At 41.6% G+C, this 53,544-nt stretch overlaps 1 protein-coding gene across 1 annotated transcript; it reads right to left on the reverse strand.

The window, feature by feature from the left end:
- Positions 1-7,395: 7,395 nt before the first annotated feature.
- Positions 7,396-28,222, reverse strand: lingo1b (leucine rich repeat and Ig domain containing 1b). The gene is made up of 2 exons (XM_030092510.1): positions 27,927-28,222; positions 7,396-9,279 (listed from the first exon to the last, which is right to left on the reverse strand). Exons 1-2 carry the CDS (start codon positions 27,936-27,938, stop codon positions 7,420-7,422), a joined length of 1,872 nt encoding a protein of 623 aa, XP_029948370.1. The 5' UTR covers positions 27,939-28,222; the 3' UTR covers positions 7,396-7,419.
- Positions 28,223-53,544: the final 25,322 nt, after the last annotated feature.

A 53,544-nucleotide genomic window follows, 5' to 3' on the forward strand; every position in this document is an offset into this window, starting at 1 on the left:
ACAAAGAGCACAGGAGCGGGGGATCCTGCCTGCCCAGACGGGGCCCGGCATACTGGGTATGCGATGGACGCCCGGGACAAGTGGAGGGGTGTCACATGCCCGGCACCCCTGTCCCTGGGGGGCATAGAAATTGTTTGCATTTTCGGATTTATGATGATCGGCCTGCGGCTGATCGGCTTGTGCTGCAGCCTGATCTTCCGCAGGATTAAGAAGACCACCACCACAAAAGACGTCCAAGGGAGGACGGTCTTTTCAAATCAACGGGCAAAAGCTGACGCTGACTGTTTGAGCGAACTGCTTCGAAAGCTGGACAGTTTGGGTTATGGACGATTGAGACGTGAGTTGGACGTCACCATCACCGAGAGCGTTAACTCAGCTTTTGTCTGAAAGAAGTTGGAGAACCAGGCAGAGGAAGGTCAAACTGCTCCTTCCATGACAAAACAAGATCCCAACTGATTGCATCCGGCACCCCCTTGGAATTCAAAACAAACCTCCTGAAAAATTCAAGCCCGGGGATTGCTGACTATCTATGACCCTCAACTCTCTCTCCAAATTCCACTCCGCCTCACCTCTGGGCTGCTTCCGTCGAGGTCGTCCCCACAGCGACTATCGTCTGCGAGTGGGGTCACTACGATCTGAGCACGGAGGGGGACGGGCCAAACTACACACACATACATGGACTGACGAACTGATAGCCTCACACCTGCACCCACGACGTGTCCGTACCCCCCAAACAAACCGCCTCCCCCACCCTTCTGCTGACGAACAGCGGGGTTGACCTGGCGCGCTGAGGAAGCTGCGATGGCTGATTCTGCTGAACTGATGCAACTGTCTTATGTCTTTGCTGTTTGTGTGTGCGGGTTTGTTTTTTTTGGTCCCTCATACTAACTTTGTTTCCCCGAGGAAGCACAGTCAGTAATGATGTACCTTTTTTGATTCCCCTCTGCCCCTCCACTCCCACCCCCATCCCCCCTGTTTTTTTTCGCTGATGTCAGGCGCCTGTAAAGGGCTGCCGGGGCAGTCATGAAATTTCCCCCTTGTGGGACTAATAAAGGCATAATTCATTCATTCATTCACTCATTACTTTTGAGGTTGATTAGTTATCACTTCATCGTTAGGCTTCTTTCTGCTGAGCAGGTTTCATCAACCCCTGCCTGAACTCTATTTCTGGAGTCTCCAGTCTGTCGGAGTGAATAAGACCCATCAGCTGCTGTACATTTGAGGCTTTGACAGGGATGACCATCATAACATCTTTCTGAATTCCTCATGCATGGGTACACGGCGGTATTCATATTTCATGCCATTGAAAATAAAAATAGTCTGATTATGACGGTGTGATTTTCAGACTCCATTGCTTTGATTCTGCCATTTTAGTGTTGTTATCTCCTAAATTATGTATTTCTGTTATGCAGCTATTAGCACTGAACTCGGCAGCTAACAGTGATCATGACCACTGGAATGAACTGTGAGTAGCAATTAGCAAATACCATCATTAAGCGCCATTTAATTCTTTTTTTTTTTTTTTTTTCCAATATTAGCCTCAGATGTCCTTTTGATATTAAAAGTTTGAAAATTCTACACCATAACGCAGGTTGTCTACATGCCTTTCTTGAATCTTATAAGCTTTTGCCTGCGGTATGGAAGCCAACAGAACCCCTCTGCCTGATTATTTTTTCCCCACAGGGACGGATTCAATTGATCTCCTCTGCACAGAGATTAAAGAAGACACATGAAATGAAACCTGTTGCCTCTCGCACACACTGAGCGGAAAACCCATCCTAATAAATCTGAATTCATACTCACACACACAAAAACAGCAACATTAAAACACATATATAAATAGATTTTTGTTGTCGAGATGAAAGATATTGTTATAATAGCAAACCCATGAGCAACAAAGATATTTATGACTTTTGATAGTTGAATATTGGAGAAAAAAGGCAGGATTAAATAAGTCTTACTTCGTCCTACCCCTTTTCAGACATGCTGAATTACATAACTGTGTATGTTTGTATCTCAAGATAGGAGTGTGTATGGTTATAGAATATAAATTTCTTCTATAAACATATTCAAAAAATATAGATTTATTTCAACAGAATAAGAGAAACAGACTGTGTTGCTGTGTTAGGAACAACGTTCTGTTTTTACATAAACCTCTACATTATAAGGCTTTCTTTGACCATTTCCTCCCTTTTTTGGAGCTTTTTTATCTGATCTGATTCCATTAGAAGCTTCCCCTCCCTCTGCTTATATCACATAACAATGAAAAATGCATCTTTAGCCGAGGTAGTTGTGACAATAGATTCAGGCTACAGCTGTTTAACATGGAGTCACATTGACATGACATTTAGACTTTTAGCGCAGCACTGATCAGACCTGACATTAAGGACACAGAGAAGTAAATTGAATCGCACTGATTGTCTCATTACCGCAGCATCTGTGTCTTTGTGTAAAATAAAGACTGTAAGAGAGTCGTCAGTTGCCGAAGTTCACATATTGAAGGAAGGAGAGTGAAAAAGTATCTTTGAAGGAGCTTTAAAAAAGGCCAAATTTTGATGGCTGGGCGGCAGAGCTAGAATCACAGATCTCTTGGGACGTTTCAAGGATGTAGTGGTTTAAAAAAAAAAAAAATGGGAAGAGGTGACGATTGTGCCACTGATGTCTCTTTAAAGCTTATGCTTTAATGTCTTTACAGCCCAGAACTTCACAAACTTTCTTTTCTTATCATGATGAAGACAAAACATTATGAATATTATTCATATGCCAGCTGCAGAGATTTATCACATCTTCTAATTTCTGCGTAAGATTGTAGCTGTCATCAAATGTCAATTATTTCTGATGGTTCAGCGGATGAAATGAAAATATTGGCACTATCTGACATTTAACCAAATTTCACTCCTCGGCATGAGGCAAATATTGTGAGCGTTCGCTAAGAGATGATTGCGTGAGTCTCACTCGGTGCACGAGAGGTGTTCTGAAGACATTCTTTTGACATTATGCAGTCTAATCTACTGGCGAAGAAGCTTTAATCTCCATGGAGGAAAGATGTGTTTGCTCCCTCATGCAGAGATTCAGTGAAGGGAATTCATTCAGATCAGAGTGGAGGTCTTTCCCATTTATCCCTTCCAGCAAATCGCACCCTGATTGAAGTGTTGTCAATCACTGTGTGAAGCAGGGGTGTCAAACATAAGACCCGTGGGCCAAAACCAGCCTGCAAGAGGCTCCAGTTTGGCCCACCAAGTCGACAAGCAAATTGTAAATATTTCAAATAAAACATGGATTTTTTTAGAATACTTCTTTAAAAACTTTTTTTGGACATGTATTTTGCAATGTATCAGAAGATATCAGTAGAATTTGCTTGAGATTGTACTGGCTTTCTGTAGTAATTGTTTGGTCTTGTAAAAATATAGTTTTTCCTCATGTTTGCTCCATGAAACAAGGAAAAAGTTTAAATTTAAAGGTTATTATGGCACTTGAATGTTGCAAACCTAACCCAGCATTACACAGCTCACAAAACGAGGGCCTCAAACTTGTCAAAAATGCATCCCATGAGGCAAACAAAGAACCACCAGAAAGTCTAATCCTGGGTTGACCCTGCAAAATGAATTCAGCAGCGGAAACTTCAGGTTTCAGTTTATTCCCTGGGAATTGCCTTGTTTTGATAAACGAATCAGCAGATATAGCGCATTACTGTGATCTGAGGTGCAGCTGCGACGAAACTATACTGTTAGAAAAGCAGCATTAAAGTGAGAGACATGGTGTTTGAACATCATACTGTAATGTGCAGAAGGAAGCATTAAAATAAACACATCAAATGAAAAAAAAAAAAGCTCTATGTTGAAATTTTAAAAGAGGCAGCGGAGGTCTGGAGGTTGGAGGAGTGAGGCTGGATAGGGAGTTTTGAAGCTCTGAAGTATAAATGTGTTAGATACAGAGAAAATAATATCCCCAAGGGAGGGCAATCAAAATTCCATTATTTGTAATAGTGTTGTTAATTCTCCTTTTTTATGTGTGAAATTATATAAATGAGTTTGTATTTGTTAAAAAGGTTCATATGTCATTACTCATCTGATGCAATCCAAGCGAGATCGAAGTACGTTGTATGTTTAACTTCAACTGAAAGGAATTTGACGTATATCGAACTCAGGGGTGTCAGACAATAAGGCCCGTGGTCCAAAACCAGCCCACAATCGGGCCATTTCACTGAATTTTTCACGAGAAGGTTTTTTCTTCTTTTCAAATTTTTTTTTTCAAGAAATTTCTGAAGAAACACTAAGACTCGAGCTGAGATATCAGACATGAAAGCACCATTAGCCTCAACGCCATGCTGTCAGGGTGAGTTTGTAAAAACATTCATGATGCAACAGCTGGAGAGGTCTTTTTTTTTTTTTTTGACATTTCACTGTAAACGGACTGTAAATTATTCTGTATTTGTCCACTGATCTAAAATGTGTTTGAGACCTCTGCTCTAAACGAAGAAACCAAAAATCCAGTAACAAACACATCAGCTGGTAACGAGACTGACTGTTGTGAGCCGCATGAACTGCTGACAGTTGCTGGAATCGTCGTCAGGGAATCGGACATCCGACTGGAAATCTCCCTCCTCCATTCAGCGGTGGCAGGGGGGAGGGGTGGAAACCTCAAGCAATCCCCACACGGAGACAGCACAAGGTTATCCACATAAGTTAGCTGTGTCGGAAAAGCTCCGTAAATGATATCCGGAGCTCAGTGTAGCCGAAGGCCATAACACGCTCAGTGAGCCAACTGTTGTACAAACTGTGAAAATCCTTGATGCTCGCTATGACAGAGAAGTGTCAGAACAGACAGTTTCTGCATAGGGGGTCATGTCGATGCAGATCAGTCAGTGGCGATGCTTATTCCTGTGCGTCGTTTAAGTCTCCAAGGAGAGGGAGTGTGTGTCTGAAGTGTACCATCGAGCAGAGGAAGAAGATGGCCTCTCCCGGCAAATTGCGATTTCTTTAACACCATGAAGTCTGTGGTTTATCTAAGGAGGCGATAGCAGCAGGATGCATAATGAGGAGAAGGAAAGCCAGTGCAGTCAGTGCGACGCTCTGGGCGATTCTGTGCTGGGGAACCTTGCCAGGAGCAGTTGTGTGCATGTCTCTTTCACAGGTACCACCTACCTAAACATTGTTGCAGGTTATGTACACTCTTTCCTCGCTGTGCTATTTCTTGATGGCAGTAGCCACTTCTCACAGGATGATGTGCCCTGCAACACTGCAAAAAAAAAAAAAAAAAAAAAAAAAAAAAATTGCTTCAATCTCACGCTGACCTTGTGGTGTACGCTGGAGGAAAAAAAAAAGGTACATAAAGTCTGACAAACATGAAGCTGGAGTCTATAAATGTCTCACCTCATAGCCTAAATGATGTGTTGCTAATGCCTGCTGCTTTATTCTGAAGGGAGACTTTCTGAGTTCTTGTGATTTTTTTTGTTTTTACTGATCAGAGCTATTAGGGGAGAACAGGGAGGACCTACACAATATTCGGCAGGTCTTCTTGATGCGGTTGTGGGTGTATTAAAACAGTATCTCCGGGTATTGAATGAGTACAATGATGCTACAAACATCACCACCAAGTTGGAATATGCTGTATGATTTTATGACCTTATTGGCAAGTACCTACCATAAAAGAGTACACCGAGATAAGTGTTTCAGAGTTATTCTAAAAGTCTATTTCTCTTTGTGCCTCTTAAGTGAAGCAATTAGCTCTGTAAAGATTACTAGCAGCGCAGATCACTCATTCACATTCATGTCTACAATAGACTGGCATAAAATAAACACCTCGTAGTATAAAATGATCTTTATTTTAATAGAATTTCCATCTGCCCAACCCTTCGAAACAAGTATTTTAGGAGTTAATGAACACATTATCTTCAGAGCAGACCTTGACTGTGAAATTAATTAGACAACATGAAACCCTTATGAGGCAGAAAACTCATTTCTTGCACATAAATATCGGGTATTGCTCAGCTGAATGCTGAAATATGAGTTTCTTAAGGCAGAAAATTAACGATGTCACTACTTTTAAGATTTACAGTGACAATACAACCCTAGGACATGTGGCTCACGCTCACTGAGCTACCAGATAGGTCAACAAATAAACTTGATGACATTCAGTGATGTTTGAGTGTGCCGTCATGTTTGTTTTGGATACATCAAAAAGATGCAATATGAAATCTGCTCTTCAGATTTTAATATGTTCAAAACCCACAGCCATCAAAAGCATTACTACTGTGCCATAGCGTAATGTACAAGGAAGAAGAAAGTACAGAAAAAAAAAAAATATGTATAGCGCAACATGTCAATACATTTCATGACAGACTTCCTTTATTGGCTGAAAGGATCCCGTTCAGTGGCTTAATTTCTGTCTTCAGTGTGTTAACATGCACACTTTGGGAAATATTCCTGTTATTTTTCCTCAATAAACAGTTAACAAATTATCTTATCAGTCAGGGTGAATTGAGTTGTTGGAATGTGAAGATCTTAGATACAACAGGACCAGAGTTCACAGACAAAACCTCAAAACGTACTGTAATGACACTGGAAAGTAGTTAAAAGGCCACTGCTCACTGAGAGACGACGGGTGGTAGTGGAAACACTTTTCTGTCTTAAACCCACCAACCGATATCTAATAGCATTTACATTTCAGATAACTTTTTTTTTCATTTTCTTTTATTATGACAGCTCCTTGAACATCGTTTCTGTGTACTTTTGACTTTATTGAAGGCAAAGTTTGTGTCATATCTTTTAATCTTTGCAGTTGTTTCGTGTTTTGGTCCGACTGTGATTACAATATCTGTCTCCTCTACCTTTCCAAAGGTTAAAAAAATATACATTTCATACCTGCCAAGAAAGCTGCGTCAGACATTTCTGATGATTTGGGCTTTAATATTACATTATTGTGCTTTGTACATCTATCAAAGCAAAAGGGGAACAAGACAACAACAACAACAACAAGATCTTTCTCTGTCCATGTAAATATTATACCTGCAAGTTAATATTCAAATGATTCCACATACTGACCCAGCTATCATGTAAATTGTAATGCATGTGCTTTATTTCAAAAATAGCTTGATCACGTCACATTTCTGTATTACGTACCGTTGTCAAGTGTCTGGGTGCATGTTAACATACTGATCGAGTATTGCCCATACAAATTTACATAAATTTGAATATTTAAATTCAACATTAGTTTTGAAGAGATTTAGTCCCTGAAGTAAAAAAAAAAAAAAAAAAAAAAAAAAAAGGAAAAAAAAGAACTGGACAAAAAAGTCGAGGGTATAGTGTCAAGATGCCTTTGCTGTGCAATTTGTATTCCTCATGAACTGAGTACATATTTGAAGCATGGGTAATATGCATCCCCGACTGCAGTTTATAAGCTTACATGACCACCTTGTGTTCACATGATTTTCATGTTGAATTGTACAGGTGCCTCAGCCGGGCTGGTCTCCTCCGTTTCCTCTGTGCGTGGCACATATTCAACCTCTATACTTGACTTTGTATTGTCTTTCCCTCTACTCCAGAGGAATAATATTACAAGACAGAAGAGGACTACTCCGAGGAAAGAAATAAATCCCATGGTGGTAGCAATGATAAGTGTCTTCACATCAAATGGAAATGGAACTGTAGCCCGGGTCACATTCGCCCCTTCATCGCTTGGCTGGTTTGAAATGAAGGCAAATGTCTTGTTTGGCTGGTGGGGCCAATTCGGGGAGTAGCTATGCACAAAGAGGTGAGCAGCTTTGGTGTCATTTCCCGCTGCATTACTTGCAATGCACAAATAGGTACCATTGTCTTGGATTTGGGCATATCGCACCTCCAAAGTACCCTCGTTAGACACAGAAAGTCTCGAGGCCACAGTTTTGGTAGTAATGTATTCCTTCTTGGGGGACAGCCACATTATAACAGGAATTGGATCACCTTCAGCTTGGCAGGCAAAATGCACCGTGGTTCCTTCGTCTACATGGCTTTCTTGCACCTTATAATCCTTGATCTTTGATTTCTGGCAGATGAAATACTCAGGAGGGAGTTTGTCTGGGAAATCCTTGAACTCTTTTCCTTGCACGACCTCAGGCGAAGCACACATGGGCTGGTGTCGGTTGAAGTTGAGTCTCCACCTTCGACGGAAGACCCAGAGCAAGCGACAGTCGCAGGCCAGAGGGTTGTTGTACAGAGCAAGGGTCTCCAGATTCCCCACTGAGTGGAAAACCGACTCCTCCAGCGTGCTCAAGCTGTTGCTGGACACATTAAGCAGGCGGAGATGGTTGAGACCTCGGAAAGAGTAAGGCTCAATGGCAGCTAACCTCCCACCTGCCAGATGAAAAGCCTGCAGCTTTTGCAGATTGAACAGTTGGTTCCCGTCCACAGTATGAATTGGGTTGAAGGACAGATTCAAAAACCGAAGGTACCTCAAGTGACTGATAGCTTGATAGGGGATGACAGTGAGATTACAGTTTGTGATGGACAGTGATGTAAGGTTGAGTCCAAACAAGCATTTCGGGGTCATGGTATCCAGAGCAGGCATATGAGAAATTTCCAGCACTCTGAGCTGATTCAGCCTTTTAAAGGAGTAATCCCTTATGACAGTGACGTTGAGATACCGTAATCGAAGTGACAACAGGTTATGTAGATGGCTAAGGGCATCAGTAGGCACTGAGGCCAGATTGCATCCCTCAATGTTGAGGCTCTCAAGGTTGCTAAGACCATGAAATGATCGCGGTGAGATGAAAACTAGGTCATTGTCGCCAACCTCCAAAGCCCTCAGGTTGTACAGCTCCTGAAACATATAGTCGAGCAGAATGACAAGTTTGTTCTCACTAATATCCAGCTGAGTGAGGTTGGTGAGGCCAGTGAAAACTCCCAACTGAATGAGCTTCAGCCGGTTGTCGCGCAAACCCAGAATCCGAAGGTTCATAAGGTTGCTAAAAGCCCCTGGCTCAATGGATGAAATTGTATTTTCGTTGAGTTGCAGCTCCTCCAGCTGAGGGTAATTGATGAACTCCTCAGGTCCCAGAGCCTTCAGACGGTTCTTACTCAGGTCTAACAGCCTTGTTTCTGTGGGGATCCCCTCGGGAAGAGCTGCCAGTCTCCGTCGATGACACACGACTGAGCGCTCCTGACCGTTGCAGTCACATCGGGAGGGGCAACCGGTGGTGGAGCCGGAGAGGACGGTGCCGAGCATGAGGATCAGGATGGGCTGCCAGCATGCCACCAAGTAGCTGTGCCCACCTGCCTCTGCCGACACCATCCTACTGCTTACCTGTGGAAACACAGACAAAATAATCACTGTCACTTCTCATTTATAAAGATGTGTAGTGCAGTATTTCCAAACAAGGGTGGGGGCTATTCATGGGGGGTTGTGAAGCCCTCTGGAATTTAAGGGACTTATTTTTCTCTTAAAAAATAGGTCAGACGACATTTTATTCAGCTGTGTCTCAGAAGTCTAAGCATTTACGATAGAAGTATTTCATTTAGTCTAAGATTTTAGAAATAAAAAAGCATCAGAGTGAGTTCACAAAGTAATCAGCACGAGGACAAACTAGTGACGCATCAGGTTAAAGAGAAAGATGGATCATTTGAAAAAGTACCAATAAAGTGACATAGGATATATCTTCACTGGAAGGATGGACATAATTATAGTTTAATTAATCTTTTATGGTAGAAAACTGGCAGACAAAAGTTTGAAACTGTAAGCTGAAGTAGCACAAGTCCACCAAACACCCTGAGATGGAGCGTAAATCCAAAGAGTTTATCCTCAGAAAAAAGAAGTCTGAATAAAACAAAGACTGTGTTTTACAAAGCATATGTTATGAGGAACTGTGTGTGTGTGTGTGTGTGTGTGTGTGTGTGTGTGTGTGTGTGTGTGTGTGTGTGTGTGTGTGTGTGTGTGTGTGTGTGTGTGTGTGTGTGTGTGTGTGTGTGTGTGTGTGTGTGTGTGTGTGTGTGTGTGTGTGTGTGTGTGTGGTGTCAATAGGGTCACCAAGGTTTACAGTGGCATAAATTTGAGTCCCTCATGAAAACGTCTGAGAGCCATTGGTGTAGAGCCCCCACCCTCCTGTAGAATCTCCACCCTCATTGTCATTTGTTGTGGAGGAAGTGTAGGACTGGGCCTAGTATGTCCTTGATTTAACTTTGTGGATATATCTGTTTTCAATGAAAAAAGTTCCACTGCATACGTTTTCCACCACTGAAGCTGCTTAATATTCCATTGAGCAGTTTACCAACTGCAATAAAGAGCCACCCGCTGAAAAGTACAATAACACCAATGGGGACACGTCCAACCTAATAATAATCTCGACTGTGGACAGTGAAGGACTCGGCTGTACCCTCTTCACATGGGGAATGAGTGAACTTAGTCTATAAAAAGCCAAATGAATAAATAAATACCTTAACTTAACTATCAAGTGAATTATTTCCACTGAGTTCTTTAAATTTAAATTAAATTAAAAATAGACATCAGTGGCAGCCTTCATTTTTAATACTGTTTATTTTTTTTCAAGTGTCCTCCCACCCAAGATAAACTCCTTCTATTCCCCCAATTAATTTCTCTCGATCTGTGGTCTGTGTCTGACCATGTTATAAGCATGCGCTGGAAGAATAACCTTCAGTGTGAGCTCAATAATTTTCTAACACAATAACAACCTTTGCAAAAATCTATATTCTTTTTTTTTTTTTGCAAAGTCAGGAAACTCACACTCTTGCTTGTGAGATATTCATCTGCACAGTGCTACAAAGGCATCAGCGGCCATCCCCCCTGGTCCTTGCATACAATTTCATTCTGGTTACTTTCCTCACAAGTAATGGAATCAGCCAATCAATAACAGGGCTTGGTCACACAGTGTAACCACCTCACTGTGCTTCTGCCTTCTGAGTGCACTGAAAACAATCACTGACACATCGTCTCGGCTCATACGAACCGTGTTTAATTAGCAGAAAAAATGCCACGCAACATCTTTAAATGTCTCCATTGTAAACATTGGTAAGCTGAACACATCCCGTGCCACTGCTATACTGGTGACCTTGCAGAGACACAAAACAGAGATTGCTTCCAAGTGGTGATAGATGGAGAAAGAGAGATTGTCGGAGGACTTGAAACCCTCATTTGATTTTGACTCAGGGGCGCTTTAACGTGGTAAAACCTTCAAGCTCTACTTCTCACATCAATCATGCAATTTCAGTCACCGTTCTATCTGTGGGATACACTCTTAGGAGAGCTTCACGCAAAGCGATTCTATAATTTGCTTTTTATCAAGAAAAGTAGCCTCACTGCTGTTTTGTTTACATAATGATTACAGGGATTTTTGTGACATTTTATCTGAGTGACAAAGCAGCATGTAGGATTAAAAAGGAAATGCATCTGTATTGCTATGAAGGTTTAAAATTGCAGTTATCGTAGAATTATTAAGCAGTGAATAGTGATGTGTAAATGGTAATTCTGTAAGGTGAAGCCATTGCAGTCTCTTTGCCAATACAGCGTCTGTCCCAGTATTCATGATGCTATCTTGTCATAATACGTGGGAGCTGAATAGGCACTGCAGATGCTTTGCTCAACTCATTCACCATGGAAATGTTTTTAGAGGAGTGCTTCACATAATTAGTGCAATGCTTTTCAGAACCCTTTTAACATGTTCTCTGTGCAAGTCGCAGCTTAAAAACAATATTAAACCTGTTAATGAACATTACACTTTTTTCTTCTCACTCCCAGTAGGAACGGAAGCCGTGAGGCTAAGGAGTCCTGGACCGGGGTCTGGGTAGTTTTGATGGCACAGTAATTGCCGTTTGCATTTTCACTTCCTCCACAACTGTTAATTACTGTTGACTGCGTATGTCAGACACTTGGTGCGTCAGTGCAGTGCGTATTGTAAAAGCCATATTGACAGACTGAAAGCTGGAAGTGTCTGTCGGCACTTCCTTTGTGACCTCCCACTCCCGTCTCTCACTAATTACATGTATTTACAAACGGATAGCAGGATAGGCTGCATAGGCTCATCAGCCGGGGTAGCGTAAGATCCTCTCACACGGACAAACTGCATCTGAGCTCAAACACAATGGAAATCTACCAGATAATAATAGAGGCACAGACAAGAATGACGCAACAACTTCCTCTCGATCCAAGCATTAGCTCCTGCAATATATGGGACATTTAAATTGTCATCAGTTCTCTTGCGCTGTCTAATATATCCACCCACCGTTACAAAGCTGAAGCTGAACATTTACAGCTTGAAACATCTGCATTTTTCAGCCATTTACAAAGAAATATCTAGTCAAGTGATATTGATACTGGCAAGAAAACTCTCAAATGTCAATATTCACCTCCCTTCCATTCCACTTTGTCCAACCAGGGGTTGCACTTGGCTGGAGTCAATTCCAGCTTACAATGGGCGAAGGCAGGGTGCATCCTGGACAAGTCATTATTCCTCCACAAAGACTTGCAGCCACACTCTCTCTCTCTCTCTCTCTCTCTCTCTCTCTCTCTCTCTCTCTCTCTCTCTCTCTCTCTCTCTGCAGTCAGTTTAAAAACAGCAGTTCACCTAAAGCTCATGTTTTTGGAAATGCAGCATTATCAGTATCTCCCTTTGAAAACCTAAATTTACCTGTAAAAAATAATGTATATTGCTTAGAAAGATTATTATGACCCTAAAACAAGCCTATCAACAAAAGTGAAAAAAATAAATATTAAGTAAGTAATTTTGATGCTGTAATGCAAATGTCTAAGCGATAAATGCTAGGATTTGCGTTGTGATTCTATTTGTGCAATCCCTGCACAGCTGCATGAGGAGTATGACTGGGCTGTAGTGAATGCTGCGGCAGCATCCCTTCACTGATGGTGCATATTTACTACAGTAATAAATAAATCATGTATAAAAATCTCTGTCTTGACCACTGCAAACACAATAATACCACAACTACAGGTAATATTTTTATTCTTGTTGGGTCTTATTTTGACTTTCAGCGTTGTTTAAAATAAATCATGAGGCTGAAACCTGCCAAATGAAACGCAATACTTTCCCACAGCGATGGCTCCAGTACAACAAATGGTGCAGAGCTGACTGAAAAAGCTGAAATGGAAACATCTGCAAAATAATATTGTGTTGATTACCCGAGAGCTGTGCCCAACTGTGCAAGCTGCATTTCTCTGCAACCTCAAAAACAGCTGAGGGGAGGGAGGCAACTCCGGAAGATCAATAGCTATCAAATCCATCTGAACAAGCATCAAAATGAAATAGAACAGTTGTTTTTTGTTGTTTTATCCCCCCACCCAAAAAAGAAGAAAATATCTGCAAATAAAAATTTAAAGTAAAGATTCACGCAACTCTGTGTTTAACTGTTAGATCTGCACCAGTTCAGTTTTGATCGCTTGAAGCAGATTCCCAAGCTCAGAGTGTAGTGAAATATTATCCAGATATCCAGTGCAGAAAAATGGGTGATGTGATTATCTGTTTGACACAGAATATGATTTTATCTTATGGAGTCAGAAACATGAATGAGGATGAGATTCGCTTATGTCACTGCTAATCGGAAACAAGCAAAAGCTGGGATGAGGTTTTTTTTTTCCCCCCTCCTTTTTTTAACCAGAGTATCATGCATGATTTATGATTCAGCGTGTAGTAAGGACAAGGGTACTATCTGTGTAATCTGGCCTTACAGTCCGCAGCTACTCACCGTATCACCACTGTGTTTTGACCTTGGGCTGAATTTCTGAAAACAAAGAGGTCTCGCCACAGTCCTTATGTACACAGCCTTTTACCCTCACACTCTCAAAAACACTGTCATCTTTAAAGAAATTCCAGTCCTTGATTTACCACGCTACATTTTCCTTCCATTTCTCTTTTCATTGCATTGTGCACAGGGGCAATATGAGTGGACAAGCCTTTCTTTTTGGCCCTTTTATGACTGCTTGCATTTTCTCAGCGGACCTCTCACCCTGTCATAGTCTCCTCTCAAAAGCATGTCTCGGCCCACCATTAGTGTATTGTTACCTTGAATTGCTGCATCTCTTCTCCAGTGGTGCTGCGCGGCTTGATACCGGGCGAACCGAGCGAGGTGTGCCGGGATAATGGGTCACTGAATGTCTGCGAGCGGCTCGTAGACAAACAAGCCATATGCATCAGTGCATACGTACCTGCTTTTAGTCCTCGCTGGCTATTCAATTTGTTGTTTGGCTCACTAATAGGAGTGCTGTTTGGATTAGTCAGGTGTTTTCAAAAATATGCCCGTTTTTTTTTTTTTTTTTTTTTTTTTACTGTACTTAATGCATTTGAAAGAAGTCTGAGGTTACTGAAAAGTCACATGAACACTGGATAGAATATACAATCATGTGCAGTTCATGTGATGTCTGTTCTGCATGCAGGAATTCATTTTTTTTGGAATCAGCTAAATGTGAAATCCGTGTAGTTCAAGACAGATTTCTCTAAAGGGACAGTAAGGCATATTGTATTGCTTTCTATCGTACTGCTTATCCTATTGCGTCTTATCATTCACCTCATTGTTTCTCGACACAGTGCTTTTTTACATTGCTTTTGTTGTTTTGTTTTGTTTCATTGTATCTGTGTACATATTATTGTTTCCTATGGTGTCATTTCTCGATTTGTGTTGTAGACAGTGACACGTAATCCTGCCTGGATCGTCTCGGGGATCTTTTATAAGTGCAAGTTCTCCATGCAGTGTAGAACTGGCATCAGTATCAGTATGCCTCCCTTATTGTAATAATTTATCATCCTCTCCTTTCTCTTTCTTTTTTTCGAATTACAAAAGTTTTTTTCTAATCGGATAATGTCATCAATTGTCATATCAGTTCTTTTCATATTGACTCTTGGATGTTGTATCATGTTGAGTCTCATCACATTGGAGCTGTTTTTTATTATATCCTATCTTCTTGCTTTTTTGTCTTATACGTAAGTTCTCTCTAAACTACAGCCTGAATTTGACTTTCATGTCCTGACTGGACAGTCTCAATTTGGTTCCTGCTGTCTCGAGCCATCAATAAAACTGAGCTTCTGGCAGTATTTCCACTGACATGTTAAATCATTTTACTTTTTGTTTTTATTGATGCGCCTTCAGTATGGACTCAGATTGTCTTTTTTTTTTTTTTTTTTCTGCTGACAGACACTACTTATCGATCCGTCTTTGCAGCCGTGTTGTGATTAAGTCGCTTTGGAATTGATGTCCTCTAATATCTGAAGGTCAGACTTTTTTTCAGAAATATACAGTGTTTTTTGTCAACTGTCTAGAGTATTGTAGTGTTTGTAGTGTTTTCTATGTAGGGCAAACATGTTGTATATAGTAACAGTTCTTCTTCTTGAGTCGTTTCATTTGAACATCTCTACTCACAGTAACCAGCCTCAGTTTCATCATTATTGTTGCGATCAGTGCGCTCATTAGCACCTCTCTTCTGTGAAAACTTGCTGTTTGGTGGTAAACATATCCCGAAGAGCTTTGATTGTTCTATAACTCTTTCAGACAGAATAACAACGGATTCTGCAGTTGAGAGGAAAACAGGGTAAATATGTGAAGGATTTAACAGATAAAGATTGCTTCAACTGCCTTGTTTATGCTCAAGTGACAAATTTAAAACAAACATTTAAAAGTACAAAATGTAAAGGTGGGGGGGGGGGGGGGGGGGGGGGGTGTGAAAGAAATCTCCTTACGAGACCTAACTCCACCTGAAGGTGTAATAATGTCCAACAAATTTCCCTAATCTATCAAATCTTTTCACACAATGCTGAACATTCATAGCGTCATGATTAGCATGAAGACGTTGAGGTGTAGGCCAAATCTGTAGCATGTAGGAATCTTGACAGGCAACAGTAATGATATTATGAATTTACAATGAGCAATAATGTGAGAAGTGTCTGCGCTCGCCCGGCAAAGGCACTTCAAAAGAGTACTGCCGCAAGGGAAACCAGCTAATCAACATCCTCCAGAAGAATGGGCAATCAGACCTGAGAAATCCTGAGAAAATAAATCCTCCCTGGAATCTGAAGTTAGAGGTAACCACCCTGTGCAAAGCTACAGAAGGAACTGCATGGCTTGATGATCCACCTTGTCTGGATGAAATGCTTAGAGAGGTAGAAAATGCTTCAGTGCATGGGAACTACCCCAGCTGAGATGCAGACACACGCCTGCATGGGGTCAGTAAACTTCCACTCTTTTTTTTTTATTTATTTTTTGACAGAGCAGCATTCTCTCCCCTCTCAGACTCCCACCAAGAAAGGTATACACTGCATCGACGATAGAGAGGGACAAAAATATAACTATCACTGTGCAGGGCAAACAACAGATGCGTATTTTGGGAGCAATGTTTAATGCAAAAATAGGAATGTTTAATTACCTGTGTCAATTTGCTTGCCTCTACAACACACAGTTAATCCTCCCACTGTAGCACTGTGATAAGTTCAAAAACCAAAGGGCCTGGCGGCAATGGTTTCAAGTTCCACAGGGACCCGAATTAATCGAGACCAACTTACAACACTGCATAATCCATCATAATTAGTGATCATAAGGAAGCAATTGTGGACCGCAAAAACACACAGCAGTATTTTTGAGCATTTCTGCCACTGTACTGCTCTCTAGTTGGATTTCTGCCGGTGGATTTTCTTGCTGCATCGATAGGAAGCTGTTCACACGAGCTGAGAGGAGGAGTGCACTGTCGGAGCGCTTTGCCCCTGTGGAACATCCATCCATCTTCTATACCCAATTTCTTCCAAGTTGCAGGAAGTTCGAGCCTCTCCTAGCTAACTTTGACTGAAGGGCAGTGTGTACCCCGGACGGGTGGCTCAGAGTTAACTCAAAGAGACACACCATCACCCCCCCCCCCCCCCCCCCCCCACACACACACACACACACACGCAATCCAGCCATCAATTAACTGACGAACGTCTTTGTTTCTTGGAGGAAAAATGGAAATACCAGGGAAACAGGAATAACAGGCAAACTGTATGCAGAATGAGTCCAGACATGAGCGCTAACCCATTTTCCAAGTGTGCAAAGATGCACTGTTTTGGTTGTAAATTAAGAGCAATATCCTCAAGAGGAACAACAAAACAAGTCGGATCGTAACCCAAGCGATTCTCCAACAAACCAAGTCTAAGCTGAAGCCGGAGCATTCATCCTGCATGAGCTGAAGTCTGACAGGTGACACTGCAGATGAATTGCCCCAAAGATGGCGAGAGACATGCAGGCGTCATAGCAGCCTGTTCTCTACCTAAATATCACCAGCAACTGTGCTTAATGGAACAGAAAATAATGCTGTCGAGTAGGCTTTCCATTCGGGCCTGTCCATCTCAGGGGCCCCTTTTACTGCACTCTAACCAGCACAGAATTCACCCAGTCACACAGATTCATGGCTGCTGCTATCGGACCGGGCTGGTCCACAAAGGTTATGTGACACCTATTCCATCAAATTTCATGTTTGGTAGATACTCTTTTTTCTTGTGAAAAGACTTTTTTGTAGTAAATATTATTACTATTTTTTCCCTCCTCTTTTCAGGTTCACTGAAGGTGCATTTGTTGGGTCAAAGTATGTTGATCTTCTCTGTCAGTGCCAAACAAATTTCCAAGTTTTAGAATTAAATTACATTCATTGGCAAGAAATACTTGTACAGCAAAGGAATAATCCATCCAACACAACACTGTGCTTACATTCCTTAATCTAAATGCCTGGTTTGTATATCAACGCCCAACAAGGCTTGTAACTGATGGATGATAATACTTCGAAACTTCATTCTTCAACACTTTGTCAGTGGAGACCTTTATGTGCTATTTATGATCAGTGGAGTCTGAACAGTATTAGATTGACTTGTATGAAAAAAAAAATTCAATTCAATGATAGAATTCCTTCTATTTATTGTGGTTTTGTGCAAACATTGCCCAATATGTGACTAACTAAGCAGAACTGGACATGTGTTTGACAATGGGAATACTGTCATAAATGTCAATAAATGTTTTTCAGAATCCCTGTGGGGGTAAACAAAGACTTGTCGCAGTGATTCGCCGGTCCCTCCCCTCCCCCCGGGGTCTGTGTCCTGAAAACAGCACTTGCAACTTTCAGAGGAGCGGACCTGACAACATCTCGCGAGAACAAACCTGCTTTACGGCGCTCATACGGGAGTACAAGGACAAAAGCGCGTAAAACAAACATGAAACCCTCGCTAGCGTTAGCAACGCCACCCTTAGGCACTCACGGATGGCAGAACCAAAAGACAGAAAAAAACCTTTGTCTCACGAGCGGAAAAAAAGGAAACGGGAGTGGGACGCTTTCTGCACGAGGGGTGGGGGTGGGGCGGGGGTGGGGGGTGATGAGGACAATGTTTACGACAGTGAGCTTTCACAGGAGACCAGTAGGGGGAGCGCGAGAGCAAAAGTTGCAAAGTACTCCTTTAAATGCGTTTTGGGTGTCCGTTTACACGACAACAGAGGTCGGAGCCAATGAGAACTTTTTTGAAACCACTCAGGCTCTGTCTCCACGGAAACGGAGGACAGATGTGCACCACGGCTGTACTAAGTAGCTCTTCTGCACACGGACAAGAAGATGGACAATGACAACAATGTCAGCCTCCAGAGAGTGACGACACCTGGTCCATTGTCCATACGAATGTCTGTGTGCTCTCCATTGTTAATGTTTAAAGCGTATTTATCTTCGCGCACAAGACCAAAACAACAGCATGTGAGTGGCCCCAACGTGAAGACGACGCCATTTCCTGCAGTTCTGACGTTTCTGTGTAAACGTTAAACTGTGTAAATGGAACCTTTTTGTAGTCAGTAACCGTCCAGAGGACTCAACACTTTCATTATGATGTCCAATCAGCATCAGCAATATTCTCTCTCATGACTCTGTGTGCTGCACAGTGAGAGGCTGGTTGGCACTCTGCCCTCAGTGGCTCCAACTGCATGTTAGTGTGAATCTGCGTGTGTGTGTGTGACTGTTTCCTGGGTGTATATCCCACATTCATCTGTCATCAGGTGTGATCGGATGTATACAGATATAGCTAACGCACAATTATGAGGTGTAATGAAAAATATTGACTTGTCGTCAGTAAAGCATCCAAAAGAAGATCGACTTATTTGATGCTGCAGCCTGATTTTGTCTTTTTCTGAGTGATATGACATTAAGATTCCTCCATAAAAACTGTTGTCAGTTTGCCATGGAGGTATAAAACCTTCAGAGTAACGAGCTTCACATTATATCTGCCCCCTATACTGTAGTTCTTTATGATCCTTTATACATCATTATGAGGATTCATCACGTGTTTTATAAAGCATTATGGGAACATTTTTATGGCTTTTGAATGTGCAAATATTGCATTATACAAAAAAACTTTACACAAAGTGCTGTGTATTCTCTTTTTTCTTGTTGCAGAAGTACTAAGAAGGAAGAAATGTCTCTTCTATTTGAGACACAATGGTTAAAAAAAAACAAAAAAAAAAGAACATCCCGTCATGCCTTTAGCTGTGAATACTGCTAACTCTTTCTGCTCACCTCAATGCACATGTACTTTTTTAGAGAATAATTGTCCATGCATTACAGTACTGCTAAATGGGTATCTCCCCTCGTATTTAAATTGTAGCTGGCGTGTGCACCTACACGGGGCCTGTGCTGTGTTCAGACGCCTCCCCTGGGGTCCCGGGCGAACAGCGAGCGGGGAAGAATTGCAGCGATCGTTCTCAGTACAGCTGGTCTGAAAATAATCAGCCTCCAGATCAGAAGGCTCCTCTCATCTCCTGTGTACAAACCTAATCATCTTTGATCCTCTGTAGTGCTCATAAAATAATCCAGCGAACACTTTGTGTATGTGTGCATGTGTCTTGGCCTCATAAGTGTCAGTTCACCTTCGTGTTAATAATTTAAGAGGCGACTCAGTGAAACTGGCACCTCCATTTTCAGAATTATCAGTCAAGTCGGGTTTAGTTAAAACCCTGCTGGAGGCTTCATGCAAGTTTGTCTCAGAAACCCTCAAAGTGACATGAACAGACTGAGGACGTGTAGAGACGTCACAGACTGAGGAGGTTAATAATGATTAGGACTCAAATCCATTTAGTCAGGAAGTTGCAGTTCAGAGTCGGGAATTAGAGGTTATGTGCAAGTGAAAAAAAAATGGAAATCCAAACCACTTCTGAACGTACACCTACACGTCACGCCCTGAAGAAGGCTCCTGCCGAACCATGTGGGTGTCAGCCATGGCTGAACAAAATAAATGGAGGTTGTTTTTTTTTTTCCCCTTTAACTTTTACTACCTCGGATTTGAAGTTTGAGTAAGTGTGATTGATATTGGCTCGATGATGCCAGGCTTTTCCTGTTAAATACAAGCACTAAGTGTTGACTCAGATGTTACAATCCCGCAGAATTAAAGCATTTCTCCAAATCATGAAGAGCAATTGTTTTGATCTTGCTGTTTCCTAAATGATAAGTCTGCACAAGCGGGGATTTCTTCAAAAAAGGGAGATGCTTTTCCAGCTCATACCATATTGTCGCCTCTATCATGTATGTTTTTGACTGTTAATGGTTTTTTATGGTATAAAATGAAACCGGAAAACAGTGCAATCACATAATTAAGTGAGCAATTCAAGTGAACTTGTTTTGATTGGCCGGAGACAGCCACTACTGTATGGAATTAATGAGCAATCTAAACGATTTCTTTCATGAAGGAAAGCCATTAATGTGACTGCATTTTAATTGGGCATGTTACAAGTTACTGCACATAGTATGAGAATTAACATGAGCAGAAGCTTTATCACTAGTCCTGTGAACTCCTGTTGACTGGAGGCGGCGTGCCGTCATTAATCCTGGGACTGACTCAGTCTTCCTGACAGCGGCATGAATGATGCCAGCCTGTAAGTAACATTAAAGTCGGAGCTGTATTCACTGTGCAGCGTCGTATAAGCAGCATTAGGTACACAATACTCTAAATTTATGCAAATACATGTCTGGTGCTGACTGCGTGTTGGTAGTTTATCATTGAGGTTTTATTGCGTCCTCACTCGTGTGACTGACTGAACATCAGGGAACCTTAATAGCAGCGCCCTCGGTGTTTCTCAGTGGGTGGCACCAGTTGGTCATTCAGCTCGCTTCGAGGGTTTTGGCGTATTCCAATGTGTTCCAGATTAAATGCACTGGATATATATGATCGACTGATTGTAAGTATTATCCCAGCTGTTTTGAGTGACTCAGTACACCATCTTGTGGTGTAAACCTGCACTGCAAGATCTAACTCATTATGACTCAAATCTTTTTTCTTTTTTTGTTTTTTATCAGAACAGCCAAATGATTGCAGTGTGCTTACACCGAACAGAGACGGCATGTTTTTTCCTACTAAACTCTAGCCCAGGGGTGTCAAACATAAGGCCCGGGGGTCACAACTGGGGCAACGTTCGGCAAGAGGAACCAATTTGGCTCTCCAAGCCAACAAGTTAATGCTCAAAATTTCAAAGAAATACATTTCTTTAGAGTAACAGACACAACACTGAGAGCTGAGGCACGATATCCGTAATGTTACCCTAAAAGATAATAATTACTTTGTTGCAGGAAGAACTAGCCTCAAAGCCATGCTGTCATGGTGGGTTTTTAAAAACATGCATAATGCCGCAGTGATAGAATGTTTTTGATATTTCACTGTTTTTCATACCAGAGGGTATCATTAGCCTTGTGTTGAAATAGTAGAAATTGTCAGTAGTCATTTTTTGGTTTTGCAAAAACAAGGACATTTTTAACCCTTATTCTCTGGGAGAAAAAAGAAAACCTAAAATGTATTTTAATTTATAAATTTAGGTTTTCATGGCACTCGAGATGCAATTGTGCTGAATGTGGCCTCTGAACTAATCTGTGTTCAACACCCCTGTGTTAAGCCATCAGGCATGCAATACACATTTGCACCACCAGAGGGTGTTTTGAGTCACTTAAGACAAAGCCTGAGGAATAAGTAGCATTATTCTGTTTTCAATGTATCCACTGTTCACTGCTCCATATCAAGACCAGTGCTTTACCTTTGATAGCACAAGTAAAGCATTGCTATCTGTTTGTTTGGGTGACAAGTGTAGGTTCTGATTCAAACAAAATAATAGAAAGTATATTGTTTATTGAAAGTACAAATCCCAAAGCATAAAGACTTTTAAATAAATTGAAATGTTTATTTATCAAAGCTATATAGTAAGCATAGTGTAGCACATGTGAAGTGTTTGACCAATATCATGCAGTCCTAATTGTTTTTGAATTAAAGGTGGAATAACTGAATTAAACTAATAGATTTAGCAAGACGACTAGAAGCAAAGGCCACAGTTAGAGCTATCAGGTGTAGAGTTCTTGTGAGTAATATGACCCAATGCAACGTGGCCTCAAGGCCACCGCCTGATTAATTATCAATCGCTGTGCATCTGGATTCTGCACTTGAACTCATTAAGACTCTCCGCCCATTGCTGTGACAAACAGCGCAGCCATGAACAATTTATTTCACAACTAGTCTGGCCTTTTTATCCACAGAGTCTGTTTGGGTTTGGATATATTTGAACACGCTTTACCAGACACTCCAGTCTCCCAAACATGCAAGCTCCTACTCTGTTATTTCAACTCTGCTCAGGTAGAGTACAATCAGTGTGTGGGAACTTCTGAGCAGGAAGCCTTTGAGCTGGGAACCGCTGCCCACAGCTTTATGTGGGGGGTCAGAGAGAGCTAGAAGCTGGAGGGACTCTTGCAGACAGGCTTGTGAACCAGAACAATTAGCTGGAAGAGGCTGAGAGCTGCTTGGCACTGCAGACAAAGCTGTTCAATCTGCCTTTACAGTGACTCATTTGATTATGCACTGATATGGAAAATTTGCTGAATGGAAATCCAATTTGATTATCCTGTGTTTTTCTTTATTTTTTTATTTTCTTGAATAAGTATCGTGCAGTCCCTCTTTCAAAGTTTGCAAAGTGCTAATCTACCTTTGGCCTCATAAATCATTATTGGAGTATTCTAATTAAAAAACAGACTACTCAGAGTTTTGCACCGTTTGGACTTTAACTGGCTCACAGTCAACATAATTAAGCAGATCCCTAACCGACGGTGTTGAACACCTTCCAGTGCAGGATTTAATCGTGCAGTTTATTTAACCTGTTATATAGTATTACCATTCAGATCTGTTTCTTGGTTCACTGACAGGCGAGCGGTAATACTACAAAAGAGGTTCCCTCTTCATTAACACCCAATCTTCCTGAAAGTCAAGTAGGATAAGCTGGGAACTACAAACCCTTATCCCCTACACACCATCAGGGAATATACAGCGCTCCGGCTGCAGTTGAAAAGAAAAGGCCAAATGCCATGCTAAAGGCATTTTTATATCAGAGGAGCCTCTTCTAGCCCTGCATAGAGGTCACAATGAGACATTTTCTGACCAAATCACTTAGAAAATGAATAGCGGCTACAGTTCAAGCATGAAGCTAGAGTACCCCGGCATTTGTGTGCTGATACAATGAAACTTCCCTGCTTCATCAGAGAAATGTGTTCAAATGGCTTTCCTAAGTTCTTCACCTCAATCTCTTGGAAGGAATGCACGAGCCATTATGAGGATGGAGAAATGAGGCAGAAAGATTCCAGAGACTTCGCCGCCGTCTTCCTCAGTCATCACAGTTCAAAGTACACAGAAATAGAGAAGAAATCATTCACCAGACTTTTCACATTAGAAGAAATAACAAATCAGCCAAACAAACGGGACTGACAGGTGCATGGGAGGAGATGCTCTTTGCATGGCTTCTGCTGCGATCGCTTTCATTTTATAATATTGTAGGCCATGTTATTTTGGAGCTTGAAACCACCCAGGAGTATGAAGATGAGGCAGCCTCATCCAGCCTTCATCCTACGAGCCCCTCACTGTCTCACATTTTGCATAAAGCTGTTATTATTAAATTTAAATGAGGAAGGCTGCTGCAGAGCACCGGGACGGTGACCTTCTGAATACATTTGTAGATCGCAAATTTGAGTATCCTGTGACAGATCTGCCTCCGTCCGTCACCTCTCCATCCTGCAGACGCTTGTATAAACACACAGTCTGCTGCTTCTGACCACAATCGCTTCCTTTTAAAGGCAGCTGATATTACACCTCATGCAGCCCTGCTTTTATTTAAGATGGATCTTGTTTCAAAGAAGAAAAAAAAGGACTCAGTTGTAACACTATAAACATTTTTTTCTCCTTTTCCCTGGCATGTGTATGTTTCCTGTTTTCTGGGCCATCACAAATGAACTGTTACATTCAGTAGTGCCCTGATTCTAGCTGTAAATAAATGAGCTATAATTAGAATACAGTCCAATGTCAAACATGAAAAATCAAACCATAACTGACAATGAAAATGGCAGTGGCATTCAGTGTGAACCTCTTAAAAACAGACTGATCTCTATAACTAACCCGGCAATTCTGAAAAAAAAATGAAGCTACATGTGGCTTTCATGTCATGCAAAATTCACAGAAATACAAGTAATTGTGACTTAAAGGGCCGTGCTGTTTGTCACACTCTGTTGAAATGGTGCTCTGCAACAAGAAAGGAGCTTTGATAATCCCTGTTTGAGTTCACTGACAAAAGGATGTTTTTCTGTATCATGTAGAGTTTAACATAACAGAATATGAAAAACACACCCAGTCCTGTAATGTTTGATTTGTTGGAAACCTCATAGATTTAAAGTATTGCTGTTGCAGCCGATTTGTGAGGACACTTGGGAATTGGGTTTAAAAAGTCCTTGAACTGAAAATTATATTCATAGATGATTAAAAAAAAAAAGTGTCCGAGGATGGTTACATTAATTTATGAGTGATTTATTGAAGTCATAAAAAAAATCACTTAGATACAAAACTATACACTAAAGGGAAGGCAAAATGGTTTTTGTAGATTTCTTTTTCTAACAATGCTTCTCAGCAAGAGATCCAGCCCCAGTGGAGAGCCTGTTTATTTCCCTTTGAAACTGTTTTCATAAGAAACATCTATTTTTCAGCTGAGCAATAACACCTTTTCTCTAATGCAACACACATTCCGAGCGCCGCTGCTCATCCCACAAATGCATGCAAAGTCATTTAGAGGAATTTAAATGGGAAATAAACCAGTTTGAGAGGATTCAAACCAAAAATCATTCTCAAAACAAAGAAATGACTTTTATTCCTTTTTTTATATCACGTATTAATTTCAAATTAATTATCTGGTTTTAATATGAAAGAGGAGTTTACCTCCTGCTGGATGGACTGGACCTTGCATGGTAACTGCCTCCATTGGTGTGTGTGTGTGTGTGTGTGTGTGTGTGTGTGTGTGTGTGTGTATGGGTGAATGTGATTAACAGTGCAAAGCACTTTGGGGGCTGCCCAAGAAGTGATCAAGCACTACATAAGTCAAATTTATTTACCATTTAACTAATACCACATTCTTCAGCTGCTTAAACCATGATCATGCATTCAGACCTTGTCATGCACCCAACCGTCCACCCCGACCTCCCCGTATGCCGAGCGTGGTGATAAATATGGAGCTGAACACATCAAATGTTTCAAGAAGTCGTTAATTTAAACAAGAAAGTGCTTCCTCTGCATGAATTGCCCCGGTACTGGACTTGTTGGGACTCCTTCAGTAAAGAGCTTGCACGTTCTCCCTGTCTGTTCCTGCCTCTCTGGTTCCATTACCACAGTCCAAAAACATGCGTATGAAGTCAGTTCAGGGCTCTCTGTGCGATTGTTCTGTGATGGACTGGAGATGTGTCCAGGGTGTTTCCTGCCTTCACAGTAATCTAGGATGGGCTCCAGCATCCCCTGACCCTTGGTTGACAGATATAGAAGATTTGTTGTAAAGAAGATGGATGGAGTTTTTGTGGTGGTGCAGACCATCCAAGTTTAATGGGCTTTTCGACAGAATAAAGAGGCATCTGTGTTGGATTCTTTCCACCCTGCCTTAAAAAGTGAATGTCAGCTGCTTTTGAATTGTGGCTTTGGATGCTGGACTGACATTTAATTTTCAAAGCAGCATAAACTATCCTGACTCCAATGAGCAGTTCTGCTGAAATTTTAATTCAAACCTATTATTTTCCAACAGTTCTGTATCACTGAAGTAGCCCGGCTTTCTTTCTTCTGCTGCTATTATTTAAACGTGTTTGACTTGTAAAAAGCTGCAGGCCATATGAATGAATTTTTTTCTAGATATCATTGTTTTTCCACATTCTCTAAAACAAATCGACAAAAGCATTGGCTAAAGCCCAACGCCAGAGCATATGGCCGGCGAAAGTGGTGGAACAAGTAGAATTTGGCCACTAAAGAGCCAGATGCTTAGAAGTTAAAGACCAAAATTGAGCAAAAAATTGTAAATATAGCATTTGTATTTATCAAGGGTGAATATATCACATCAATATGCTAATATCCCTTTTTTTAATTTTCTGCCATAAATTGGCATTTCGTTGCAGATTTGCCACTTTGAGTCTTTAAAAAAAAGTAAAAAATAATGAAAATGACTTGGTTGAGATTGAAAATACATTAGATTATGCATAAGCATGCATACATTTGCATCTTATATAATCCAATCAATGATCATTTAATTGAAATCCTCAGTGAAATAAATGAGACAAGCTGCAGAGCTGCAATTGTTACAGTCCTGATATTTCCATAAGCGGTGTGCAAGTTGAGCAATTTCAAGCTTGCACTGTTATTGCGTATACACACACACACATGCACACACACACACACACACACACTGGAATACAGATGCAAACTCAACAAAGTGAAGCTGACACTATATAATGTAGATGGCTGAAATAATTGCATAGCAGACTGCAGAGAAAGGCTTGCCTGGTAACAATGACGGTTTCAATCACTCAGGTGCTCGCCCGCTGTAATCAACAATTCCAGTCATAAACATCCCTTTTCTCATTTCACAAGCGCTGGATTTGAGTTGACTGCTTAGAAGCTGCAGACCTGCACCCACAGTGACACGCATATATAACAACTCTCCCCAAAAAGGAAGAGTTCAATCAGCCATCATAGACTGATTAAAGAGGCCCAATTAAAGTCTTTGTTAAGCTCTTAAAACCCAGACACCATGAGCAGGCTCTTCACTCACGGGCTGTCGGGGGGGTCTGTGGCTTGCAGGAGGTTGTTACCGCACTATTGAAAACAGAGAGGTAGAGTCCCCTCACTGCTGTCTGCCTGCTGGAGCGTTGCAGCCGTGATCATGAGGATGCGAGTATAAATTAAACTACAGGATGCCGTTCATTTGGGCTGCATAGATAATCAAAGGAAGTCTGCCCCCATCCCCCACACCCACCCTTCTCCATCAACTCCGCTGCCATTCATCAATCTAACCTGTGGCAAATCAAACACCTGCACGGGATCCTTCAGCAGCACCCGAAACGACCGCCGGCACGAGGCGGCTGATCATCCACAAAGTGTCAGTCCGGATGACTTTATTGACAATTGAGGGAACATGAATGTCAATGAGCAGATTAGGAAGCAACAACAAAACATCCTTGCGAAACACTTGGAGAGAGATGCAAAACAGACTCTCGTACTCAGCTTCACACCTTTTGCTGGGATATTGAAGGCAGGGCATTGGTTTTCTTCTGTTAGATTCAGACAAAAAAGGCTTAGTACTAATAGAAAAACAGGTCAGAAAAACAGTGTACATTTAGATATTACATCCACACTTAATTCCCTCATGTGTTCCCTCAGTACAAACCCCAGATTGCATAGCAGAACAGCAAAATGAAACCAATCTGGATGACAAAGCACAAATAAGACCTGGACCTCTCCTCTGAGAGCAGTCCTCCCTCTTTACATGCTGTCCATTTTCCTATCATATGTAATTTTATTCCTGACATTAATTTGCTCTCTTGCGATCCCCTGGCCCCACCACTGCACCATCATAAATCTGATCCAATGACTCAGTGCTCAAAGCCCACCATAGAGACAGAGTACTTACCAGGACTGTCATGCAGAGAATTCTAATTCAGGCAGCTCCATGTTGCCAAGGAAATTCAAAATGCCTCCGAAAGCATGGAGACAGGGATGCAGGATTCAGGGCAGGCGAGATTCAAATGGGAGAGATGGGATATGAGCAGAGATGAGAATCCCTTGTCTGAGGGGGCATTTGAGAGATGCCTCCGTCCTCTCCAGATGCGCTAAATCCGGCAGCACTGATAGGCTGACATGTAAACACACGGGCGGCTCTGCTGGCTCACACACGCTCACATACATGCTGCACCTAGCAGAGACCGAGAGGAGGAGAGGGAGGGGCGGCTGATGGGAGCTGGAAGGAGGAGCTGCAGTGCAATGGGAGAAAGAGATGCTCAGAGCACAGGCAGCGAGGGGAGTTGAAAAGAAACGGAGAGAAATGTTCTCTGATTGCACTGGCAGCGTCTCCTTTTGATTTTTTTGTTTACTGTACTTTTCCTATTTGTGGACTGATTAAAAATTATGTGGTTTAACTGGAATATGAGCAGCTGCATGGAGGGGGGGGGGGCAGAAGAAAAAAGGCTGAGCGACAATGATAAATGGAAAAAAGGAGGTTAGAGAGGGAGAGGGGTGAATAATAAGAAAAATCGAAAGGAAGAGAAAAACCAAAATGAGATAAAACTCAGGTTGAGTTAAGAAGGGGAGGAGTGAAACCTTCAGGGATGTGAAGGAAATGAAATTCATTTTCTGCAGCATGCAAACCATTGCTGGTAATGACAGGCAACTTAAGACTGCTGTGGATTGGGGATGGATAAGTACTTTTTTTTTATTTTTTAGATTTCCTGCCAGAGATGAGGATTATCACCACCCACAGTGCAAAGGGAGGTAATCGTCAGACAAACTCACCTTTGCTGTGAGGAATAGGGATTGAGGCTGAGAAGCAGTGGCTTAACGATGGTAATGGGTATATGGGGTTGGCACGCACACACTGGCAGAGCCAAGAAGCCTCCACAGTCGGGGAGTGTTTATGGGAGATTAGGGTGGGGATTTAGTTGGGTGGTGGTGGACATGAAGGGCTTCTGGCCACCGAACAAACCCTCTGACAAAAAAATATTCAAAAATCCATATGCAAAATGACTCAATTGTCAAAAGGTCTGCATTTTAAAGGTGACCATTAAGAGATGCACGCCTAAAACATGCGCGCAAAGTCTGGGAATGTTTCTACATCTGTTACCAACAGAAGTCCGCTTGTTTTATTTTAAAAGGTGCATGCATTTGTGGGATGAGCAACAGAGCTGAATTTAAATTTTGCCAAATCTTTCTTCTTCTCTCGAGCTCTTTGTTCCTTTGACGAGGCGTTTTAGGACCCGTGTACATGACAGCGGTGCACAGAGACACTGTAAATGCAACTGTTTGAGAACAGCTCCCAGGGTGGAACTTTTCAAAAATGCTCGGACTTTGTGTCTGTGCAGATGGAGAAACACTCAACTTTTTTCTGAAACGCTGCTTCTGTGTATGCTCAGTACGGCGATATTAAAGAGCTCCTCTGCACATTTACCAGCAGATGGACAACAGCAACTACGTTTGCCTCCAGACTGTCATGACCAGTCCATATTCTCCTGGGACTGGGTAGTTTGAGTTGACAGTCACCGTAATGACATTCCAACTTGGTCGTCTGTCCATACAAATGTCTGTGTATTCGCCATTGTAGGTGTCCTGAAATGTCTTGTGAACAGCGTCTCACTAGCACATCAGGATGAGATTCTGTAGCCAGTGGAAATCCCATATCTCGACAGACGTCCTCCAGAGTTTGAGGGTGGAGAGGATGAATTAGACTTCACTCAGGCCAAATCCACAAAACAACACCAAACAAAAAGTCAACAGCAAAGTAAAGCCGTTTGGCTTCAGCAGAGGAGATTTGGCACATCTTTTTTTTTTTTTTTTTTTTTCACGGGTACATAATCAGCTCGCAAAAATGTGGCACCATTCAAAGGGGAGATAAACACGGCATTCCTATATGAGATTGAATTCGTACAGCAACGACATAATCCACCAAACACAAGTTTGTGTCATTTCATGTAACTTTGCTCCAAAAAAAACCCAATAAGAAAATTCACCAAACTTCAGTACTAAATCTGTGAGACAAACCGCGGTACACAGAGCTGAAGACGGCCAATACCGGCACGCCGCTGCTCTGCCATAAACTGTAGAGCGGAGGACAAGAATTATTTAGACAGCTGGAAAAGACGATGCACTCCGCACCAATACAACATAAAAGAAATTTATGGGTCATTTTTCCAGCTCGAAGCTAATCTAACAGAAATGACTGATGTCCCATGTAAGAAATAAAAAGCAGATGAAAGGTATTGCTGAAGAAATGTGGATGACGTCAACAATAAAAACAGACCGGACATGAAGGAGAACGAATTCACCCGCTTTTGTAATACGTCTTTTGAAGAGCACTGTGCCCACTATGGCCACTTAAGAAAAAAAAAAAAAAAAAAAAAAAGGATGGGACTGTTGATTCATGGCAGCTACATTTACATTCAGGAGCACCATGAAGGTTTTGTCTCCAAGCAGCACTGTGTGACTCAGTCTATGATGGATTTCTGTCCAAGACAAAAAAAAAAAAAAAAAAACAGTATCAGTGTTCTTGCATATTACACAATCCACAGCTAACTGCATCGATATGTGGTTTTTATTAACACCCAAGCGTTCAATTTTCATAATTAATGCCTTCATAACTGCATATCTGCAACAGCCTTGAATTAAGATGATTTTTTTTATTTATTTTTCATACTGACGAGCCTGCGGAGTGGAAATGACTTACTTCAGGATGAGCCTGTGCACCGTGGGTGCAGCCCATTTATTCATCTAAATGTTTGCCATTGCAAACAATAAAAAAAAAATTAATAAAAAAAAAAAAAAATCCATTACTTTGTGGTAGCTACTGTCTATCTGCAGTCCTTGAGTTGGTCTCCCCTCACCCACCCTTCAGTTACTGATATCACGGCTGTTATCGGGGTGCGATAAGTGATGAAAGCAGGAGGAGGGATGACTTTGGTGTTGAGGAGGAATCTGACGAAAGACAAATAAAAAACGAGCCTTCTTATAAAATATACGTTGTAAAGCATATAAGTAGATCAGTGATAAATGTTAAAGGTGCGTCAGATGAGAAAACAACACATGCAAAAAACAACCAAAAAAACAAGAAAAAACACAACTTCAACTAACCCTCTCGATCTCGTCACAGGAGAGGTGACTTTTTTCTGCTTTGCTTAGATTTTACAGACGTTCATTTGTTCCGGTTGCCTGGTGAAGTAACTTTAATCACTATGCAGGGGAGATCAATTTTATCCCCTCCTGCGGTAAATATCATTCGGCAGAAGAAGGAGGGGGCTGCGTATTCCTCTTATCCCCCTCCAGCAAATCGCACCCTTGCAGTTAGGCACAATTTGCGGTGATGAAAGTGGCACATTTATCGAGTCAACTCAAATTGTTCTTTTACGGCCACAAACAAAAGTAAACTGTCGGTTCTGAGCATCAAAGCAGTGCTGTCGAGTTTTATCTGCAGCAGCAGCAGCAGCTAATGAAACAACGTCCACGTCTTTGTTAAAAACCCTATTTTGAGCCGGCTTAATGGGAAAACCATGTAAAATGATGATTTGTATCAGACTTGATGTCATCGCTGATATCACGTTACATGCTTGGTGAACAATATGTTTTCTCTAATGTTACAAGAAAGTGGCTTTGCTGCAGAGCGAGCTTCAGCTTGGTTGTTTTGGATTGTCCTTGTTATAAAAGAAAAACAAAGGGTTTATCATTTAAATCCAAAGCACAACAGTGCAGCTTTCAAACAAGCACTTTCTTATTAATGCTGTTTTTTTTTTTTTTTTTGAACAGTTTTCTTAATCATTTGAGCAAAAAAAAAAAAACAAAGCCCAGGGTCAGGTGTTTGGGATCACAGCAGTTCTGTCCTCTGATACAAAATTCAGACACTTTTGTGAATTAAGTATGTGGGGTTAAAAACCATCAGCTCATCACTTTTAAACAAGCCCCCGAAGACGCAGCTGAACCGTGCAGCAGTTTAAAGTTCAGTGGCCGGAATTTGAACTGTGGGTCAGCAGTCAGGTTCTGCATGACAAGTACGGACACGGGAGCTGTGATAAAGACAAAACGTCAACGATGTCTTTTTGACTTAACTCTGGATTGAGAGCTATGAAGTGATGTCTGCTCTACGACAGACTGAGTATTGCCCGGAACGTTCTCTGTCTGTGTGGAGTTCGCATGTTCTGCGCGTGCAGAGGCTTTTCATTCCAAGGAGATTTGATCGAAAATGTTCATTGAGGACCTCAAATTGCCCATGGGTGTAAATGTGTGCGTTACTGTGTCCCCTGTTATGAATAGTGACAGTTCACAGCAACACTTCTGGAATAGATGCATACAAAATATGTCGCTTTGAATTTTACCCCACTTTTTTGGTGAATGTGCTGTAATAATGTAAATCTATAGTCACAGCAGCATCACAAAACCAAATGCTGATTAGTCTGGCTCCCTCAGACATTGACATGGTTGGTAGAACCTGACTAATTGATGTACAAATCAGTTGATTTACTGTTTTATTTTCAGATCCAAAGTTAACTTTCAGCTTTCAGTCCCGACTATTGTTTCCATTTGCCTGCCTGATTAAAATGCTTTCGTGTAATTCCAGGAGGGGAGGTGTAGGACCCAGCCTGTAGAAATAATGACCAATAATGTCATATGAGACAATAACACGATCACTTTAACACTGTAATAGGACATAACAACTACTATTTACAGAGTGTGGCATTGTGTGTATCTATGCCATGCATTGTCCCTATTTATGGCAGGTGAATGCAGGAAAAGCTGCAAGATGAACTTTTATTTTGAAATGTAATCCTGTGTGTGTACTATCGCATTACTGACTGGAGTTTCAAGTATTTTAGACTATTGGCTGTTTTTGCCTTGTTTGTTTTCAACCTGACCTGTCCTTATTCTGCCCTTGTTGCATCAAATTGAATATTGATGTATGCACGATGCCCTATAATGTATATTTCAAAACATTTAGAATAAATTGCACTGAAAGTTGCAGTGGTTTTGTATGTTATGTGGACCTGAACATTTGGCAGTGCGTCCCAGGCGAACGATTGGCTGAGTGGTTTATTACACAACACTAAAAACTGTGAAGCCACAGTCTGGAAGTCTCCCTCTCGCTCTCAGGTCCTCCACCTGAGCCACTAAAAGTTACACTTCTCTTTAATATTTTAGCATCACTGTTGGTGTTTTGAGAGGTCTGGTTGGGGTTTGAAGTATCAACTCTGAGGTTGAAAAGCATTTTAGATTTAAGGCGGGTGCCACAGAGTGAGGCGTGCAGGCGTCACCGGGTCTGTCCACCCATTCGTCTTCTATACTGCTGCGTCCTGCTCGGGGACGGCTGAGAGAGAGGTAAGGTGGGGTAAAAACGCACTTCATCACAGGGTGAACAGAGAACGACGCCTCACTCGATTTAGAGCTGTTTACACGGCGATTTCTTAAACGCTAAACTTTCTTTGCATTTTGGGCGTCTGTTTCCAGGCAGTGATGCTCAGAACCTTTTTTGGAAATGTCCCCCGAGGGCGAACTTCGACGTGCAAATGAGCGAAAACGCTAAGGACCCGACTCCTTGGAGACGCTCAAAACGCTGCTACTGTGTGTGTGTGTGCACCACGACCGTGGCAAATAGTCCTTCTGCACGTGTTAATGTGGTCTATTGTGCATGTCTGTGTGGTTTCATGAAAAAAAAAGCAAACAACAAACTGCAGCGTTTTCAGGATGTTTCTGTGTAAACGTGAAACTTCTGAAATGAAAAAGCAGAAATCATGCATTTTCACTCCAAACGTTCTGGATTAGAGACAGAGAAAACACAAAAAATCGGCACAGACCTGGGAAAGGGCTCAGCGCCACACAGCCGTGTTCATTTTTACCTTCGAGCTGTCACAACAGCTAAAAATACACCACCTTACCCTGTGGCTGCTGACATAGTTTGTCATTTTTTAGCAGATAGGTCAATGTGACACAGTTTAGCCTAAATACATCCTGAAATCCACAAAAGTAAAGAAAAACAAATCCACTTTATTCCACAGCTTGTCGGGGAAAAAAAAAAGAAAAAAAAAAAAGACAAGATATTGAGAAAAATGATTTGTGACTGCTTGGTTGGTGTCAAAGCGTTCGCGGGGGAGATTTGTCCATTAAGCCTGATCAGTGAGGATTTTAACGCCAAGCCGTGTGTGTTTCCAGACTTATGTCTGATATTAAATGTCTCTCAGGGCAGCTGCTGAAATTTTTGTCAGGTTATTCCGGAAATAAGTGCCTTCCTCTGAGTCTGCAGGAAAAGCGGCGAGTGGCTGGGAGTGGTCAGCTGTGAAAAACCTGCCGCCGCTCGCCCTCAGCGCTGCACGCTGAGGCCGACGCTCCTTAACAGTCATTCTGACTTGTTTGTGTCATGTTGGATCACGGTGACGAGGAGGGAGTGTGTCCAGGAGTTAAACGCAGAGCCGGAGAGAACAAGAAGTTAAACGCTGAGGCACAGACATGAAGAGGTGTTTTTTCAGAGCTGCAAGCTCTCGATCTGTTCGTCGCCTTTGTTTTTTTATTTCCTTAATTTTCTTGTGCGTCTCTTCTGTGGCCACTGGGTATTAAATAATCAGGGATGTCAATCATTATGTTCTTCTTTTCCTGTATTTTTAGGACATAAATTTGCTTTTAGCCAACACTTAGCCTGGTTTGTTTCTCAGTCACATTAACAGCTTTCTCTCTTTTTCTATTATTTTTCAGTTTTCACTCTAAATTGTTGTGTAGTGTTTTCTTTGTGTAATATTTAGCTTGCACTGCTATTCAAATGCAGTAATGTTATAGGCTTTTTGATGGTTTTATGGCAACATACAGTGACAACTGGGAGTCACAAATGGTATTTATTTTTATATTCCGTTATACATGTTGGTTAAACTGCGACATAAGTTCAACAAATCTCAAATTTGATTTATACTCCAAGAAATATATTATATTACAATGGTATATCAACTGAAGAATAATTGTCAGTTCTTCCAATTCAGTCCTGAAAATGTGCATTTTATCGTAATTGGCTTTAGTTTTGTTTTTTTCATCCTGATTTGTTCCGGAATTAAAAGCAGAATGTTGTTCTGGGAAAAGGCATCCCCCAGATCATGAAGGTTTTCCTACTTGATGCTCTCCGACTGCTCCCAGCCGAGGTTTGACCTACAGCACATGATTTCTGTCATAATTATAGATGGGTTTAGATTAAATCTCCAGGAAATGAATGTAAATCAATGCAACATCCGACCTGAGCATCAAAACACAACGTGTTCGTGTTAATAAAAAGCACATTAACATGCAAAATGCATCTAGAAAGGCATATGAATTAACAATATACGCACTAACACACAAAACAAACTACCTTTATGTAGAATATTGACTGATTTCAGTCTGAAAACATCAAAGAAGTTGCCTCTAGTTTTAATGAGACCTTGTTGGAGTTGATCACATTTACCTCCACGTCTCCTTCATTATGATCACTGCAAACCTTCAGCCATTTGCTGAAAAACCTGAAGTCGTCTTTCATTTTCCTTATTTCTCAAGGCCACAGACAACAAGTGAAAGTCCAGAACGCAATTAATCTCCGTCCTCGATACATGCTCCACACATGGAATAAGCAAACAGTTTGCCTATTGTGTTGCCGTAGTGTAACTTTGTCACTTTCTTCCATGTGTTTTGTATGTTGGTGTTATGATGAGTTCTGACTCACAGCTGGAAAAGAAACAGCCAATACCATGAAAACACAAGGCTAATCATGACTGATTAAGTCAAAAGGATTGAAATAATGTGTGCATCATTAGTTGATTACTATCAAATTTGATTAAAAGTATCATAATTTGATTATTATCAAATAATGATACTAACATTATCTGCAATCGCTGACGGCACAACAATGCTTTGGGCGCATTAATCAGAGTCAGCAAATTATTTTTTTTTTTCAATAAATAATTGCTTGTTTTTGTCTTTTTTGGAAACCACTGGTAAACTAATAACACTTCTTGATGTAAAGATGTGGCCTGTCTGTGTTATTGTAGCATTTCCAGGTAATGGGAATGTTATCGGCACACAGTTGATATTGTCACAGGCGCAGTGATCCAAAGCATCAGAAAGGAGAAATAACTGATAATCCACAGACGCATGCTAAAGCAGCTCTGTGCATGAGCATGGTGATAAAGGAAGCATTTTAAATATCAATATATATAGATTGAAAATCTCTCAAAAACTGGAAAAAGACGAGTGTCGGTTATTCATTCAGAGAAAATGCAAAAGTACTGATTTAAAATACCAATTTCAATGAGGAAAGTCTTTTTGTCACGAGTAGAGATGTGTAGATTTCACTAGACTGTATTCCAAAGTAAACTGGATTGGTTTTAAATTTTGGTGTTCCTGGAAGAAATGAAGTTTCCTGTTTAGATTTTTTTTAAGAACGAATGGTGTTAAAATGACCATACTGGTTAGTGCCGGAATAACGTTGAAATCTTAAGTTTGAAGATTGTCCTTGTTGTGGTGCACAATATACATGATGTAAATGACTATTATCACAACATAAAGCCAATTTTAAGGAAACCTGGTAAAATATAGTGGAATGTACAAAAATTTTTTTGGCTTTGAAGCCTTTATGGCAGCTTTGCCAATATCTCAGGTCGAATTTCTGTCTGTTACTGTGAAGAAATTTGTTAAATAAGGTTGATAATGGTCCAAAAGAAAAAAAAAAACAAGGTGAAATGTTTTAGTTTGTGCTGAACAGATCTAAAATATAAGGAAGTTGCCTTGTTTGAATTGAATTATGGGAGAAAGTGCACTCTGTCTGAGGCTATTTCTGTCCTTCTGCAGAAACGACTTGAATAAATCATTCAACATTTTAATGTGAACAAAATGACAAATCACAACAAATCCTGAAGAAGCTAAAATCAAAGCCTCTCTGCGGTCAGTCACATGTTCCTCCGCCTGACTGCAGACCTTCGAAGTTCGTCAGCGGTTTAGTAAGAAGCAGAAACAAAAGGGGAGGAATAAAATGTTCACCACAGAATCCAAATCTGACTCACTCCCAGCCCCGGTGCACTTTCCCTTTTGTTGTGGTTGATAATTACCATCAAATCATAGATCAAGCTAAAAAAACACACACACACACAAGGACAGCCCTGGCAGGACTTTGTCTGTATTCAGGTAAAGCAAATGTTAAACAGCGGGAGATATGATGCTCAATTATTCAGTTTCTGACAGATGGTGACGAAGAATGTGCGAGGAATGGCAACGATGCGGCGGGATAAAAAGAGGGGACGGATGATTGGCAGACGGATATGCATGGAGTGAGGAGACTAATGTTTTTTCAAAGTTTAATTAACTGTATCTCAAGACAGTCGCACACAGAGCGGTGATCTGTCAGCCGCTCTGAAGGTATGCAGAGATGGGAGCCACTCGCTCCTCCAGACCGGCGTGAACGTCCAAGCTTTAACGACAGCAGGACATTTTTCTCCTCTGTGACAGTCCTGTCAGCCGAGATGGATTTATTTGTCCCCAGTTGATCCGTCAGTTTTATATTTGATGCGAGTTGTCACAGCGTCGCCACAAAGACCCGCTCAGTGAATCTTTCATTAGCTGGCACCTCTGATCAGGGGACACGCTGACTGATGACGAACACGGCCTGGTTTAGTCACAATGAACGGTCTCACCTGTGCAGAGGCTTCTTAGGCCGGGGTCAAAGGGCAGACCAAGAGTTTAGGGGGATATTGGAGTACCGTAAAGGCTAAGACATGACAGATGACCTTTCATGTTAAAACACCAATAAAGCAACAGCTGTCAGAGAAGCTTTTTGAACATTTCACTGGATTTTGCACCAGAATGTTTGATCAAAGCTGAATTTTGTGGTAATTTTCTGCAATAATTGTTTACTTTTTCTGAAAATATTGTCATTCTCATCATGTATACTTTGCGCCGCAACGGCTTTAAACTTTAAATTGAAAGGTTATTATGGCAGTATTTTATTGGTCCGGCCTACTTAATATGAAAGTGGGCCCTTGTGACCCCTGAACTAAAATGTCTTTGACACCCCTGGTTTAAACTATAAAAGTGGAAAAAAAGTCATAATCGTTCAGCTGTTTAGTTGTATTTGACTTGTACTATAAATCAGGTGAGAAATGTCTGGTTCTAAACCTGACATTACTGTGGATGGGCAGCAACATTGTGAAATAATCAACAATCAGTCGGAATAGGTGATCATTTCATTGCATCTATATAAGTTTTTATTTCAGCTGATGACTGTTGATTTAACTGATAAGTGACTACATGCACTACTTTCTTCTTCTTCCCATTCATTTTCTGATATGCAAACACTTTCTATTACATTTCTTTTCTCATGCTGCAATTTGTCTTTTATCTACTGTGGGGCATGTATTTCAATTTTAGTTTTGTATTTACCAAATTGAGATAAAAATGCTTTAAATGAATGAGTATCTGGTTGTTCTGGGGTTGGGTGATGTATAGGAGTTCACCATTTGACTGAATCTGGTAAAAGCTAAACAATTGTGTTTTTAAAATAAAAAAAAATGTTTTGTAAAAAAGGAGAAAAATAGCTGGGATGAGTGTTCATATGGGAGGATAATGACATTATCGGAACAAGTGTGTTTTATCTTGTTTATCCTCTAGGTGAGATCTGTGAGGATGTGTAGACACAACAATGGTCTGCACCTCCTCCCTTCTGCTAAATCCTTTTTTACCACAGGGAGGGATAAAATTTATCTCCCCTGCATAATGATTAAGTGAGAGTGAAACTCACAATTAAACTTTAAACTCACACTGCACCCGCACTTTAACTTCACACACCACATTTTGATTCAGTACCAGATCTTGTGTATTTTCAACCTTATACATGTGGACAGCTGCAAGTTAAAGGTCTTTTAAATCTTTTAATTGAATGCTAGAGAAAGTGTCTGGACATGGTGGCTCACACACATTTGATATGTTTTGCACATGCACATTCATTCCATTGTCTTTTTTTTTCACGAAAACATGAAGTTCTAAAGCTTTTCGTGAATCCATATTGTGAATGCTGTGCTTGCATTCCTATCATTACATCTATAAACGGGAAAAAAAAGGTATGTTTTGTCACTGACAATGAGATTTATTCATTTTTGTCACTCCTAAAGTCTTATTTGAACTTGGAATAAGTGTGGAATTTACTTTATTCTGTATATCTGTCTATTTTTTTTTTTTTTTTTACAGGAGTGTTATTTATCTGGTTTATTTTTCAAGAAGAAGTAATTCCAGAATTTCCCAGTTTGAGATTAATATGCTCGAGTCTACTCCAAACTATAATCTTCTTTTTATCCAAAATTGATAAAAGAGCTCCACCCTGTGGAATAAAGTAGCAACGACAGGCCTCTCTCTTTTCTTTTTTTCTCCTTCATTTGATGCTTATATTTATGAATGTAAATATGTCGGCTCATGTGCAGCCACCTTAGGCCTGAAGTCAAATCCACTGAGATCCGTTGCACTTAAAGACTAATCCAGCCTCCGCCTGTCGGTGTGATGAAAGCGCTTCATATGCACACTAATTACTGGACACCCATCGGAGAATGATCCGTCTCTGTTGTGCAGTAGTTTCCATCGACAGTGCTGACAGTAATAGGAAGCTGCACAGCCAGAAATGGTCTGAAAGCCAAAGTCACATCATGGTTAGTGTCATCAGCTGATTGGTGTTTGCAGGAGCAGGTTCAGTCTGATTCTGTGAATAACCCTCGGAGCAGCCAGCGCACAGCGTTTTCCTCCGGCATCATGCTGACTGCACTGGGAGCGCGTCGGAGAACAGCCTATGTGTGCGCTACTTGAGCATGACATATCTGCTGAAGACATTTTTTTTTTCCCTCCGCTCTTTCATTTTCTGCTGCAGTGAAGCAGCATGAAGAAGAAAGAGAACACCTGTCCCAAAAATTACTGAGAATGTCAGCGAGCGCAAAGCCGTTTGTGCTCCAAGTGTGCATGACTGTGGGAGCGGTGAACCGTGCCCACCTCGTATGGGTTCCCACCACGCACCATTTCCCTTGACCTCGCTTTACATGAGACGATCAATACAGGCGCATTGTATTTCTCCATCATTTCAATCAAGTGTCTGAAAGAGGATTATACGATGAATGAGTTGCATTCGGCTCCAATTTCAATACATGGATACAATGGATCACTTTTCAGTTTTCTTTTAACAGCAAATGTTATAAAAAAGTGTGACATTTTCAAAGTGTTAGACTTTTATTCTCACCTCATAATTAAAATGTTCCCAGTTCGAGGACAGGCTTTTGATGTGTGCATGAGCCCTGCAGTTTCCTCCCACAGTCCAAAAACATACATTTGATGGATGAACAGTGACTCTCAGGTCACATGTGCAGCTACATGACATTTCAAGTGAAAATGCAAATTTGACAAAAGTTTAGACTTTTATCTTCAAGTTTGAGTGTGAGTGTGTGATGGACTGATGACCTCTCAGGTCGTATCCGGCTTTCACTCACTGTTCACTGGGGAATGACTCCAGAACCTGTGGGACCCTGAATCGGATTAACCATAGATTAAATTACAATTGCTCGTTTATTAAAGCGATCATGCATATTATGCTTATATAGGAATAATATGCATGATCCCTTTGTAAATATGCAAGAGGCAGAGCTCATTTCCATCTTCAGGCCTGAAAACAATTCTCTGAAATACTGTATGACAACAACAACGACAGCAGAGGGAGGAAGATGTGCAAAATATATTGGGGAAAAAAATAGCAAAAAACAAAAAAAAAACAGGCAGAGGTATCACAACCATCGATCCAGGATGTCAAAGTGCAAAACATAATTTGATGAAATGCAATAATGACAATGTACAATGCTCATGTGCAAGTTGTCCTGCTTCTCAGTAGGGATCTGCTCAATGCCCTGCTGCAAAAACGTTTGCCAATTATATTGCATCAGGGTTGCATACATTAAATATATGCATGCTGGAATCTGCAAATTAGAACATGCTGTATGTGCACATAAATACATACAGGATTAATATCGGCAAGGCAAATTATGAAGATTCAGCCCTTAAAAATGTCTAAATCATTCATATTGAAGTTGTTCTATATCTAAAATGACCTGTCATGTGGAATCGGCATCCCTGGTGTTGCATGAAACTGCTTCATACCCTCCTCTTTTTGACTCAAAGTGGTTTTGGGGATTTGGGGCTTTCAGATATTCATACAAAAAAATGTTGCATAACACTTTCAATAGGAGGATTTATCATCTCTGAATATGAGAATATCTTGTGGGGAAAGATGAAGCGCTCCTGACTTCTTGTGACAAATCTCAGCAACAGACTTTCCAGGTCTCCTGGATCATTATTTTATGAATTCAGTTTAGCTGTGTTACATATTCCTGTCCTTGAATGATTACATTTATATTTTCTTGAATTCCAACACTCTTATTTCCTTGAATACATACGACATATATAATTTACTAAATAAAGAAAAATACAAACTTATTTTATGCTTTTTAAGGTATTGTGGTATTCTCTAACAAAACCATGCATTTGGAGCTGGGTTGGTTGTCTGAGCAGTGTCTTCCTTTGTTCCTTGGCTCCTGTGTTTCACCAATTTTCATCATCTTTGACTCCTAATTTCAATTCCTTGTCATCCCTGGTCGTTTGAAACAGCAGGATGGATATAGAGTGTCCATACATCACTGAAACATGTTTGCTCTGTGTACACTTAATGCAAATACATGGTTTTCCCATTTGGCACCACTCACATTTAGCGTGAAGATCAAGCTGAAAAAAAATCCTTGTTGCTTTTCCTTTTATATTAAATATTTGTTTCCATCTGCAGGTCTGCACTGCAGGGGCGTGGCTGGGTTTTAGGTTCGGAGGTGTGGAGAGTCTTCAGCTGGTAGCAGATGAAGCCATGAAGTCACCCAGCGAAAGCAGCTCCTGATTGCCAAGAACCAGAGTTCAGAAACTAAACAACTGAAAGAGTGAGGAATACATCAACCCGAAAACACGACTGGTGAATTTGGCTGTAACTTCAGAAAAAGCCCAGAGAGCTTCTTGTTTAGTGGTACAGGAGGATCTTAGTCTGTCATTAATCACTCAAGAATAGAGAAATTGTGTTGTGAGAGACAGACTCACCTTCTCACTAATTCACTAATTCAGCCTGTTGAATTGAGTGATTTGAGTGACTGAGTTGTGTGTGATAAGACTAGTTACATATATGGATGACCCTGTTTATGATCTGTGTTTGTCAGTTTTCTGCCAGTGATTCAAAGAAGAGTCAATAAGTGTGAAACCACATCAGAAGGTTTGAGCTGTTTGTTCAGCGGGGCTGAGTCAGTCTTCATGATGTTTATAGTAACGAGGTCGAAGGAAATGTGGTGCGAAGCTTCAGAATTACAAACTTTATTAACAGGTGCAGCACAAAACATCTCACTGCTCACACTAACTGGTTAACTCCTTAACTTCCTGCTCCAGGCTGCTCTAACTCCAGGACCCCACTTGAACATGTGAGCTGACCTCTGACCTGCCTGACTATAACATGACATCCACATTACAACACTGCTCATGTTATGAAAGCTGTAAAAGCTGAAAATTTAAAATTGTAAATGCTGTGAAGTGAAAATGTAGCTGCAATAAAACTTTGCCTGTGTTTAAAATTATAGAAATTGTACTGGCATTACTCCAATTTAATTTAGTTAAGTTTATTTCTACTACAAAGATCTTAAATATTAAGATTTTACATTAAAAAAATAGATAATTCCGATGGCATTTGGGGTTACAAATGGCAGATTATGTTTAATTAACATGAGGGTTATTAGTATTCCTTGAAAAATGTTCTCCCCTGTAAGGTAGGTCCCTGGATCCGAACCATTTGAGAACCCTGGTTTATAATGGTAAATTCAGGTTAGGGGTGGGCGATATGGCAAAAATGTCATATCACGATTTTTTAAAATCAATATCACAATCATGATTTTATCACGATTCTTTATTATATTGATTTTTCTAGACTAATTTGCAAGTTTGACCATTTTTTCCCCATTGTTAAACATATAAAACGTATAAAATGTATTTAAACATGTAAAACCCTAAAAGAGAGAGAAAAAAAAGACAATTTAAACTAAATGGACTACACTTGTATAGCGCTTTTTACCCTGCTTGACAGAGCCCAAAGCGCTTCACACTACAATATCACATCAACCCTTTCACATCATACTCGGTGGTGGTAAGCTACGACTGTAGCCACAGCTGCCCTGGGGCAGACTGACGGAAGCGAGGCTGCCAATCTGCGCCATCGGCCCCTCCGACCACCACCAACCATTCACTCTCACAACTTTCATACTAGGCAAGGTGGGTGAAGTGTCTTGCCCAAGGACACAACGCCAGTTCTACGCCTGTGAGAGCGGGGATCAAGACGGTTATAAGACGACCCGCTCTACCAACTGAGCTACTGTCGCCCCTAAAACTAACGAAACTAAAACTAAAGAAACTGGCTTTAATTTAAATAGTACAGGTTTTTTTTTTTCCTAATCAAAATGTGCAATGAACACAAACATAAAAGTAATGAACAGCAAGAGAGTGCACTTTTGTAACACAAAAACTAAACACACCAAATAGATTATTAAAAAGGGTCAATAAAAATGCAAACTTATCTGGTTACCTCTTAAAGGGCAACAATTTAGAACAAAAACAATTTAACTTTAATATTTATAACCTTACTGAATAATACAGCTGCTTGAGAACAATTTTTTGTTCAGAGATCTAAGCTTTTATCTCCTTTTAAAAATGAGGTAAAAGATAATGAACAATAAAGTACACTTTTGTAACACGAAAAACTAAATACATCAAATAGCTTTTTAGCAGTTTTAATGGGATTTAGTTTTAATGGTTGCGCTGTATGACCACTAGAGGGCTCTGTCTCCATTGAAATACAGCCCCTCATAATTCCATTAAATCAAAGACATTCCACTAGTTATTAGACAAAAGGGCCATTTCAGCTGTTAACTTGATGGTATGTTCACTAAGTGTCTTTTCACATTTCTGTGATTTGTTGTATATAAAATCTCTCATGCTAGCTTGTGAACTGCTAGCAGTAGCTCACTAACTAGCATTAGCATCGGTGCTAGCTTCAGCGTCTCTCTCTCTCCAGCTCGTTGGGGTGTTTCTATGGTGACTGATCTCTTGTAGATCCAGTAGTGCTGTTGTAAACCAGCTTTGCCTGACACAGCCTCCACCCAACAGTAGCTCCAGTTAGAGAAGCTGTCACACCGCGCTCCGCTCATTATTAGCTGCCTTTGCATCCCTGAGTCAACATGAACGCAGCACTGACTGTGGCTGCAGGTTTTTTTTTTTTTTTTTTAATTGTCGTTAATGTTGCTCTGCATATATCTATTATGCATGTGGATAACTGCACTAGAGGGAATATTAAGTTAATATTATGTGAAGCTTTCAGGTAACATCATCGCTCCAAAAAATATTATATACAAGTGAAAAAAGAACGAGGAGGAAAACTTGCCCGACGATTTAACGATGTTTCTGATTTATGAGATCCTTAACGATCTTATATTGTCATATTGCACACCCCTAATTCAGGTTTTTATTTGTGAGACAATGAACATTTGGTTTATTGATTACACAAGACTTTCTGCTGTTAGCTGGAGCTCACTAGCTGTTACTACCAGCAGTGACAAATACTTTCTTGAAAAACTTTGTTATATCCATCGTTCATCCATCCGTCCACCTTATTCTCCTGATCTTGTTTTATTCGGCTCTGTGTTTAGCTTTAAAGTCGTGGCAGCCTGCAGGTACCAGCTGACAGTAAGGTCGCAGGAAAAACCTGGACTGGATTCTCAGTGTTGTGGTCGTTCTCTATATGAACAAATGGAATGGATTAACGGAAGGGCTCTCGAACTGACACTATGAAGTGAGGGGAAACTGACAGATTATTGATCATATTTAAAGGTGCCGTAGGCAGGATACCTAAGGAAGATGTTGATTTGACCCATCTAAGATGGCGATTTAAAACCCAGCACAGCCCCTCCTGTCCTGTTTTCTCTGACATCACGGCCTTACGCAAGTTAAGCCCCTCCCACAAGAACTTGCCGATGCCTGCCGGTATCAAAACACTCAAGCACTCAACAGCTTTACAACGACGAGTAGGACAACTGTTGCAACGATGTCTGATTCTGAGGTGAGTTTTCAATGCAATACCATAACTGCAAGTTGTGCTCATTAGGGTTTATCCAGCTTCCTCATGTGCGTTCACGAGATGCAGAGCTTTACAACCAATCGTGATGAAGGATAAAGCCAATCAGGATAGAGCCTCAGGCGCTCTTCTGATTGGTCAAAAATACCTTGAGCGGTCGAGAATCCTTTTCAGCTCAGAACAGAGACGGATGGAAACGCTGCACCCTTGCGGTAGTGCAATGATACTACACTCCTAAAGGATTATCAATGGATACTCTAACATTTAATCCAAAGAAAACACAGAAAAATTAGCATTGACTAGCAAAATCCTGCCTACGGCACCTTTAATAATGAACGGTTTCATGATTATTCATTTAAAAACATATTCCAACCGCTTTATGTAGAAAATGAATTTGTTAAAAAAATAAATAAATAAACATGCATATTTTTTAAATAGCACCAAATTATTTAGGGGGGGGCTTAAGAATGTTTTTGGGGGGCTTCAGCCCCCTTAAATAGGCCTAACATGCCACTGGTCTGCAGTAAAAGAACACTGGAGTTTTGTTTATGAAACAGCAAAACTGTGTCAGACTGCCCTGAAGTATTTATAAAGGAACGAGCAAATGCATCCAAAATGTTCACTGTGCTTTACAGACAGTAAAATCTAAAAAAAAAAAAAAAAAAAAAAAAATTATATACAGACATATATATATATATATATATATATATATGTGTGTGTGTGTGTGTGTGTGTGTGTGTGTGTGTGTGTGTGTGTGTGTGTGTGTGTGTGTGTGGCGGACCGTGCATTTCACACTAAGGCCTTCAGAACAGATTCGCCTGAACTAATCCACCCCTCAATAACTATTTTATGTCTATAAAAAAAATATCTTATTGAACAGATATGCATATAAAGGTTTGTTGCATAGCAGATATACTTGTGCAGCCACAATAAATGCCTTTGCTAAAGTGCACAAATCTCCTACTACATCTGTGCACATACAATAAGCATCAACTTAATAAAACAGCAATATTATTTAGGAAAAGAGGAACATTTTACTCACCAAAATCCCAATTATTTGTAAACAAAATCCATCCTCCTTTCCTTCCTCAAAAAGAGTTCATTTGCTCTGTCATATAGATTATCCGTGCGTTTCAGTTCCATCAGCAGATCCTTCTGCATTGCCATCAAAGCCAGGGCTGAAAGTCCAGCTTGCCCTGTGGTATTTCTGGGGTAAGTTTTAATTTTCTTCAGATCTTCTTCTGCTTCGTCTTCTTCTTCTTTTGAATAATTGCGGGTGGCGACCAACAACTTAGGTGCATACCGCCACCTACTGTATCTCTTGGTGAATGTAAATCAGAAGGCCTGGATATGCTGTTGTTAGTGTACGCTAGCTAGAAGGCGCTGAGTCGCCAACTCGAATTCTGATTGGTTGAAGCAGCTGTCTGCTTGATGCTTTACTTTACTTTACTAGGCTATCAGAACGGACAGTGAAGGCCTCGGGCAGATTTCTTTTTCCCCTAGCAACAGATGATGCCTGAAATCTGATTGGTTAAATGATTTAATATGAAAAAAAACATGTCTGGAAGCAGCGCAACCACGGGAAAACGATGAAAGGAACCAGAATATACTGTTTGGAATCATTTAGTAAGTATTCATGGACAAAATATAATTTACATCAGTCTGTAATTCAGATACCTTTTAGGCCAGCAGAGAAGGCTTTGCAGGCCCTGACGGCCCACCACTGATATATATATATATATATATATATATATATATATATATATATATATATATATATATATATATATATATATATGTATGTAGAAGGATGACAACGAACTGCAAATGTGCAAATGTACATAAAATGTACATTGTCTAATGAAGAATTGAGGCTCTGTGTAGTGTAAAACACAAACAATCATATTAAATGTTATTTCATATTACTGAAGAGTCATCAGCAGACTTGTGATCCTAATACACAGTTTCGCCTCTGTTTCACTTCTTTGGTCCACTGTGTACTGGTCTATTTTACTACATTGCTGAAGAGACACAGTTTGTCAGTCTCATGAAAAATATGCTGAACTTTCAGTCTGAACTGTGTTGTGGAAAGATTAGGTTTTCTGACACATGACGTTACAAGTTATATTAAAAAAAAAAAAAACAACATATGAACTTCATTTGCAGTTCTTATTCTTCATGCTTGGAGCCACTACGTCAAGTCTTTTATTGATAAAAATTAAACTTAAAAACAGAAAGAACAAATGAAAGAAAAGACTATCAGGGATTTCATTGTATTTTATCGAGTATCAAAACCTCCATCCATCCATCCATTTTCTACCACTTATCCGGGGCCGGGTCACGGGGGCAGCAATCTCAGCAGGGATGCCCAAACTTCCCTGTCCCCAGACACTCCCTCCAGCTCCTCTGGGAGGATCTCAAGGCGTTCCCAGGCCAGCCGAGAGACATAGTCTCTCCAGCGTGTCCTGGGTATTCCCCGGGGCCTCCTCCTAGTGGGACATGCCCGGAACACCTCCCCAGGGAGGCGTCCAGGAGGCATCCTAACCAGATGCCCGAGCCACCCCAGCTGGTTCCTCTCAATGTGGAGGAGTAGCGGCTCTACTCCGAGCTCCTCCCTGGTGACTGAGCTCCTCACCCTATCTCTAAGGGAGCGCCCAGCCACTCTACAGAGGAAGCTCATTTCAGCCGCTTGTATCCGGGATCTTGTCCTTTCGGTCATGACCCAAAGTTCATGACCATAGATAAGGGTGGGAACGTAGATTGACAAGTAAATTGAGAGCTTCGCCTTTCGGTTCAGCTCCCTTTTCACCACAACGGAGCGATACAACGACCGCATCACTGCAGCCGCTGCACCGATCCGCCTTTCAATGTCACGCTCCATCCGTCCCTCACTCGTGAACAAGACCCCAAGATACTTAAAATCTTCCACTTGGGCCAGAGTCTCTCCACCGACCTGGAGGGGGCAAGCCACCTTCTTCCGGTCGAGGACCATGGCCTCGGATCTGGAGGTGCTGATCCTCATCCCTGTCGCTTCACACTCGGCTGCGAACCGCCCCAGTGCATGTTGTAGGTCCGGTTTTGATGAAGCCAACAGGACAACATCATCTGCAAAAAGCAGAGATGAAATTCTGTGGTTCCGAACCGGACCCCCTCCGGCCCCTGGCTGCACCTAGAAATTCGGTCCATAAAGATTATGAACAGAACCGGTGACAACGGGCAGCCCTGCCGGAGTCCAACGTGCACCGGGAACAGGTCCGACTTACTGCCGGCAATGCGGACCAGACTCCTACTACGGTCATACAAAGACCGGACGGCCTTTAACAAGGGGCCCTGGACTCCGTATTCCTGGAGCAACCCCTCCAAGACACCATGAGGGAAGTGGTCGAACGCCTTCTCAAAGTCCACAAAACACATGTGGACTGGTTGGGCAAACTCCCACGAGCCCTCGAGCACCCTATGGAGGGTATAGAGCTGGTCCAGTGTTCCACGACCAGGATGAAAACCGCATTGTTCCTCCTGAATCTGAGGTTTGGCTATTGGTCGAATCCTCCTCTCCAGTACCCTGGAATAGACTTTCCCAGGGAGGCTGAGGAGTGTGATCCCCCTATAGTTGGAGCACACCCAACGGCCCCCCTTTTTAAACAGGGGGACCACCACCCCAGTCTGCCAATCCAGAGGCACTGTCCCCGACAGCCACGCGATGTTGCAGAGACGTGTCAACCAAGCCAGTTCCTGCACATCCGGAGACTTAACGTACTCAGGGCGAATCTCGTCCACCCCCGGTGCCTTGGCACCGAGGAGCTTACCGACCACCTCAGTGACTTCAGCTTGGGTGATGGATGAGTCCACCTCTGAGACCTCAGTCCACCTCTGAAACCTCAGTCTCTGCTTCCTCCACGGAAGACATGGCAACGGGATTGAGGAGGTCCTCGAAGTATTCCTTCCACCGTCCAACAATATCCCCCGTTGAGGTCAGCAGCTCCCCACCTCCACTGTAAACAGTGTTGGCGGAAACCTGCTTTCCCTTCCTGAGGCGCCGGACGGTTTACCAGAATTCCTTCGAGGCCGACCGATAGTCCTCCTCCATGGCCTCCCCGAACTCCTCCCAGACCCGAGTTTTGCCTCCACAACCACTCGGGCTGCAGTTCGCTTGGCCTGCCGGTACCTGTCAGCTGCTTCAGGAGTCCCATGAGCCAACAAGGCTCAATAGGACTCCTTCTTCAGCTTGACGGCAGCCCTTACTTCTGGTGTCCACCACCAGGTTCGGGGGTTGCCGCCACGACAGGCACCAGAGACCTTAAGACCACAGCTCCAGGCAGCTGCTTCGACAATGGAGGTAGAGAACATGATCCACTCGGATTCAATGTCCCCAGCCTCCCTCGGGACATGAGAGAAGTTCTTCCGGAGGTGGGAGTTGAAAACCATGCTGACAGAGGGTTCCACCAGACTTTCCCAGCAGACCCTCACAACACGTTTGGGTCTGCCAAGTCTGTCCGGTTTCCTCCTCCGCCAGCGAATCCAACTCACCACCAGGTGGTGATCGGTCGACAGCTCTGCTCCTGTCTTCACCCGAGTGTCCAAAACACACGGCCGGAGGTCAGATGACACGACAACAAATTCGATTATCGACCTCCGACCTAGGGTGTCCTGGTGCCAAGTGCACTTATGGACACCCCTGTGCTCGAACATGATGTTTGTTCTGGACAAACTGTGACTAGCACAGAAGTCCAATAACAAAACACCTCTCGGGTTCAGATCGGGGAGGCCATGCAATCCAATCACCCCCTGCCAGGTCACACTGTCGCTGCCCACGTGTTGAAGTCCCCCAGTAGAACAATGAAGTCCCCAGTCGGAGCACTGTCCAGCACCCCTCCCAGGGACTCCAAGAAGGCCGGGTACTCTGAACTGATGTTCGGCCCATAAGCCGAGACAACAGTAAGGCACTTGTCCCCGACCTGAAGGCGCAGAGATGTGACCCTCTCATTCACTGGGGTGAACTCCAACACATGGCGGCTGAGCTGTGGGGCTATAAGCAAACCCACACCAGCCCGCCGCCTCTCACCGCAGGCAACGTCAGAGAAGTGGAGAGTCCAGCACTTATTGAGAGATTGGGTTCCAGAGCCCAAGCTATGTGTGGAAGTGAGCCCGACTATATCTAGCCGGTACCTCTCAACCTCCCTCACAAGCTCGGGCTCCTTCCCCGCCAACGAGGTGACATTCCATGTCCCTGGAGCTAGTCTCTGTGTCTGAGGATCGGGTCGTCGGGCACCCTGCCGTCGGCTGCCACCGAATCCACATTGCACCCGGCCCCTACGGTTCCCTCGGTGGGTGGTGAGCCCACCAGAGGTCAGGCCCACGTCGTCCCTTCGGGCTGAGCCCGGCCGGGCCCCGTGGACAAAGGCCCGGCCACCAGGCGCTCGCTTACGAGCCCCAACCCCAGGCCTGGCTCCAGGGTGGGGCCCTGGCTGCGCCATACCGGGCGACGTCATGACCTTTGTTGTCTTTCTTCTCATAAGGGCTTTCAAACTGCTCTCAGTCTGGCCCGTCACCCAGGACCTGTTTGCCATGGTAGATCCTACTAGGGGGCATAAAGCCCCCCGGCAACATAGCTCCTGGGATCATGCGGGCTCTCAAAACCTGTATTTTTTAAATGTGACACTCATCAGGTTGACTAAATATTTCTTTTAATATATGTATTAAGATGCTTTCATGTTGCATTCTTATCTTTAAGCATCAACGCAAAGGAATGCAAGTAAAAGTTTAATATTTAACTGTTATTTTATCTGTTCAAGCCTCTTGACATCAAACTGGGCTTTTCCTGGCTCCTACATGAAATTCTCACCAAATTACTTTGGACACTGGAAATAAAAAAAAAAAAAAAAAGCAAAATGCTCTCTTGAGTGGGAATTACTGTATCACAGTCCCACTATTGTCATTTAATTGTAACTGAATTTAATATGCTAACAGAAAGCAAATGTTCAGGTGTTATGTTTAAAATTTTATGTGAAATGTCAAAATTATGCATTGAAGAGTTTAAATGGCTTCTTTTTTTCTTCATGGTGATTTTCCAAACTGCTTTCGAAGATATTTGGCAACTTGCTGCTCTAAACATCTTCCTGTGGAGAGTTTTGGCTGCATTACCTGTCTCGCTCTCGCTCTCTCTCTGTCTCTCTCTTTCTCTTTTCAAGTAATTTCAGATGGACTTGCCAGTGTTGAGTTCAGGGTGCTGTGTGGTCCATACCATCTGCTGCAGGAGGCATTTTCGTCCTCCTAATGGAAATTAGCGTTTTATGGAATAGAAAATATCCTATACTTCAGGTTGCTGTAGTGTTGCTCATGTAATACAAGTTGCTAAACATTTGTAATTGATTATGATTGTCAGTTACAAAGTACCTTCTTTAGAAAAGAGCATGTTCCTGTCTTGTCCCAAAACTGGGGTTCTCTGAAATTTGGATTTTTTGCACTTTTTTTTTTTTTTTTTTTTTTTTTTTTTAAAGGTACTATGCATGTAGTATTGAAGTCAAGACCATTTAAACCAGAACCAAGTCAAGACCATGACCAGAGCTTGTCAAGATAAACGCTACCATAACTTCACAGAGCTGACACTAGATCAAGACTTGTAGGGTACGAGATCGAGACCAGATCAAGACCAGCGCATCCCAAGACCAAGAAAAAAACCAAGCCTTTAAAAGTCAAAGACTGAGTCAAGATCAAGATTTTAATGGCCCGGCATTGAGCCTAGATCAAGACCAAGATAAAAGGGTTTGAGACTGAGACCAGATGAAGACCAGAGCACCCCAAGACCAAGACATGAACAAGATATTAAGGGGGCAAGACTGTGTCAAGACCAGGCCTTTAAAAATGTGGTCAGATATCTTTCACGGGGACTGTGTTAAATAAATATGTATATTGAGAAACTCACTTTTAACTATGAATGGTAGGATTTCTTTTTTTTTTTTTTAAATGAAGCAGAAGCATGACAATGATTTTTCTGCCATGAACGGTGACTACAGAATACATCTTTCATTTCATTTTGTGAACGATATATGGGCTAATAATCTATTTCTGTGCTGTGGTTATAGTTAGGTACCACATGATTGAAAAAAAAAGCACAGTTCTTTGATGCTTTTCTGTGGAATGAGCCACAGCCATCACTTAAGCTTTATTTCAGGGGATCCGTCATGTTTATGTATGTACTACAGGACCCTGAGCAGCACCATATGTTGAACGTACCGCTTTAAAACGTCCCCTCGTTCCGTGGCTATTAGATGACCGTTGAGAGCAATCAGCGACCTAATGATTCCCATTAGTCTGCTTTGACAGAGTGATCATAGTTTGACAAAGACATTATTACACATCTATCCTGCAGTACAGGCAAGGGCAGCCCAAGAAGAACGATAACCACGGTATGAGAAGGGAAAAAAAAAAAGAAATCAAATGTTCCCTACAATTTAGAAGTAGCAAGTGAGATGAATGTAAAAGAATCAGTGTGATGTTTTCACAGGTTTCTAATATAAACAAAACAAGCTGGAACGTGTCATGTTCTGACTGCTTTTACAGGGACATTAACACTTTTTTTTTTGAGGGGGGATTACATCTATCATTAATGGCTGGGCAGATGGCTATCAGGCACAAAACAGCCCAGATATTTAAAAGAGATTAATGCAAAACCTTTCATAACATCATTTAGTGGGTTGTGTTTTTGCCAATGCAGAAATACATTTGTGTGTGTGTGTGTGTGTGTGTGTGTGTGTGTGTGTGTGTGTGTGTGTGTGTGTGTGTGTGTGTGTGTGTGTCAGTTTCAACTGTTGCATAAGCAACGTCAAAGTTTTGTGGCTTGAATTCCTAATGAACATATGTTTGAGAATACATTGTGTATGTCCTGCATTCGTTCATAGTTTTGTTTGTATTTATGAAAACCCTGCAGCTGCTTCCAAATGTTTACCTGAACCTTAACAGAGGGTGTCATTATTTCATAATTCATTCATTCATCCATTTATAATCACATAGCAAATGTCTTACAAATCTACTTTTGATCAGAGATCCCCAGAAATGAAATTTGAAGACTGAAAATGTTACTGCAAAATCAAAAAAAAGCAGAAACTCCTTAAATAACCTCTCAGCCATGTCCAGAAAAGCCTTTTTGGAGTCATGATAGGTGGTGAGACCAAGTAAATGCTTGTTGCATCCTTTTCTTAATATATGATTCAGTGAAATGAGCCCACCCGCCTGGTGTGTCTCTCTCCTCCATGATGTCCTGCTGAACAGCAGCAGCCACATCGAAACAAGCTGCATTTCCGAGCTCCACGGGAGACCTTTCCCTCCTTGC

Source organism: Salarias fasciatus, chromosome 1 (genome assembly GCF_902148845.1).
Source record: "Salarias fasciatus chromosome 1, fSalaFa1.1, whole genome shotgun sequence".
Taxonomy (NCBI): Eukaryota; Metazoa; Chordata; class Actinopteri; order Blenniiformes; family Blenniidae; genus Salarias; species Salarias fasciatus.